General features: G+C 36.2%; 3 protein-coding genes, 1 long non-coding RNA gene and 1 pseudogene across 4 annotated transcripts; 1 reads left to right on the forward strand and 4 right to left on the reverse strand.

Annotated features, from left to right (window-relative positions):
• Positions 1 to 12,599: 12,599 nt before the first annotated feature.
• LOC116127398 lies at positions 12,600 to 16,130 on the reverse strand. Its single transcript, XR_004127601.1, has 4 exons — positions 16,094 to 16,130; positions 15,134 to 15,916; positions 13,193 to 14,372; positions 12,600 to 13,099 (listed from the first exon to the last, which is right to left on the reverse strand). It is a non-coding gene; the product is annotated as an uncharacterized LOC116127398 (long non-coding RNA).
• A 707-nt stretch (positions 16,131 to 16,837) lies between these two features.
• On the reverse strand, positions 16,838 to 19,707 carry LOC116127381 (annotated as a pseudogene).
• Positions 19,708 to 24,599: 4,892 nt separating this feature from the next.
• LOC116127394 (gibberellin 20-oxidase-like protein) lies at positions 24,600 to 26,554 on the reverse strand. The gene is made up of 2 exons (XM_031413039.1): positions 25,511 to 26,554; positions 24,600 to 25,418 (listed from the first exon to the last, which is right to left on the reverse strand). The coding sequence occupies exons 1-2, from the start codon at positions 25,864 to 25,866 to the stop codon at positions 24,821 to 24,823; spliced, it is 954 nt and encodes a 317-aa protein (XP_031268899.1). The 5' UTR covers positions 25,867 to 26,554; the 3' UTR covers positions 24,600 to 24,820.
• A 220-nt stretch (positions 26,555 to 26,774) lies between these two features.
• On the reverse strand, positions 26,775 to 30,373 carry LOC116127396 (GMP synthase [glutamine-hydrolyzing]-like). Its single transcript, XM_031413040.1, has 6 exons — positions 29,705 to 30,373; positions 28,936 to 29,186; positions 28,435 to 28,810; positions 28,197 to 28,328; positions 27,924 to 28,099; positions 26,775 to 26,935 (listed from the first exon to the last, which is right to left on the reverse strand). Exons 1-6 carry the CDS (start codon positions 30,236 to 30,238, stop codon positions 26,812 to 26,814), a joined length of 1,593 nt encoding a protein of 530 aa, XP_031268900.1. The 5' UTR covers positions 30,239 to 30,373; the 3' UTR covers positions 26,775 to 26,811.
• Positions 30,374 to 62,207: 31,834 nt separating this feature from the next.
• On the forward strand, positions 62,208 to 64,787 carry LOC116127257 (UDP-N-acetylmuramoyl-L-alanyl-D-glutamate--2,6-diaminopimelate ligase MurE homolog, chloroplastic-like). The gene is made up of 3 exons (XM_031412899.1): positions 62,208 to 64,150; positions 64,357 to 64,473; positions 64,583 to 64,787. The coding sequence occupies exons 1-3, from the start codon at positions 62,281 to 62,283 to the stop codon at positions 64,768 to 64,770; spliced, it is 2,175 nt and encodes a 724-aa protein (XP_031268759.1). The 5' UTR covers positions 62,208 to 62,280; the 3' UTR covers positions 64,771 to 64,787.
• The last annotated feature ends 7,302 nt before the right edge of the window (positions 64,788 to 72,089 follow it).

Below are 72,089 nucleotides of genomic sequence, written 5' to 3' on the forward strand. Positions count from 1 at the left end.
CTATTGTTGAACCATAAGAATTATTCCAACAATGCGCGTTCGTCCTTATAGCTTGTCCTACCAGGATTGGCGTTAATCAATTTGAAGAAATCCAATGGAATCACAGGATTCCGACGTGTCGTTTAGACATAAAAGGCGGCCATCTGTTTTGCTGCATTCTACAGTAAAACGAAGCGTTGGGATTTGGTGGAATCACTAGATTGCAATAGATCAGTATTTGACAATCCTGATAGGATTGATTGTGACTTCAATGCGATTAGCATTGATTGTACTATTGACCAATGGTTGATTACTGTTGGTAATATTCATTTTTTTAATTATTAGTNCATTTAATGCCATTTGACTTCTTTAAAACACTTAACCATTAAGTAATTCTACTAGGTAAATGACTAATTTACCCTTGGTGCACTTTTATGGACACTTAAATCATATGGTTTTGTATGAAAAGACCATTATACCCTTGGTTACCGTTTATGCCATTTAACCTTATCAATCAACTTTATAACCATTCTACCCTCATTTCTCTTCAATGACATCATCCTTTACACTTTATAATGGCCACATCTTGAAATACATGTAAATTGACCATTTTACCCTTCCATTCAAAAAAAGAAAATTACATGAAAAGGTAAATTTCATACCTTAGGGCATCGGAATAATAACGTGGGGTTTACAGAAATGCTAGAAGGGGAGACAACATGCACAAGATTTTATAAGGGGCACGCCAGAGCACAAGTGCGCACTATTAGAAGCATACCGTTATATGCTTAAGTTGACAAACCAAGGTAGCAAGGCGACTTTGAAGTGGGACAAGAATATGAGGTTTAAATATTTTTTTGTTGCTTACGATGCTCCTATAAGGGGTTTTGTAGACATGAGAAATGTGTTAGCTGTTGATGGTTGCTTTTTTACGGGAAAGTATAGAGGTACATTGTTGGTGGCCACTACACAAGACAACGAGAATCACACATATCTCGTTGCATGGTGTATGGTTGACTTTGAGAACGACAAGTCGTGGACTTGGTTTTTCCAACAATTACTTACGATAGTGCCTAACAATGATGAGTTGTGCATAATATCCGATAGGCACAACTCTATAAAGAAAGGGATTGGCACTATTACCCTCAAGCACATCACGGATTCTGTATGAGGTGCCTTGACAAGAACATAAAACAAAAGTTTAAGTGTGCTGGCCTCTTTCAGACATACTACATGGTAGCAAAAGCTTATCGAGTTGATGAGTTTGAGGAGCACTTCCAGCAAATTCGAATCAAGGATGATAGAATTACTAAGTATCTTGAGCATGATGTTGGTTTCAAGCGATGGAGTGGAGCTTACTTTCCTAGAAGAAGATTCGATGTCATGACCACAAGCATAGTCGAGTCCATAAATTCGAAGTTGTTAATAGAAAGAGAGTCTCCAATTATTTTTTCTGCAATCCAGAGGACATTGTCACAGTGATTCCATGAGCGTCGTACGAAGTTAGATAATTTTACCACAACCCTTGTTCCGTCAGTTGAAAAATTATTGCAAGAACGTATGAAACTGTCAAATGCACTGTTTGCCTATCCTCTCAATGCTCAAGAGTTCACCGTGCGCTGCTATGGTCTGGATGCCCTAGTTAACCTTTATAGTAAAACTTGCAGCTGTAAAGTGCTTGACATTCAGCGTTTACCTTGTCATCATGCACTAGCAGTACTAAAACACCAACGAAATCCGAATTTTGGTTCAAGAATTTACATGGAACTTTGCTCCCCTCTCTATATGTCAAACCACTACATGCTAGCTTATTCGAAAATGATATATCCAATTCCTCCAAAATAGTAGTGGGTGGTGTCGCCAGAACTGGTTGACATTCTCATCCATCTGCCATTCAAGAAGACAAAAAATGGGAGAAAAAAGTTAAGTGTATTCCATCAGCTTGTGAGATTCCTCGAAAGATGAATAAGTGCTCAATTTGCAAGCAACCTAGCCACAAGAGAAGCAGTTGCCAGAATCGATCACATGTAGATCCAGAAAATTAGGTTCGAATCGATCAAAAGCAAGAAAGCAAGTAACATGCCGTAAGATCTGCAAATAAGATCAAATTGCTTAAGCGATAGAAGATCGCTTAAGTGATTGGTTGTTATCTACAAATTTGAACAGCAGATCGCTTAAACGATTTACTACTAAGATCAGATCTAGTTAACACCAAATCGTTTAAGCGATCCTTGGTTGCTTAAGCGATCTGCTACTCAAATCAGATATGGTGAACACCATATCGCTTAAGCAACAGAAGCTCGCTTAAACGATCTTCTCTTATATGCAGATCTGATCAACAGATCGCTTAAGCAATCGAAGATCGCTTAACTGATCTGATGAAGTTATTATGTTTCTTGTTAGTGTTTTTGTCACCTTATGATCTTGTTTTGAGTCCTACACTATTTTTTTTCATTCTGCCATTGTGGGCACACTTGCTAAAAGTGAACACTTTCACAAGTGTGAGCACTTTAGCATGTGTGTGCTCACAATGCATTTGGCAGATTCATCCCTCATTCACACTTCACGCACTCATTTTACTTTTTAACAATATTACTCCTTGTTGATATTCTGTTTGTTTCTTTTACGCTTGTACACTTTTTATTTGCTATGTGAGAAAAGGAATATTGCTTTTGTATGTGGTCCCCAATTTCTTGTGCAAAAAGAAAAACACAAAAGTTAACTTTTAACTTTTTTGTCCCCCAACCCTTGACACATTGATCTCTTTATATTCACTCATTTCTAGCATTTTTCTTCAAGGAATCTGATCACATTTGTTTTACTCTCTGAATATTCTCTAAGGTTTTCATTTTGGTTAAGGTTTCTTATTATGTTTTGGTAGGCTTAGAATTACCTTCTTCACCTGTCCTTGTGTGAGATCTTTGGATGTTGTTGCCATTGGGACTAAAGCTTGTGTGTAAGTTGTTGTCCTATCTTCTGTGTTTAATCTTCAAAGGAGTTCTTCTTCAACATGATGTTGTTGTGTTCTTGAAGCTTGTTGTGAGGACTTGAAGTTCAACCAAAGAAGATAAAGTTGTGTAGAAAACAGGGAGTGTTTTACAATTTTGGTTACTTGCTTTGTATTTGAACTCATAAGTTTTTCATAGTGAATTTGCTTCCTCTAGACATGGTCCCATGGATGTAGACTTAAAGCTGAACCATGTAAAAATAAGCGTGTTCTTTACTTGCTTTGATGTATGTTTTAATTTAGTTTCTCACAACTCATGTGCACTAAATATGAACTAGCAACCCATTCCGCATAAGTTTTAAACACTTGGTAATCCTTTAAAACTTTCATTTCTCTTTTGTGGTCCATTAAACTGATTTTATGTCCCTGTATTTCCAGCTATGTCATCAAGAAGAATGATTAAATCGAGAGAGTTGTCAAGGCCAACCATTGAAGACTTGTTGTTTTCAATTTTTTATGTTTTAATTTTAATTGTTATCTTGAATAAATCATCCTTTATATCGTATTAAATCAAATTAATTATTTTTCATTTTCATCCATCTTAAAAAGGGTTTAAGTAAGTAAAATTTCGCATATTACCTCTATACGATACTAATTGCTGCCCAAAAAAGTAAGACAGGTAAAATAAATATTATCAATATAATTGTTGTGTCAACTCAATCAATCAATCAATCAATCAATCAATTAATTTACTGAGTTAGTCACGAGTGCGATACGTTAATAGAAACGTACCTCATTTCACAAATATGGATGGTTATGATTGAATATATAGTTGATCCACAATACATAATATAATTTGTCACTCAAACGTGCACAATATCAAAAGATCGAGGAGATAAGAAGCAAAATGGCCTTGGTTGTTTAATAAAAGTGAAGAATCGCTAAGTGATCTTGATTCTGCCTTGGATATGATCACTTAAGCAATCATGCACCGGGGTGACTTGATTCTGCCTTGGACTTGATCACTTAAGCTATCATGGGTAAAAGTGAAAAATCGCTTAAGTGATCTTGATTCTAGCTTGTACGTGATCACTTAAGCGATTGTGCATCGCTTAAGCGACTAAGGCTAATATACTGGATCGCTTAAGCGAGACCTTAAATCGCTTTAGCAATCCAGTATATTCGGATGATCTTTATTCTGCCTTTGACAATATCGCTTAAGCGATAACATACATTGATGAAGCGACCAAGGCTAAATATACAGGATCGCTTCAGCGAAATCATACATCGCTTAAGTGATCAAGGCTAATTTACTTTGGTAATTTAAAAACATTAAAATTTATATTATATAGAATCATTTTATACTTTAATATTCCTTTTACATGTTTATCTACACACGTAAAAAAAATTAGTTTAATTAAAATATAATTAAAAAAATCGATTAAGTGATATAAATAATCAAATCAATTGACACAAGACAGATCATGGTCCATTGAACTAATCGTATAGTCAAAATTCAAGCTTATTTCAATCTATTCCCCCCACATCGTACAAGATTTGACTACATTTTGATTAGTAAAAAGAGCACAATAATCATTCTCAAATACACCATCCATATTTGTGAAATGAGGTACGTTTCTACTAACGTGTCACACTAGTACACTATGACATTAATCCATATATCATATGATTGTAAATAATCTTCTTACATGGCCTTAATATGTGTTGATTGAATTAAGTTGCAAATAATCCTTTTTTAATTGGCCTTAATATGTGTTAATAACCGATGTCACTTAACATTAATGTAAATAATCATGTGATGTTGTGAACGTCCGAAGTTCACATTAACATCACTTAATATGGGGTTGATAACCTATTCCAAAAAAAAAAAAAAAAAACAAAAACAAAAGGGATTGCTTAAGCAATTGGTTTGTCGCTTAAGCGATCCAGTGTTTATAAGCCTTCGTTGCTTAAGTGATAAAATAAATTGCTTGAGCGATCTTGTGAAAGGCATAATAAAGATCATCCGAATAGATTGGATTACTTAAGCGATTTCAGGCCTCGCTAAAGCGATCTAGTATATTTAGCCTTAGTCGCTTAAGCGAACATGTACAAGCCATAATCAAGATTACTTAAGCGATCAAGTCCAAGGCAGAATCAAGTCACCCCAGGTGCACGATTGCTTAAGCGATTTAAGGTCTTGCTTAAGCGATTCTTCACTTTTACCCTGTGTCGCTTAAGCGATCAAGTGTAAGGAAAAATCAAGATCATCCTAGATGCATGATCGCTTAAGCGATTTATGTATCGCTTAAGCAATTGTTCACTTTTAGCCTTGGTCGCTTAAGCAATCAAGTCTAAGGCAAAATCAAGATCATCCCAAATGCATGATCGCTTAAGCGATTTATGTATCGCTTAAGCGATTTTTCACTTTTAGCCTTGGTCGCTTAAGCGATCAAGTGCAAGGTCGAATCAAGATCATCCCAGGTGCACGAATGCTTAAGTGATTTATGTATCGTTTAAGCAATTGTTCACTTTTAGCCTTGGTCGCTTAAGTGATTTAGGATCACTTAAGCGATCAAGTCCAATGCAGAATCAAGATCATTCCAGGTGATCGCTTAAGCGATTCTTCACTTTTAGCCTTGGTCGCTTAAGCGATTCAGGATCGCTTAAGCACTCAAGTCCAAATTCGTATCAAGATCACCCTAGGTGCACAATCGCTTAAGCGATTTAATATCTCACTTAAGCGATACTGTATAGAAAACCCTTGATCGCTTAAACGATATATATAGTCGCTTAAGCAATCATGGGCAACACATATTATTTCCAACTTTTCTTCTGAATTTTGGCAAACTAAAATCACCAACACATTCCATCTTTTCTCCTGAATTTGACAACCTAATTGCATCAACACATTAATGCCATTTAAAAAGAATACTAAATAAACTCAAAGTCAAAAGAGGGAAAGAAATACTGAATTACTTTTGTACAAATCTGAAATGTGTCAATTACATTAAATTACAACATTATAAACAACAAATAAATGTCCTATATACATCCAAAATAAAAGCAGCGCCGGTAGCCTCCATCCTCTCTCTTCATCATTCTCTTCAGCCACTTCCCCATCTCCAAAATTATCCAGCACACCTTCAGCATCAGCAGCAACCTCTTCGTCTTCTTCTACAGCACCCCTTCCAACATTATCCAGCCTCAGCCTTGGCCACAAAGCATACATAACACCACAACCCAAGTATCAACAGCCTGACGTCTAACAATACCAGTTAATCCAATTCAAGACAACCCACTAAGCAATGTATTTCACATAAACTAAAAAACTCTAAGTCCAACTTCCATACCTTTTGATGACAGCATCAACAATGACTTGGATTGGGTTCTAGTCAGTCAAAAGGGATCCACATGCCCATGGAAGTACTCAACAGCCAAGCGCTCCCATAAGTTGCTCATTGTTTCGTCATTCAACATGTCCATTGGGGTGTTGGCCATGTCAAACTCAATATTTTTTAGTGCATATGCCCCGCAATCAACACTACAATAAGAGGAAGATATTAGCATTAGAATTAGTTTATAGAGCAATTGTATTATGTAAGTTTTATACAAAATTTACCTAAAGTCATTTATCGGGATGGGAAGGCGCTTGAGTGGCCACTTTTCCATCAGTAGTTCATCACCCAAGTGCTAAAACATCCCGCTGTCGCGCAACAGCAGTGGGAACAATATATATAGCGGTTGCAACTCCGTCTCCAACTGCCTCTCTCGACAAATACTCGGGTTGCAATCAAGGATCTGCAACAAGCCCTCATCTAGTAGCCAAACGACGGCTATCCAATGCATATCCTTGTTGTTCACGATGCAGTATACTCTTTTAAAGTTTGCCTAACTTTTGCCATAGTTGGGCCTTTCTCCCTGTACATGCTGCATCATCCTCTCATCAAACCAAAAATCATCAAGAACACCGTCGAAGTCATCTGTGACCAATCTTTTCCGCTTGCCTCCCCTTGTTGCACCTCCACCATTGGCCTTTTTCATTAAGGTGTCATATGTAGTTACTAAGCTTTGGCCAAAGGCCACATCGGTGATGGCACAGTGTGGATACAAAATATCACCATTACTGCTCTGTCGTAGCCTCATAAGTGCCAACACCTCATCAATGTGTTGCATCAAATAAAAACAACAAAATAAGTATACAATACCTCCTGGAAAACATAAGGAAAAATAAGGGAAAATAACTCACCAAGTCGTCGAGCCACCTGCCTATTGTCAATATCTTTTGAAACCACTCCCGGGGATAATCCCCGGTCTTGCACTTCACACACCCATCACTCCTAGAATCATTATAATAGGCATAGAAGAGTTTTTTCTTTTCCTCATCTATTGGCCTATACAAATCGACTTTTAACTCCTCCGTTTTCACTTGCCTACTTCCTCTGCCTTCCTCCATTTTTACTTCCCCACTTCCTTCGCGTCCCAACTCACCCTCCTCCACCTTCCTCCTTACCCTCCTCCATTTTTGCTTCTCCACTTTCACAAACTTTTTTGCTTCTCCACTTTCACAAACTTTCTCATTTTTTTTCTTCGTTTTTCTCTTCTTTCCATACTCTTTCGGCTCTCTCTTTTATGCTCAGGTTGCACTGCAACCACTTTTAATACCCTACCAACTTCCTCCTCCACCCTACCAACTTTCTCCTCCACCTTTTTCATCCGCTCTTCCATCTTCTCAAACCTCTCATAAACGGATGTTGAAAACTATCAAACAGACTGTTTATAAGGTCAACCATTTCATTCTCCTGACCCCGACGCCTCAGCAAAGTGGTACTTGTTGAACCGGTTTGCCAATTGGGTGGAGGCATACGAACTTCTTCATCCTCCTCCCCCTCCTTCCCGCCAATTGGAACTTCATCATCCTCGACCTCAACAACATTCTCAAGCAGTGGCCCTACAACTGCACTCACATGCGTGACTCCTTCTAAGTCTCGTATTCGACAGTCTATCCATAAGGGTGAGGAAGAGACGGACGACTCCTTGCAAAAAGAAAAAAATCGATCAAATTTAAGACACATTTAAAAGCAAGTGCATATTCAAAAGATTAATCCTTTCATCTTACCTGAGCTGCTTGAATTTTCATTTCTAATTTGTCGTAATCCCAATGGGTACACTTCTCGATGTGCCACCACAACATCCTAGAAAATTGTGGTTGCTCATTCGAAGTCTTCTTCTGCCCCCTGCCTTAGACAGGACAGGGACAGCCTCATACATCCAACCGTACATTGTAAAAAAATAGTCCATATCATAATTAAAACACATATAATACAAAAAAATATAACAAAAAGCTATTAATATTTACCTGCATTGCCCATGGGAAGCCAAACAGATTGTACGTGCTCGGTCTTTCCTTCTCGACAGCTTGGCGATGATTTATCGCCATGTCTTTTCCACGCAGGGAGTCAATGGTTAGCTGAAATGATAACCGTCCTCACGAATAAGCATTAAAGAAGTCCATGTTGCTTGCAAACTTTACCCAATACATATTACCAGCTTTTGCTGAGTTAGAAGCCATTAGGATCGAATGCACAAACCATACCAGACACATCTTAAACTTCTTTGAAGAGGTATACCCATCTTCTCCTAACCTCTCCTCTAAATCGCATCCTGTAATAGACGCCTTCCCCCCAAAACCTTTCTAGTCATGTTATCAGCTGCCCTGCTCTTTGTTATTCTCTCTTGCTCTTCTGCATTTGGAAATTCCCCACATCTTAAGTCTGTCATCAAGGCATATTCCATCATGCCAAAACATAATGGCTTCCCATCCACCACAAACCATATTTCATTTTTTTTTTTTCTTGGCTTTTTACTCAGTACAGCAACATATAATGCACTCCCTGCCCCCAGAATGTCTTTTTCCAATTTTCTCCGATGTCTGCAAAATGACCTAAACAACTATCTTTGAATCTGTCCATACCCTTACTTTGTTCTTCTAAAATCTCCATTATTCTCATCAAAACTTGCCAACTCGACCTAACTGACACCCTCAGGGGAAGTACGGTACCTTATCGCTTACAACCTCCAACTCATAGTCTTTATAATTTTACTTTTCAGAAAATTTGTACAATCAATATAAACTAAATATCAGCAAAAAAGGAAACCATAACAACCAATAGGTTGCCAATTTGGGGGATATGGGCTTCAAGGACCTCAAGGAGTGGGTGTTTTTGCTTCGAGAGACTGAGAAGCCAATGCAGGCCCTACAGAGGTTGTTATGGTAGGTTTCATGACTGGAGATGGCTAAGGATGGCAGGAGGTGGCAGAATAGCACAACTGTGCGTGGCCAACCCTGCAATATTCAGGGCAATCCTCCAGCCCCCTATTCCGCCACCTCCTACTATCTCTAGCCCTCCAACCTCCCAATGGCTTCCCTTGCCTTCCCCTATCCTCTGGAACCCAAACGAAGCCACTCCCTTGATGTCTATCAACTACTCGACAAAACACCACAACCACCGTAACAATAAAATCAACTATATATCCCCCAAATTCGCACAAACCAATCAAATTTTTCATTAAATTCAAAACCACCAGTAAAAAACATACCCTTTCTTCACTGGCCTCCTCCTCCTCACTGGTGTCTTCCTCTTTAGAACCATTTTCCAATTCTTCTATATGTTCTTGTGTCGTCGTTGTCTCCTCTACCTCTGGACCACCTTCACTTATCGAATGATCCACCAGAGCATCTTCTTCGACAACCTTTGAATAGCCATCGCCACTAGAGTCTATGATTTGGAATGGGGTTGGGTTTTCCTCCTCTTGGTGAATATTAGCCATGATTTTGTGTAACAAAGCTTTAAGATCAAATATTGGCCAGAAATATGGAACTTTTATCATCAAAAATTGCAAAGAAATGGAAGGTGTTTCGTCAGTCGTTTTTTGGGTATACTGCTTGATTAAGCGATTTTGAAGGGAGGGAGTAGTTTTTTAATTTTCAAAATTTAAACAAATTTCCATTAATTATACTATTACCCATATAGGTTTCAATCTTTTGACTCTAGCCCCTTTTTGCATGTTTAGTTACAATTAAGAGTGCCGCATCAAATTTTTATATTTAAAAAAAAAAAAAAAAAAAAAAAAGAACCTCCAATTTTCAGGGTTATATTTTTAAATCCAAACTTGGGATGTCTGGGGAGTTAAATTTCCTCATTATACGAGTGGCTGAATTATATTTTGGCCCCAATTTTTTACAAAACAATATTGACTCCAAAACATAAAATGTTATCCCCATTTTTCAAATTATGATTTTTAACGTAATACGAAAAGGTTAATCTTATCAATTTAACTCATATATAATATTATGCAACAAAAAGTAAAAAACTACACCAACCGTAAAGTCTCTCAACTTAATCTCCCCTTAATACAAACCTTGTTTAAAAAGACACTAGTAGTTATAGAAAATACTCACAAAATCCACAATTAAAAGTTACAAAACATTAAGGACCACACCATTCCCCCCTTCCTACACCCCCCCCCCCCCCCCCCCCCCCCCCCCGGTCTGCCACGCAATAATAGAAGATTTCACAACCTGGGCCTAGCCAACCTATGATTGGCCAATCACATTCAATAATGCTAGTTGGCTATAACGAGGCCTTCTTCCCACCTACCAACCCTCCTCTATTCTCCACCTTCTGTTGGTTTGTCACAATGTTCCAGAAATCGACTTGGGATGAAACCCGAAAAATTGACCAAGTCCCAGGTTGACCAGTTCAATCAACTGCTGGTTCAACTAGTGACATCGGTAAAAGAAAATTCAGAATCCAGAAATACTACAACAAACCTTGGAAAGACCAATCCATTCATTCCATAAAGATAGTGTCACATATCAAGAATCAAAAATACATTAAAAGGTCACTTGGGGCCAACATCTAGTAAATTCAGATGTAGCAGGCGTATTAATCAAGAGTGCATCCAAATTCCAATGGGGCAACCAAAAAAAATGCATCAAGGAATATTCTTCCACTTTCATGCTTGGATTCTTAGCGATTTGTAAAAGAGACAAGCGAAAAGAGCATTGATTAAGAGTATTTTAATCATATGTATGATGATCAAAAATAGGGCAAAAGTTTACAAAAAACATAGAAATCAAATCTTAAAATTGGTACTGATATTCATATTTCACAGTGCCACCGTCATTTTGAGTCCCAAGAATTCTTTGCATCAAAAGCTCATTCTTTCCATGGCTCACAACTTCAAATTGTCCACCTCCGCCACCGCCAAGTACTCCACCACCACCGCCAGGTCCACCACTAAGCCTACCACCAACAACAACAAAATAGATTGTGGCTAAAAGCATAAGAAGATTATAACTTCATCAAAACCAAAAGCTCAAACCAGTCACGGAACACACCACAAGGTCCACCATCACCACCACCACCACCATCATCAACAAATATCAAAGCCAAAATCACCAGAAAGAGCCCTCACTCAACCAAAGCCTAAACTAGCCATAGCACATCAAAATCTCAAAAGAAAGGAAGAGATCGACGGTACCTGACAAAGATGAGCTGGAGTTGACAACGAAGATGAGTTGTTGTCGAAAATGAAAGCAAGCCTCCACCTTTGATGAAACAAGGTTGTAGGCACTAGGCTATTGTAGAAGTGGATTGGAAATGAGAGATGAAATGAAGAAGTTAAAAAGAGATGAAAGGAAGAGATCGACGGTACCTAACAAAGGTGAGTTGGAGCTGACGAAGAAGATGAGCTGATCTACAATAAAAAGATGAAACCGCAAATAGAAGATGTAAAAATGGGTTAGGGCTCGATGGTATGAAGATTTTGGGGAAAAACCGGTGGGAAATCAGGTTTAGGAACATAAAAGGGGGGGTGTTATTTTAACCTGGTTTTTGGGAAAAACCGGTCGAATTGACTGGTTACTACAGTACCACCGATCCAACCCCGGGTGAAATGACCCCCCGCCCCCTAATTTTTAGGCTCTCCTGACCCAGCTCACCAACCAAGTCTGGATCAAACCGGTCAGACCAGACTGAATTTTAAAACAATGGTTTGTTGTAGGTAATATGGGAATGAATTTAAAATATTTTTTCGTTGATAGAAGTAATAGGTGAGATTATTTTTATTGTTTATCATTAATACGAAATATTTGATGAATTTTAGACTTATGGGGTATTAAACTTTGGATGAATTTTTTTTTAACTAGAATTAAATATTTTAAAATAGAAAAATGTATTAGTCAAAACTGGTGAAACAGGGAATGAATGGAAATGAGCGACAGTTGAATCCGGTCCAATGGTACCAATTCCACCGTACACAAGACTGTTAACGAGTCGAGCCAAGCTGAGTATTTGACTGAACGAGCTTGGCTCGTGAGGGGATAAAGGGATAAACAAGTCCAAGCCGAGCCAAGTCGTTGATAACTGGCTCGACTCGAACTCGTGACCGGTTAAGGGGGGAAGCGAGCTTGGCTCGTGAGTAGGCTTAACGAGCTGAGTTCGAGCGGCTCACAAGCCATTACAAAAACAGGCAAATTTTTTAATTAAATCAGACCTGGTTTTTCATGGTATTCAACCCACTTTCTATCCTATACATTAAAACAACTAAATCTCATAATAAAATAAACATAAAAAAATGTTGGACCTACATGTATAGTATATTCCGTTTCAATGTCACAAACTATTTGACAAACACAAGTAAACCCGCACGTATTTGGCAAACAACTCAATCTCCACATGTGATCATTTCATCATACTATTTACCATTTACCATATTGGTTTTGTTTCAACAAATTAAGTGAAGTGAACTAAATTTTTTGTTTGGTTCACTTTATTTAATTCATCTTTAATCAAAACAAAAAGGGGACTATATACAAATTTAATCCCAAAACATCAAAATATAATGTTTCATAAAAAAAAAAAAAAAATGGTGTATGTTGGGTAGCTACATCCCAAAACCATTCTCGCCCCACTCTTGCAAACAAAAAATCAATTAAGAACATAAGTAAATAAAGATGAATATGCGAACCCAAACAAAAAAATCAATTAAGTCAAACTTGCACAATCCTGCTGCCACAACCAATGACATGCAGGGGAATCAAACAATCTACTGATTCCCGTCAATTGACATGATAGGAAGAACAATCTCCAAGAGGTCCTACTCTTTCTGAAATGAAATAAGAAATAAAAATTAAGTTTAGATTAACATAAAGTAATTGTAAATATTGAATTGCACTAAAAATAAAATCAATGAACTTACTTTGCACCTTTTCTTCACTCTGTTCAAAGATCGACACCAATCACATCCACATAAGAGCATTTCCACCGTGTCGAGAGACAAAGAAGCTCGATAACTGTTAACAACCCTACTCCCAACACTGAATGCAAACTCTAAAGCAACCGTAGTGATTAGGATGGCTAGTATCTCATGAGCCATCGTAGACAATATAAGGTACTTGGTTGAATTTGTCTTCCACCATTGTAAAGCATTGAATGCCTCACAATCCCCCCCATGCATATATGACACCCCTATCCCAAATAACGGTCTAGCTCAGACTTACTTGGCTCAACAGTCTCCACCGCATCCAAAAAATTGCTAAAATCATCCCAACTCGTGGCTCCTGCAACCATTGCCTCCTCACCAATAGCTCCAACTTCATCCCCTACTACTGGAGGCCCACGGGAAATAGTAGAAGCTTTATTAGCTTCAACATACTCTCCATATAGCTCATACAGTGCATCCCGAACAGTTACAGTATTTGCACGAGCTTCTAACTCAGAATACAGCTTGGGGAAGGCCCACTAATCTTTGTCACATTCTTCAACGTCTTTAACTTCACTTTCTCACTCTCATAGACCTTCATACAATCATTTTTGCGGGTATGGCGAGAAACCGGACTCCATTCAAGAATCTCATACTTTATCATATTGTTCAAGCTCTCTTCCTCCACAACTAAAAATGGATGCTCGTGCATAAGCACCCAATGGGCGATAAGTTCCCTCATCTTCATCATGTCGAACTTTTCACTTAAAGTAGGTAAAACAAAAGTTCCAGCATCGAAACCGACAAGGGAAAAGTAATGTGTTGTTGCCTCATGAAAGCTATTCTCTTTGAACACCATTTTAAATATCTATTAAAAACTGGGTGGTGCTTCTGGTGGCATTAATAAACAGCTTGGCTTTGCAATGGATACACTCTGCCTTTTTTGTACCCCCTGAGAGAACCACCTCCTTAAACTTTGTATAAACCACTGATGTTTTAGCTCTCTTTTTCCTTTGAATTGGATTGTCATTCTGCCCACCATTATCTGGGCTACTAACACTGTGTTCCGTATTTGTAGTGGTCTCATTCAAGGTACGCTTATTGCCTGGTGTAATTGTAATTGTAATTGTATCTTGCTCTGTATGGCTACTTGAGATACTGTCGTCCATTTCCAAACCTATAATACAAAATAAAAACAAAGGGGTTAGCTTTTCTTATTGATATTTGATGGAACATCCCTGATGAAATCAAATAAATCCAGCTATAAAATAGTCCAAAAACGCAAGATATGGCCACTACAAATCTAGAATTAATTTAGCAATAAATTAGAATATGTGGAGGTAAAGTTGAATCATAGAATGTTACTAGATGGAATGTTGGAAATATGTGGAGTGACTCCTAAAAAATTTAGAACTATATGTTCAAATATTAGCTAGACAAGCAATCTTTTAGGATGAAATAATTGGAACCAAACTAAACTGTCAAGTGCCAACCGTGAGAAACAAAACCAAGTGCAATATTGTGAAATTGCCCCAAGTGCATTTGGTTTATCCTTTCCAACCATGTAGCTGTTATTGTGAAATTTGCTTGGACAACATGGTGCTTGGATGAAGAGTGTCATATAAAACGCAACAATCCTCAACAACACAGTCCACAACACAAACACATTTCAATAATCCTCAACACACACGAATGCCCAACAATCCTCAACAGCAAAGTCCACACTCTACAGCACAAACACATTACACATTTCAATAATCCTCAATACACCCAAATGCCAAACAAATGCAACATCACAGGCACATGTCAATAATCCTCAACAGTCAACACAACTCACAAACGCAACAGTCCACAGCACAAACACATTACACATTTGACATTTCAATGTATGTAGTCATATTGGGAAAAACAAAGAAGAAATATGGACCAAAATAATACCTTATTGAGTTACTGGCAGTGAGAAGGACGAGAGGACAACGGGCTCGTCGACAGCAAGAGGAGAAGTAGACAGTGACGAAGAGAACTTGGAGGCTAACGAAAATGGCGAAACGATAGCGACAAAGAGAATGGTTGTAATAGGTGACGTTGTCAGCAATAACAGTGGACAGCATGCAAGTTGATTGGGATTTGTCAATTTTGGGCGGGATTGTTTCAATTTAGGGATTTTGTTCAAATGGGTAAATTATCATGTTTTACCAAGTTTTACAAGGTGGGGAATTTGTCATTTTAAAACTATTATGCTTAATAACTGCAAATTTTTTGTAGCCCCCAATAGTTTAAAAAACCCTCACTATAACTCTTTCTAACTCGAGCCAAATTCGACTTGTGAACCATCGAGCCAAGCCAAGCAGTGATCAAACTTAGCTCATAACCCCTTCACAAATCAAGCCAAGCAGTGATCGAACTTAGCTCACAATCCCTTCACAAATCAAGCCAAGCAGTGATCGAACTTAGCTCACAATCCCTTCACAAATCAAGTCGAGCCGAGCTCTTGATGAGCCTTCATTCGAGTCGAATCAAGCCAATTCACGAGCCACTTGATTCATCTAAGGATAGAAAGCCAAAAATCATTGCAACCGTTCCAGCCAAAAATTTCTCCTTTATAAAGCGTATTTTTGGTCAGTCATATCTTAGCAATCAAATAATTTCTTCGATCGTTACCAAGGAACAATAACTCGGACAAGGCCTTCCACCTACAATAATTCAGACAAGGCCTTCCGCCTTGTTTGAGACGGATCAGCAATCTGCCTAAAATGATATTAGCGCATTCAGGATGCCTACTAAAAGATAATTAGACGACTAACCACAAGTGAACGATATAAATGACAAGAAAATTAAAAATAATAAAAATGTGAATACAGCAAGAAAGAGGCCAAATTAAACTTAAGAGAGCATTACATGAATCATCAGTAAAAACTAATTCTCCAGTCGCAAAATTCTGTGGTACCCTTTGGTTAGTCTCAAATTTTCATTAGAACATCACGCTAAAATCTAGCTCACATGTACAGAGCATCCAGAAAGCTTTTGGTGTTGAGGAATATTTACAGACGCAGCCTTCCTTCAAACTGGGAAGAAGGCCAGACAGTCAAGCAGCAGAAGCAGAAGCACACTTGAGATACTTGGCACACGAAACTATAATAAGTTGCTTCTGGCCACCCCACTACTAGCACTCAACTGAATCACACCAGGCTTCACAGGGTTCTCGCTCATCTCCTCAAATGATCCCTAGAAAAAGAATGGATGCCTGAGGGCATCACGGGCTGTTAGTCTGTCCATGGGGTCATACCTAAGCAGTCTTGCATAAGATGTATGAGATCCCCAGCTGAATGGTCCACATGCTGCATTATTAGGTTCTGAAACAATCCGAAGATGAACACAGTTTATGACCAGATCAACAAGATTATGGGCCCTTAAAATGTGACATAATGTAAACAAGGTACAAACCTGAAGGCGAGGAAGCTTCAACACAGCTTTCATGCTATCCCTTGAGGTTGCACCTTCTGGCCAGTCCAACTTACCCCTTCTGACATACTTCTCTGCATGTCGGCTGATATGATCCATGGTAAAAAGAATACTTTTAATTAATATTTATAAAGAATTGCAATGATGGACCAAACTACAAAAGATGGGGCAAAATTTCACTCACTCTACTCTCTTTAACATTTGTGATGGCAAGGGACCAAGGACCCGCTCCATCATTGCAAGGTGCTCCAAATTCTCATGAGTTTGAAACAACGCTCCCCCTGTGGAAAGGTACCAGAAGCTCTATAAAATGTTCAATCACACTTGAATCGTCAACATTCCAAGAACAAACTAAAATAGACTGACCGTGCATAACTCCACCAAGATGCAGCCACACACTCCATATATCACATGGATAACTCCACCCCAGGCCTAGAAGATCATTAAATAAAGGTGTGTGCTCAATCTACTGAACAGAGAAAATCTTCACAACCAAAGAAAGGTACAAATGAATCTTTTTACCAAGGATAACCTCCGTGCACGATAATGCCGTGTGAATACATGTAGTTCTGATCTTGGCGTTCATAAGTTGTGCTACCAAAATCTATCACCTTAATAGCACTCGACTTTGGAACTCTTTTATAGTAAAACTTCCTTTGCGAGCGGGAAGAACCCTGCATATTCAGGAGCAGTTAGAAGAATAAGTAATAATATAATTTGGGATAGAGGGATATGCAAATATGAAATTCAGACTCGTGGGGTAAAGAGAAAGAGCGAGAAAAGAAAAGGACTCCAAGAATACCTTGTAATCAGAACCTTACTGTACTCCGAAGAAACTAACAGTACATTCTCAGGCTTCAAATCAGTATGTATCAGAGATAGATCATGCATGACTGCAAATACGAATCAAATGAACAACATTAGCAACATTATTGTATAACATAGATGACATTTTACTTTTGAACATCTATTCACCTAGAATAAAAAATTAGGTTAACTTTTTTATAATATTTATGATTAGATTAATCTTAAATAAGATATATAGTTATTAGACTCCATGGGGGGGAAGAAAAAAGGAAATGCATGACGGATTTGAGAGAAACTAGCTTAAGTATTTACTACACACATGCTATACATTCCAACAGTTGTCTGCCAATCTCACGGACTAGATCAATGGGAAATGAGCGATAATTGTTTTTTCCGTAGAAAATCGTATAAGCTAGGTCCAAGCTTCTCAAACACCTGTTGAAACCATTTGAATACATCCAAGAATCTTAACCCCCAATTATGTGTAAATTGGGGAAATCAATCTATTACAAATCAATCATATACTTACAATACAGATATGGTTACGATAGTCAAACCTTCCGTATTTGCACACAACTGCAAGGAATAAACCCATTTAACCTTTGCATAAAATTTAGCAAATGTTGTTATGCATCCAGCAATGGCAGGATGGGTTGCAACTAAACAAACTGCTCACCGATTGCCGCCTTTGTCATGTTTTGCAAGTTGTTGCAGAACCTCAATTTCAATCATTGCTGCTTCACGGTATTTCTTGATTCCACGAACAATTTTGATGGAACCATTTCTTTCCTTTCCCGGTCCCAGCATTCTAAAACCTGACCAAAGGTTCCTGTACAAAGAGGATTGGAAAGAACCTTACATCATACAGATGAACAATAAACTATGATATACAGGTGTGAATTCTGTTGCACAAACATACCTTCACCCATTTTGCTGTGAATCTTATCTGAAATAACAGAAAGGAAATTATAGTAATCAGAAATTAGTAAACTCTACAAGTCAAAACATGACAAATCAAATCCCTTTTCTCTGATTACATGCACAGGAACAACACATATATGAAATAAAAATACTGAAAACTCATGTGTCAAAATAATAAATAGGTCCCTTATTTGAAATATATAAATCAAAAAACACCAAACTACAGAAATGAAAATCACAGATATGTGAAACTTATTTTAACTGATTATTCATTAATTGAGACAACGATGGTAAAGTGTAATTACAGCGTGAAGTTAAACTATCTCCAAGCGCAAACTGTAATGGCCATCTTTGTCATCCCTCACGCCATGGGGGAGAACCATTTCGAGCCACACTCTTTACAAATAGAGAACTAGTGGTATAGTCTGAGGGAGCTCTTGAAGGTGCAAAGCTTGTTACATTCCCAACATCTTGTCCACAAAATAATCCTACCTGAGCCTACACAGAGCCATTCATTTCATGTACCACTCAAAAGTTATAACAAATCTGTGCTCCCTTAATGCTACCCTTGGATATTTACCAACTTCAGTCATTTGAAGCCAAAACTCATTGATAATTAGCACAGAAAAAGAACCTCAGTGCATAAAACAAATCAAACATATAAAACAAGGCATAAGATGAACATATTTAAGGAAGACAACCAGCTCGCAATATGGTTCTAGCTGAACACTTGACTTGTAAAAAATTTTAATGATTAGTCTGATTCACAGATGACTTAGAAGAACGATCCCCACATAATCAAAAACTCATATCTAATAAATCTGTCATCAAAGCGATAGACAGATCATGAAAATATGTATCCTCCAAACTAAATTCATATAAAGAAATTTGGACCATTCAAAATTACGACATTCATAATTACGATCTATCCGGGTGAACAATAAAAAGAGATATACAATAAAAATTCCTCTCAAACACAAAGAAAACGGATCTCAGAATAGATTTAATCAGCAATAAAGATGATAATAACCAAAAGGAACAAAGAATTATCTCTATACATAAGATCTGAGAACGCATAACACGCATCATTCAATTAGACCAAACCTTATCTGAAACATCAATAAAGATCACCTAGTTTACAAAAAATAACTAGATCGGTCAAAACTAGAAGAAAACACATAAAATCAAACACAAAAATAGGATCTTGAAAATCAAAGATGATACCTTCGGTGCCTGAGGCACGTCCCAGCCCAGACGCGCCCGCTTTCGCGGCCGACGATCCAATGCGTGAGAGGAAACTCTGTTACGCGTTCCATCTCCATGGCTGCAGATCCGAGAAAGGGAACTAAGAAAATCGAAGAGAAATTAGATTTTGAGGAGGAAAAACAGAGAAGATAAGGATGTTGTGTTTTTTGTGTGAGGAAAGGGGCAAAGCTAACCCTAATTTTAACCTACCAATTAGAGGGGTTGGGGCGGTTGAGATTAGATCTATCCGTACACGTGTAATGTTCTAGCCGTGCGTTTGACCAAAATTTGCTTTTGATTCGATGTAATGTATCAGCGTTTGGTTTGCAAGTATTTGGTAGGTATTTAACTATAGTTAGGTTTGGCCTCAGGTTAGGTTCGAATCGTGGTTGAGTTAGCTTTTGTTTCAAGCAGAATAAAGGAAAGCTATTCTTACGCGCTTACACACGTGCCGGGCTGGCCTTCATGATGCCAACCAGAAATAGACGGTTAGTTAGGGTGTAAATTCATACAGTTAAATTTAATTTAGAGTAATGTTATATTTATACACTCTTTTACACCATTTTATTACATTATGATGTGATATTTATACCATTCTTTTACATCATTTTCATTATATTATGATATGATATAATCACAATCACATAAATTCTATTATAATATTAAAAATTTAAAATAATTAAAAATTTAGTGGTTGTGACATTGTATTATAATGTAATGAATATGTATAAAAGAAGTGATAAATGTAGCATACTCTTTAATTTTAATTGTATACAAATCTACTTTTTTTAAAATTAATAAATATTTTAAAATCCATAAAATCTTAATTTTTATAGTGTAAATATTATTTCACATAAATTTCAATTTTGGGATAGGTTATTTGTACCCAAAATTTATTCTCGGCTCATTTTTTCAAATACACACAATACAAAATTTTAAAAGTTAGATTTTTATTTCTAGTCTATAATTAAAACATGAACTAAAAAGATTAATAATAATTAAATATGACTATAGTGAGACTACTTTTGGCCTCCAATTCTTTTGTGAGTTTATTTATTAAAATCTCACATAAATTTAAAGATTGTATTTATTTGATATAGCATACCAATTTTTATTGAGGAAATAGTGAAATATGTATAAGAATTTAAGTATAAATATTCTTTTCAACAACTTAGGGAAATATGCTTATCCTTTCTTTATGAAGACAGCTAACTTTTAAAAGCATATCCCCACTTCCATCGTATATGCTATAATAGTTTGTCCACCCACCACCCCCCCCCCCCCCCCCCCCCCCCCCCCCCCCCCCCCCCCCAAATTACTGGCATAATATATATAATGGATTACATTAATTTTATGTAGTTTGGTGGGTTTGATGAAAAAGCATAAATCTTGATCATACCAATCTTACAAGGCATATATCTCATAAGTTAAGGGATGTGGGAGTTTAGACATTTGGTTTAGAGAATGTTGAACTATTGGAAATATTATATTAATAAAAAGATAGATTACCTTGAATGTTTGAAATATTATATTAAATATGTTTGATTAGACTGGAATAAAAGAATTATGAAAAAAGCTTTTAATTGAATTATCCTTCTTTTTTTAATATTATAATAATAATAATATGCGTTTGGTTTATTATTTTGGATAGGATTTTAAAGATAGTATTGGATAATTGAATATGAGAGTATTACAAGGTAAAATTTAAAAATTTATAAAAAAACCCCTAAGTTTGCTAATTTAATAAATACCCCAATATATAAAAATATTGTAAAATGACAAAAAGACCCCCACCACCCGCAGTGCTAGATTCCGACCACTACCGTCGGAATCTAGCCGAAAAATTTTGTAACGACACATACCGGCCGGATCTGGTCGGTATGGCATCGCTATGGCCTTTTCTGACTAGATCCACCACAGATCTATGGCCATATGTGGCCGTCACGGCAGAAAAAGGCCAAAGAATGCCATCTTTGGCCGTCGTTGTCGATCAACGATGGCCAAGATTTGGCTATCGTTGACAGTCAACGACGGCTAGATCCGGTGAATTACCAGCAAGTTCTGGTCGTTGTTAGTTTTTAAACTTTTTTCAAGAGGTATTTAATGAAATTAATAACCTTATGGGGTCTAAAAGTAATTAAAAAATAGGATAATATTTCTGGAATAATATGTCAAACATTATTTGGAGAATAGGATTGGAAATATGGGCAGAAATAATAAGCCAAACACACCATTATTATTATTTGGATTATTATTTTTAACTCCCTATATTTGAGAATTTAACTAAAACATCTTAGCCATAATAAAAGTTTAAAATTTAATAAAACACCCCAACCACCCAAGACCACTACTAGCCGTCGGCCACCACTGCCAACCGCAGCCCACCATCACATGAACGACGTACTACTGGTAGGATGTGGTTACTTGTGCGCCGATCTAACTCTTTCCAACCAGATCCATGGATTTGCATTAATTAATTTTGGGGCCACATTATCACAACTACAATCATGGATCCAATTATGTTAGTTGGAAGAAGGGTGGAATGATGAATGGTTTGATACAAAGAGATGTAGTCCCCCAAAATTATTGAAGAAGTTTGAAGATCCATGGATTTGCCTGTTTCCAGCAAGATCCATGTATCTGGTCAGAAATGGACGTTCCGAGGATGACAGATTGCGGCCGATAGTGGTGGCTGGTGGCTAGCAGTGGTCTTGGGTGGCTAGGGTGTTTTGGCTAAATTCATGTAAATTGTTTTAAGAACAACGGTATTACTATCCAAAAAATTTATTACTTAAGGCACATTTGGATCAAGGTAATACAAGATAACGGGGGTAATCTTTATTTATTTTCCAAGATTATGTTCTTTGGTTTGTAAGTAATGAAATATTACAAGTATCTTTTATTGCAAATAGTGTTTACTGTTGATAATGTCATGGGTAATCAAATACCTTCCCTAGGGGCTCTTATTAAAAGATTATCGAGTAATCTGATTTTTATACTTATTTAGCCCTTAATTAAATATAATTTCGGACACAATTGTCCTCAAATGTCTAACAATTACCCAGCCCCTTTAAATTTGAGAAATTAGCTAAAACACTCCAACCACAAAAAAGTTTAAAAGTTAACAAAATACCACCCAAGATCACTGACAGCAATCGCCGTAATAGCACACGACCAATGGGATCTGGCCAGTCATACATCGCTAAGGCTATTTTCGGTAGATTTATTACCGCAAATGACCAGATCTGGTTGTTTCTATGGCTGTTTCACAGCCAAAGATGTGGTTGTGAAAAGCCATAGATTTGACCATAAAACTACCGTCATTTTAAGGCTAAAGATTTGGCTTCTGTGGCCATTTCACGACCACATCTTTGGCCATGAAATGGCCATGGATCTATGATCCATGATCGGAAATGGTTTTACCGACGCACGATCGGCCATATACGACCAGTTGTGCGCCATTCCGTCAATTGCCAGTGCACAACTGGCCATATATACATGTAAAAAAAAAAAAAAATCATAAGTTTCTAATGAGCCAAATTTCGTTTTATCCTTCAAGGTGTAAATTTTAACGGCAAGGCATACTTGGTAGTTTCTTGTATTTTTAGGGGTTTAAGTGCAATTTTTAAAGTTGTATGTGTGTAGAAGCATCAATTATATTTTTATCCCCAATGCGGAGACTTGAACCTGTGATCTTGCCTTTGGCATTGACACCATGAGAATTCTCAGCTTTTAGTAATCAGTTGTGATTTTCTTTATTGAAATGAGTAATATATACATGTACAAAGCCTTCTTCAAGTGGGAAGAAAAAAAAAANAAAAAAAAAAAAAAAAATGGAGACTCCCTCGAGATTCCAGCAAAACCCTAATATAATATATAGTCTCTGATTAAACAGTTTGTTAAATGCAGGTTAACAGACTACATATAGTACTGATATTTTCTTTGAATAGTGAGAATTCAGATATTACATTACATTGTCAAACCAAATCCAGATAATCAAATAAAGAAGAAAATAATAAAATGGCAGTAATTAATTACACATGATACAGAGTGGGATAGTTGGTCGGTTGTTAAATCAAATCAAATCAATTATTTAATGTTGTGGATGCAGTGAGACACACTATTAAGCTTAAATTCGGAATGTGAACAAAAAGACCTCTTTTCTACACTACTGATTTCAGTTCATGCATCACCAAATCTTTTATAGACAGAATGACAAAAGTAAAGGATATTCCGATGGCAAATATCAGCTCACTTACAGCTAACAGGTTTTAGTTGCCACCGGCAAAAAGAAAGTGCACTTAAAACTCCTTAAAAAAGCAGGGAACAGTAACAGAGGATAATAAAGTAGCAATGATTAACCCTTTTTCCTGATTTTGAAAATCTAGATAAGTGTGCTAATGTTATATCAGAGAGAGTGAAAAAATTGAAAATCTGGCACTAAGTCGCTTTTGTCAGTCCAGTTGTTTGTTTTGAAAGTGGGTATTCTCTTGCCAGCCATTTGAAATGGCCTTTTGTAATCTTGTAAATTATGGAAATTTGGAAGTGACACCTTTCGTTCAGAGAATCTAAATCTATCAGTTCATGGCAATTCACAATCTTAAATAATCGCTGATTTCTGCAAAGATTTTTGTCTTATTACCTTTAGTTTCTCATAAACACAGCCATTTAATATGATTAATCACGGCACTATCGGGAAAGTTTAAAAAGGAAGTGGAAGTGGCCTGTCGGCCCCATATTTGTGGGTGAAATGATCACCAAGATGGACCCATTTTCGCCCATTAACTTTGAAAATACGATAACAAGCTACGTCGGTTTTGATATTCTAGAATACTAGAACAGTAAATGCTTCTGAAATGGGAGTGGAATGAAGTAGAATTTATTTTATAAAGACCCCATTTGTCAAAGCAATGAAGTAGAGACAAGAAATCAAATGAAAAGATAAGAAAAAGCTAATAGGATACAATTCACACTACACAAAAGTTGAATATCAACTCTACTGTATATTTGTACCATCACTTTATAGTACTTATTAGAATCCTTCAAGGGACAAATTCTTTCTTGCACATCAATCACATCTCGACCCATCTAACTTTTCTCTCCTGTTCTCATTGTAATGTTCCATTGGAAGTCAAAACACTTCAATTAATACTAATAGCGTCACAAGCGCGACTGCTGACACTGCACTTGCTATTTTATTCCTGCAAAATCTTTGACTGTATATGCAATTCTCTCAAATTTACCTTCCTCATTACTCTCTCTAAACTTAAGATAATCCAAGCAAACAAAGGGCTTGTATATTCTAAGAGATCCTTCCCCCACAACTTCTTCTGGTGCTAAGATCACCTTTTTATCTTCAAAGCACCAGAAGAAGGCCAGTGAAAGGCGATTTACTTGTCGCTTTAAAACAACCCGATGTTCAGATGACCTTAATCTTCCATTGCTCCAAGCCTGCAACAAATCTCCAATATTAACAACTAGAGAATTCTCACATGGACATATGTCCATCCATTGCCCGTCTTTAGACCTCATCTGAAGTCCACCAATCTCATCCTGATAGACTACTGTTATACAACTCATATCAGTGTGCATTCCAAGTCCTTCAACATGATTTTCTTCTACCATCTCTGGTGGTGTATAATTTACTAACCTTAGATACCCATGACAGTTAATAAATTCTGCATCGTAAAACTTTCTTTCATAACCATTTCCCAGACTCATTAATATAATCTTTATAATTGTCTTAGATAACTCCATCATCTTGATTCCATACTCTTTCAATATCTCGCTAAGAGATGGAATAGAGAAAAAAAAAATATACATAAGTACACATAAATGATCAACAAAACCATAGCATAAAGATAACAAAGAGTATATTACCTAAATTCTGAACTCTGTTGAGCAAAGAGCACGTCTGCAGAAGCCTTGGCAGAGGCAAAGAAGTCTGGTCCAGACACTCTAAGGCTCTCAAAATAAGGCGAAGCTATAAAATATGGAGTGCAGGTTTTAATGCATGAAAATGGACCAAGCTTGAGCTTGGTATCTGAGGGATTACTAAACATGTGCTTGGAAAATGCACAAACTTTGTCAAACATGTTTTGGGAGATACCGTGGTTGGTGACATAAAAAAAACCCCATTCTTGACAAGCTCTAGAAAGGGTAGACAAAAAAGAGGGATGCACTGGTTGGGATAAATCTAGCACAGGAAGCTCAACAGAAATCTGCAATTGTGACATAATTAAACAGGAAAATTGGAATAGTTTTCTATCTACTGTTCAAAATTTAGTAATAAGGCTACATAGAGAAAGGGGAGATTGGTAGAACTTATATAAAAGTTTATAAGCTCAATTTTCGAATTAAACTTTTTTCTAAAGTGTATCATAATCACTGTTGTCTGCCACTAATTATTACAAGATATGTATGCGTTTTCCATGCAAATCTGAACACATCTTTACAATTAGGATTGGTCCGGTATAGCAATGCAAAGAGACAGGTGATTGTGCCTATCTTAGTCAACACTACTAATGGTAAATCAAATTTAAAATATACCAGAATCACTATGATGGTGGAGACCACAACCCATAATCGACAACATAGTCATCTCTGCTAATTGTTGTTGATACTACTGCTACCATATATAAAAATTAGAACCACTGAGTGACGGCAACGATGATAGTATCACAACACTGAAGCTGTCAAAACCCACTATTTCAAGAAGAATCAAGAGACACCAGGTTGCTCAAGCAAGAATTAAACATTGCTCAGTTCTGGCTAACAAAATTTTGATGGTGAAGTCACAAATTCACATCAGCTACACAATTCTCACTAGGCTTGAAAATATAAAACACAATTTTCATATAAATATAGCAAAAGACTCAAACGAAAAACCATTGATTAAAAACCGATGTGGTCAGAAATATAGCATAAAATTGAGCTAACAAAAAATTTCCCTACAAACATTTAAGCTATTGACCCTCCAATATGTATTACCTTCTTATAATTTGGCAAAAAGGAAATCAGCAGAGACATCAAGCATCATGAAATTCTGCTTGATTCCAATTCCTTCTTGCCAACTTACAGAATTATAGGCAAAGAGAAGGTAATAATTCATGCATCACCTTAGTTCTACAGACCATAAAGTCTGTTACTTCCCATTAATCCATAAGGCAACCAACAGATGATCATTCCCACTCAATTGTAGATGGAGGCTTGGATGTGATGTCTTGAACAACTCGGTTTACACCCCGAACATTGTTACAAATTTTTCTTGCTACATCATCAAGGAATTTATGCTCAAAATAATACCTGGAATAAGAAAATAAGATATATAAGGGATATTTAGTTTCACTTGGCAAAAAAGCAAAATGCCTACACTCATTTTGTGGAACATAGCTGCTAAATAATAATCTCCAAGATAAAAATAAGCATGCACCGACTCTAGAAAACAAATTTGACAATAAATTTTTTGCATGTTAAGTTTTTTATCTTATATTATTTACTTTAGGGCCTCTAAAATCTTCCACCATGATAAATTGCTGCATTATGGGTGGACATAGGGGTAGAATGGTCATAGAAAGGGAATGAAAACTAAAGTATAGGCTTGAAAATAAACTAGTTTTTTCATCAAAATAATCGGGGATAGTCATAAATTCAGGCTACATGAACATAACAAGATGAATGGAAGATATCAATGTCTTATTTTAATTGTTTAGCGACAACTCAGCATAAATGGTGTGGAATACTAGCCACTGGATGTTCCAATGATGATTAGTGCCAAATCTTTTATGGCCCTCTCCTCATCCTAGCTGATCTCATGCTTGAAAAATGTCAATCCTCATTGGTGAAATACTAGATGCAAAAACAAGGAATTCAACTAGGTAATAAATTCACCAAATATACGTTTCCAATGGGGCTCATAAATTTAGAAGCCCAACTAACTGCATTTAGACATGCTTATATGGGTGGTGGGTTAGCTCATAAACATATAGAAAAGAAATCATCAACATTGACACAATCACAATTGTCCTTAATATTAAATTGTCTCAAAGCCAACTCAACTTCCAAGAGTTCTGCCTCTGCTTCCAACCGATTATCCAGAAAAATCAATTAGGTTGAGAGAATAACAAACATTTACCAAATTGTAGAAACCAAATTGACAAGCATGGGAATCCTAAGGTTACATCTTTTGGGGAAAAAAAAAAAAAAAAAAAGAAAAAGAAAAAAATAAGAACACTATTTTTAATGTTTTACATGCCCAAATTGTACTAAACATGTGAAAAAAATGAAGGCTTACCAATCTGCTGTCATTCCATCTTGGCTTGTAACAGCTCTAAGAGCAACAACATGTGAATGTGTTCTTTGATCACCTTGAACTCCAACTGATCTTACAGGCAAAAACACTGCAAAAGCTTGCCAAATTGAATCATAAAGCCCAGCATCCTTGATTGATTGAATGAAAATTTCATCCACCTAAAAGAAAAACAGGAAAAGACAGCATGTAAATTATTGTTGATAGAGTGATGAAAGATAAAACGTGATTCCCAATCCATGCACAAACAACACATACCAGGCGGAGGATATCCAACGCATTGCCATCAGTTACATCACCTAGGACTCGTACTGCAAGGCCAGGCCCAGGGAATGGGTGACGCTTTAAAAATGGTTCAGGAACATTCAAAATTTTCCCAAGTTGACGAACCTTCATAAACGAGTGAAAAAAATAACATCAGAAAATTATGAGAGGAAAAAAAGAATATCATCTTTCTAAGTATGTAGTGAACAGGCAGGAAAATTCAGAGCAAAACCTCGTCTTTAAATAGAAGTTTAAGCGGTTCAATGAGCTTCAACTTCATGTCCTTAGGAAGGCCCCCAACATTGTGATGGCTTTTGATTGTATGGGAGTGGGTTCTTCCTGTTCCAGGTGGCGGGCATGATTCAATTACATCTGGATACAAGGTTCCTTGGACCAAGTAAGCAGGTTTCTTTCCTAATTTCTGCTCCAACTCATTGGCAAAAGCATCAAAGATGCATATGAATTCCCTTCCAATTATCTTCCTCTTCATCTCAGGATCTACCACACCTTTCAGCTTACTAAGAAACTGATCTGTAGCATCAACGCAAGTTACTGGTAGATGTAGATCCTTTTCAAAGGTTTCCATAACGCGTTCTCTCTCTTTGTACCTACAGAAAATAAACAATAAATGGAAAATCTTACGAGAGAGAAACTGAAAGGGCAAACAATAAAAAAAAATTTAAGGATTTTTATCAACCTTTAAGGCCCAAGAAAAACCCGATCATTCACTCACCTTAACAAGCCATTGTCAACAAAAACACAGTGAAGCCTATCCCCAATTGCCTTATAAACAAGTGTAGCAGCAACTGTGGAATCTACACCACCAGATAGAGCACAAATGACATGTTCTTCAGGCCCCACCTTGTCATTGATTATTCTAATTTCTTCATCCAATACATTTTCCATCTTCCAGCCAGCACTGACTCCACAAACATCAAAGAGAAAATACCGTAGTGTTTCCATCCCTTCAGGTGAGTGTGTCACCTACATAAAATTCAAAAATCAAACTATTCAAGATAGAACTTTACATGCCAATAAAAACTTTCTATAATAATTCCATTAATGCACTACATTCACAGGTCACATGCTCCAATGAGGGCAAGATAATCCTTCCTAGACTCATATCACAATGAGCTTGACTGATACTACATATCCATGGTTCCAGAAACAACACAATTCTACCACAACATATGGTTCCAAATCAAGTTTACTCACCAAAATAATCTTATATAAGCAATAAGATACATCAATTTTTTCACATTCGGTTATGCAAGATTTGAACCACACCAATGCAAAACTCAGTTTCATACCAATGAAACTGCAGTTTCCAAATAACAAGTTTGCTTCAGAACAGCTTTCCAGCAAATATAAATAAATCACATTGAAGAAATATTTCGCCTCCATTACACCACGAATAATAAAAAAAAAAAAAATCCACATAATCAAAACAAGTACAAAGGATAACAAAAACCAAATTCAATAATTAGAGCAAAGCCAAATACCTCCGGATGATATTGAAGCCCAAAAAGCCTCCTCTCTCTATTCTCAACAGCAGCAACAGCCCCCTGCTGGCTTCTAGCCACAACCTCAAACCCATCAGGCAACACAGCGGCCTCGTCTCCGTGACTCATCCAAACGACCTGCCGTTCACCCAACTTCTTATTCCCAAATATTCCCGAACTACCCTCCACCAGAATATCCATCCGCCCGTATTCCTGTTTCTCCCCAACCCTGACAACACCCCCAAGTTTCTGTACCATCAACTGGAGCCCGTAACAGACTCCAAGCACGTAGACACCATTGGACTGGGCCCACTCGAGGAAGTCGGTGGGAAAAGCGGGCGAGTCAGGGGCGTGGACGGAGTGGGGCCCTCCGGAGAGAATAACTACATGTGGATTATGGGAGGCAATCGTTTCGAGAGAAGAAGTGCCGGAGATGCATAGAGAAAAGACGGAGAGAGAACGAATTCGCCTTGTTATGAGGTGGGTGTATTGAGAACCGAAGTCTAGAATCAAGACCAGCTCCTTTTTCTCCATTTTATTCTTTGGTGGTTTTTTGGTTAAATGTTTGCGTTTGTGGGTCGTGGCTACGGAGGGTTTAGGGTGGATTAGGGTTTTATTATATTGTTTGGCGGGAAGGGGTGGGATATTCCATTATTCCAAGTTGCAGGCAAGTAGGTTTTAGTAGAATAAGACAATGCGCATTTGAAAATTGAAAAAGAAGAGTAAACGACATATTCCCACCCAAGGTTTGACGATATCCAAGGTTGGTACCCAAGTTCCATTTATTCTAGATTCCTACCCTTAAAATAACAATGTTAACAATTTTTAGGGTAGTGAAAGTGCAATTACTATAATACCCTTAACCCTAAATTAATAAATTATTTTTAACCCCTAAATTACTGAAATTATAAATTAACTATCTTATTTTAAAATTACTTCAATTACACCCTCTATAACTGTGCACCATCTTGGTTTTCATGGGATCTGGGTTGTTTCCGATGGCGGCGAACCCCCTGGTCACCTCCATCACCTTCCCCATTGTTCTTCGTTCAAAACCCCTCTGGTTCCCGACTCAATGGGCCCTCCAATCGTCGGCGCCGTCAAGCTTAGGTTTTCGTCGTTCTTCACTAGATTTCGATCGATTCCGGCAACGAAAATTCAATTGGACATCACCATTGCAATCAGTGTCTCCAAATCTACAAAACCCCTATGTCCTCAGCAACCGCTTAGTGGCCATTCGCCAGTGGAGACCGAAGAAAACCAGTCGCATGTAGCGGCTGTCGTGGCTAGCGATCAGCGAGTGATGAGGGGTTGTGAAGGGTAAGGTTTTGTAGAGAGGAGGACGAGGGTCCGAATGGTGGTGACAAGGGTAATTTTGGGTGGAAGAATCACCGGAAAAAGGCAAAAAACGTTGGCAATGATGTTGGCTAATGTGCGCTGGAGCTTTGTTAGGGGCGACGATCTGCTAATGTGCGCCTCCTTTGTGAAATGACTAATTTACCCCTGAGCAGTTATATCCAACCATTTTTCGTTATTTTAAGGGTGAGAATCTAGAATAAATGGAATTTTGGGTACCAATTTAGGATTTTGTCAAACCTTGGGTGGGAATATGTCGTTTACTCAAAAAAGAATGATGTGAAAGCCCAATTCGTTTCGAATCCGCTGATGTTGAAGCCTAAATTGGCTCCGAATTCATATTAATATTTAATAATATTTCTATATTATACAATAATTTCTCTTTTATTTTTTTATTTAAAATAAAATCATAATTTAAATAAATAATGTCTTTACTCTATTTACAAATAATTATTGATATCTTAAAATTTAATAGAAAATATTAAAGATTTTATGTTTTAATATAAATAAATTGAATATAATATTTTTATAGAATTAATAAGGGAACAATTATCATATGGGTAATATCATTTAAAATATTAAAAATTGTTATGATCCTCTCGGTCCACCGTTACCATTTACCAGTAAACTATCTAATATCTCAAAAATCCAAAAGGTACTACAATGACACATAACATAACTACAAATCCACAATCAAAACATAACACAGTCCAATAAAAGGGGAGAATGACATATCCCACCCAAGGTTAGGTGTATGTAATTTTTCCCACCCAAAAGGTTTCAAAAAAACAATTTTCCACCCACGGTTAAAATTCGTTGACTTACATGGTATAATCATTGTAAGGACGAAAATACCCTTTACTATTTGACTTAATAATTTTTCATTATTTTATGTCATGGCACTGATAAAACTTCGCCAAGCTCACGTGATCTTCATTTTGGAGCTCTTTCCACAGCTTCGTGTTTGGCCTGATGCCTGCAATTAGCAAAGTCGGGATTGCCTCTTTGGGTGTATTCGCTACGGTTGCTTGCTCGTTCTGGAACCTCGTTAAATAAGAGGTCAGAGTTTCGTCTCTCTTTTGACGAATATTGCTCAAGTAGCTGAACAACATTTCGAATTGTCTCCTCACCTGGAATTGCTGTAAGTACAGCGAGGAGAGCTATTGCCAAGAACTGATGGAGTTTGGCTTGAGTCTTTTGTACCACCTCTTCGCATCCCCTACCAATGTGACTGCGAAGCAGCAACACTTCGCTAGGTCATAGACCTGGTGAAGCTCCATTAAGTCATTGAAATTGTCAAGGTGGCCTCTAGAGTCTCCTCTCCCGTCGAACTTACTTTTTGGCGCCCTGAACCCTCGTGGAAGCGGGGCCTGGTGAACCTCCTCTGTGAAGAGGGAACTCACTATTTCTTCTGCCACACTGTTCTGGCGAGCCCTTAGATCGTTGAACATTTTCTGCACACGATTCAGGCCTTCATTGTGATTGTCTTGGCTAACTCTGTTCAACCTTACCTTGAGCCAGTGAGTTTGCAAATCTGTCAATTGTGAACCCCCTCCATTATGCGCATTGATGCACAAGGTTGAATCATGATGGCTCAGTTGATAAGTGCTATCATGCTCATCAGTGCGTTGCTCACGACATTGGTTATAATCAGAACGTCGGTCATTGCCAGATTAGCACACATTACTTGTCTCGCGAGCTTGCAAGGATCAAAATTGTCTTGGGCGTGGATTAAGACCGACACGCTAACGATTCTGCCAGGTACGTCGAGCATCTCATGGGCGACCATTACCTTCGCTTTCACCTATTAGTTGTTTCTTTGGCCACCTCCAGGGGTTGCTTTGCTCGCGTGACTCACACTCCTGGGTGGAGTGCACCCTTTGACATCAGGAGTGTCTGTAACGCCCCACTTGAGGTACATAGTTAAGTTATGGTGTATTGCTTAAATGTTTATTGTTTTGTTTTTATTTGGGTTGATATATTGTTAATATTGGTTGGTTGGCCCTTAGTTGAATTTTTGTTAAAGTTATTTTGCGAAAAATGTAGAGAAAATCCCTTAAACTTTCATTAGGGTAAAATGGTCTTTTCACTCAAAATTAGTTGAACTTGTGGGGAGTGAAAAGAGATAGAATTTAATAGAGAATGCATTAAAAATGAGGGCATTATTGTAATTGACTAAGGGACATAGATGGAATTTCTAAGAAAGAGCAAGGGCAAAATGGGAAAGTGTGGTTATAAATTAAAGTGTTAAGGGTTTGAAACCCTCATTTTCGTTCATTCCACCCCCCACACTCCTCTTCCTTTTTTCTCTCAAATTTTCATTCACTTTTCCAAGGAATTTGAGGGCTTTTGAGTAGATTTTCATAGGGTTTTGATTCAAGGCATCAAAAGGTAAGGAATCAAGCTCTTTATCTATGATTTATTTGTGTAAAGTTTGAGTTCTTATGAAGTTTATGCTTAGGGTTAAGAGAAGATTGGAATCCAACAAGAATAGAGAGCTTAGGAGAGACTACTCAAGCACAAGGTAAGTAAATTCCACTCAAAATCCAACTCAAGCTAAAATTTAAGAATTCAAGTGAGTAGAGATTTCTTCTAAATATGCATATGTTTTGATTATTGAGAAATTGAGATGAGATTGATGATGAATTATGCTTGTTGTTGGATATATTTGAATATGAGAAGTATATGTGATGATTTGATGATGGGTTGAAATTGGAAGAATTGGAGAAATTTTTGTGGAGTGTGTTTGCCATGTAGGTATGTGATGCTACAAGAGAGTTTTTCTCTCATTTTGGATGGTTTGAGAACTAAATAGAATGATAATTGAATTAGGGTTTGTTTATGCACAATTAATGTTTGATGATATGCCTAAGTGAAAACATGTTACCAAACTGCCCTGTCACAGCCGTGACTTTCTGAGTGATTTTTGGGCATCTTACGGATTGAACTGGGTTTAGACCAAAACATAAAAGTTGTAGTCCTGTCTCTAAGCTTTAAAACGAGACCAAAACCGTAGCAATCTGACATGTATAACTCAAGTTATGCCTTCTTGAGTGTGACCTGCGCAGAATGACAGTTTTGATGCAATATTGCATTTGTGCATTTCAAAAGTGCATTAAGTAAGAAACTTTAAGCATGAACCATCCTTATGCATTAATTGTGCATTGAGAAGTAGTTTGAGAAAGAGTAGAGAACTTTGTGAATGGGCTACTCTAAAAGTAAAGAGAATGAGAAAATCTAAGAATGGGTTGGTGCTTTGTGAACTCCAACCGGAAGTCACGAAGAGTGGGTTGGTGCTTTGTGAACTCCAACCGGCCGTGCCTCCGGTAAGATGAGGCCGTGACATTCCAGTGAGAAAGAATGAGAAAATATAAGAAAGAATAGAGGAAGAGAAAGAGTAGAAGTCACGAAGAGTGGGTGGGTGCTTTGTGATCTCCACTCAGCCGTGCCTCCGGTAAGATGAGGCCGTGACATACAACAGAAAGTTAATAGAAAAGAGCTATGTGAAAGAGAAACAGAAAGAGAAAATAAATGAGATGAGAAGAGTGTAAGGAAAGAATTAAGAGAAAGAGTTACGGGGATAGACGAGTAGAGGATTTACTTACTGAGCATTATTTTGTGCTCACCCCGTTGTTTTTCTTTGTGTTTGCAGGATCTAGGTGAGGACGCGGTCGGATGGGCATCGGCAAGCGAGGAGTAATAGCTACACTGTCCACTGTTTTTGATAACTTTTACTTATGATGCCTTACTTTGTATAAAGAATGATTAAATGTATTAAAAGAAAATTGTGGGCCCATTTACTTTTGCTAATATAAATATATTTACTTGATGTATTTCTATACGTATCCTAGTATGAAGCAGTTATTACAGTGTCGGTCACCCTTGGCGCCGATGAGTCAGACTGGTCCCTAACTGAAGTCTGACCCATTGGGGTAGGATTAGCAAAGCACGGCTGGTCAAGGTTCTGGGCAGTTGGTTGTTGATTTCTTAGCTCAACCATGTTATGTTGCACTGCTTGTGTAACCATGGTTCTGATCATCTCCACCAGCTAGCCGTTTTCGGGGTTTGACATTCCTACCCCTGGTTATTTGTGGCATGCTGAGATGGCACCAATGGTGGTCGATGCCCAACGACGTCATGTTGCACCTCCTGATGGGTGGTCTCCACATCGTTGTGGTTTTTGATCTTGTATGCACCATAATGGGCCTGAAGGGGTTGGATCGCTATGGTTGTTTGCCGGAATTTCTAAGATGTTGGCGGAGGCCCTCCTTCTAGCGCCAAAATGTTGATACAGAACTTTGCACCAACTAAAGTGATCCGATCGATCTTGGCAAGATTGGAATCGGTGTGTGTGTGATTACGACTAACCAACAATGAATAAATAATGAATGTAGTAAAGTAAATGGCAAAAAGGATTTTAAAGTGGTTCGATGGGATGAACTCTTGAGCCTACGTCCACTGTTCTTTTTATTTGATGTGAAAGCTTACAATAGTGATTCTAGGAATTTTTTCAAACCCCTTTCCCATCTTTTGAGGGGGTTTATATACAAAGTTTGTACAAAAGAAAGAGCGAAAATAAAGGAATTACAATTAAATTGAAATTCAACTCTCGCGATTGGGCGCTGTGATTACGCAAAGATTGTTGTCAATCTGATCATTCTCAAGATATCTGGGATTTGAAGTTATCTGGGAATTGGTTGAACGATCACTCGGATTGTTTGCGACTAGTTTGTGCTAGGTCGAGTTATATGTCGACGAGCTTATGCTGGGTCAGACAATCGATAGAGTCGAGCTTGTTTTGGATCGAACTATATCCTCGCAATGCTTCGAGCTTGGTGGAAAAATCACACACAACATTATGCTTATCTATTCTATCTGTCTGCCTCAACTTTGGAAGTGATCCATGCAAGGGCATTGTAAAGATATTAGTTACTCTCTTGAAAACCAGTTTTGTTCAGTAAACCTATCGAGATTCATAATGATAAAGGATGAAGAGAAACTACTTTATGACCAAAAAAAAAAAAAAAACAATGTTTGAATTTCTTTAAGCCACTTACAAATTATTAATTAAATTGGGTTTTGAAAATGATAGATAGTGAACAAACCTTTCTATTTCATTTGAATTTTTGAATCGGAATTTAATTTGTTTAATTTGAAGATTTTTTGTTGATTGAATTTGGATTTTGAAGATTTAATTATTGGTTCATCAAGATGTAATTGTCAATTTGTGATGGTTAATGATGTGATAAATTCTTTTCTTGGATTTAATTTGAAGAATCTTGAAACACAACTTCATTATGAGACATGAATATTTGGTGACAGCTTAATTTAAAAATTGGAGTTCAAAGAACAATAAGTTCAATAGAATATTCAGTTTTGAATGCTTTTAGTTTTTTATCTTGAATCAAAGGCGTTGGAACATTAAGACTTTTTTTTTTAAATATGTTTTGTCACTCATTGCAAGGCTGAACTTGGCTAGTCAATTGATTTTGTGAATCATTTCTAGTATTTCTGGAAATTATACGGAATTTAAGAACTAGAAATTTGAAGTTTACTACAAGCTAGCCAATTATTAAGGGAGACAATTATTTTGTAAACAATGTCGTTAACGTCTCAACGTTATAAAATCAAACACCCATGAGCAACAAGCGTAAAGCACACAAGAAGATACATGATTAAACTAAAAAAATTTTTAGACTAAATCCATAAGACATAGTCCAAATAGAAGCTAATCTAATATAACATAAACCATTACAAAAACAATCCACAGTGAATTTAGATACACAAAGTAAAACATCTTGTTCTACAATACACTAAACAATCTCATCTCCACCATACAAGCCTCTCTCCAATTAGGAGCCTTGGACACTCTATTAGAAAAGTGACACTTGTAAAAAACAAATCAAAGCACATATCATGTATAAAAATAAACTTGATAATTAATATGTGTGAGATGCTTGCACATCAGAGAAGTGTCCACATACTATAATCAATATCAATCAATCAAAAACAGGAATATGTGAAAACAAAAATGCTATATCCACCGAAAGATGGTACCGAATATGTGCACCAAAATACGTGGCAACTGACTCGAGCGTCGCCATGTAGGGACGATAGAACACTCACGTAAATGGACGGTTGTCCAAAGGTTTTAGACAGTCGTCCATACTTCCTGAACGACCGTTCATAGTGGAATGGATGAGGGTCCATAAAAAATATTTAAAAAAAAAAAAACAATGAACTCCCATCCAAATTATAGGGACGGGCGTCCATTTAATATGGACGGCCGTCCTAAAAGCACACTAGATGGACGCTAGTCCATCTACTATGGATGGCCGTCCACATGAGATGGACTGGCATCCATCGTTTGTGAACTTTTTTTTTAAAATATAATGGACATAATATGGACGCCAATCCATCTAGTGTGGACGACCGTTCCTTCTATATGGACGCCAGTCCATCTATTGTGATGACCGTCCCTTGTAAATGGACGCTAGTCCATCTACTGTGGACGGACGGCCGTTCCTGGTGTCCATACTTTGTTTTAAAAAAAAAAAATTGTTATAAAAATGAATAGCTTGTCTAATACGCTTTACAAATAAGAGCCAAAATTTCATGTGAAATAATAAGGGGAAAAAAAAACTTTCATTTTTATTTGTTTTTCTTCTCTTCTCCTTTGTCTGCGTTATTTGTATTTCTTCTCTTCTCGTTCGTCTACGTGTTTTGTTCCCCTTGCCTCGACACCGGTTTCTTCGTCAATAGCCAAGCAACAGCAGCAAGAACTATTTTTATAGAGATAATCGAGAAACGAAAATAAGGATATCAAACATATGTCAAACATTTTAAAGCTCCAAATTTTTTGTTAAGGTAAAGAATTTTTGACTTATTTTATATATTCATTTAGCTTCATATTCTATTTTGGATTGAATATATGTTACAATACAAAATAATTAATAAATAATATTTGTTGGTGACTGTTGTGAACTAGATTCGTGAACGCGAAAACTAGTATTAGTTGTGCATGAAATTACGAAATATAGAAGAGTCTAGATTGCCTCGTTTTAATGATGTTGAGGTAAATTGTGTTTGAAACTTTTTTAAATGTGCTGTATTGTATTGTTTATTATGATGTGTTATATTAGTACATTCTAATTTTGTTTATTATAAAAACATTGAATCAGGAAAATGAACGTGATGAATTAGAAGATACGGGATGTGAAGAGGAAGAAGTGGAGCCTGATATTGGAATGGTGTTTAATTCAGTTGATAGTTTGTTTAAGTATTACAGAAGGCATGGGAATAAAATGGGTTTTGAAGCAATGATACGTACGTCAAAGAAAACAGATGATGGGGAGATGAGATACGTGACAGTGGCGTGTTCTTTTTCTGAGAAGGAGAGAAGTAAATGCAGAAATACCTTGAAAAAACAACCTGTTGCAAAAACAGATTGTAAGATTCAGATCGTGCAGCTTTGAATGGTGAGTACAAATGGAAAATTAAATCAGTTGTGCTTGAACATAATCATGATCTTACAAGTCCGACGAAAAGAAAATATTTCAAGGTAAACCGAACGATACAACCTTTTGTGAAAATGAGGCTTGAAGTTAATGATCAGGCTGGGATTAGACCGTATAAAAATTTTCAGTCATGTTCAGTTGAGGTAGGAGGTGTATTAAATTTGATGTTTCTACAAAAGATTGTAGAAACTACATTGAAAAAGTTAGAAGGCTATGACTTGGAGTTGGAGATGCTTCGACAGCACTAGAGTATTTTATGAAAATGCAAAAGGAGAATTCAAATTTCTAGTACATGATTGATGTAGATGAAGAGAGTCGATTAAAAAATGTGCTATGGGTTGATGCTAGATGTAGGGCCGCATATAAAAATTTCGGTGATGTTGTGACCTTCGACACAACGTATCTGATGAACAAGTATGATATGCCATTTGCTGCTTTTGTGGGGGTTGATCACTATGAACATTCGACATTGTTAGGTTGTGCGTTAATTTCACATGAGGACACAGAGACATTTGTATGGCTATTTCGTTCTGGGCTTGAATGAATGGATTTTGCTCCTAATGGAATTATCACTGGTCAAGATAAGGCTATGCAAAATGCAATTGAGATTGTTTTCCCCGGTATAAGACATAGGTGGTGTTTGTGGCAAATAATGAAGAAACTATCTGAGAAGTTAAGAGGGTATAAGGAATATGAAATTATAAAGTTTATGTTACAAAATATTGTGTATGATTCGTTGACATGTGAAGGGTTTGAAGAACGGTGGAACAAATTATTTGATGTGTATAACCTTCACGAGAATGAATGGTTATGTGGATTGTATAAAGAAAAAGTACGTTGGGTGCTTGCATTTCTTAAAGATACTTTCTGGGCAGGTATGTCTACTACCCAATGTAGTGAAAGTATGCATGTATTTTTTTATGGATATGTAAATTCTAAAACAACATTGAAACAATTTGTGGAACAATATGATAATGCATTGCGAGATAAAGTGGAAAAGGAAAGGGAGGCTGATTTTAGATCTTTCAAGTCTTAGATACCATGCATAACTAATTACCTTATTGAGAAACAATTTCAAAATGCATACACAACTGCAAAATTTAAAGAGTTTCAAGAAGAGATTGCGGGGAAGATTTATTGTGAATTATCTTTTCTGAAAAAGTACAATTCATATGAGGAGTATCAAGTTTTAGAAGATGTTTGGTTTGGAGATAGTAATCAGTGTGTTCCCTTTCTGGTATACTTTGAAGAAAGTTCATTTGATATTCGTTGTAATTGTCATTTGTTTGAGTTCAAAGGGATTTTATGCAGACATGCCATTATTGTGTTGATTCATAAAAAGGTTTCGCACATTCCAAATAAGTACATTCTACAGCATTAGAAGAAAATATAAAAAGATGTCATATGAAAATCAAGGTAAGTTATAATAGGTGGAGCACAAACGTTGAAGGACAACGTTTTAAGAAGTTGTCTAATCTAATGCTGACAGTAGCCGATATAACATCAAACAATGAGGAAGACTGTAACATGTTGATGGAATTGATGACTGACATTAGAAATAAGTAGGAGCAGAAGGAAAGTGAGGGAGGGTTTGGTAGTAAAGAGGGGGACAGTCCTCCCAAAGAGGGGAATAGTCTAATTATTAGTCCACGGGTAGTTCGCAGCAAAGGCCATCCTCCATGCAAAAAAAAAAAAAAAAACAATCGAAGGTTGACGAAATTGTACGTAGGGCTAAAAATAAAAAAATTAAGAAAACAAAGATTTGGTATGAGTTATACACCTATTCTTACATGTTATTTGTTTTTGAAACATTTTTTACTTATTTGAAGTTTATAATAATATTTACTTGATTATTAATGTGTTATGCTACTTTATATGGAAAGAATCATCAGTAGAGCGAGACAACATTGCTGAAAGTGTACTGGGAACTCAAGTACTGTCAAATGATGTTGTTGCTACTCAGGTATGTGTTATGTATGTTGTATAATTGTAAAAACCTTAAGTTTTCTATAACATTTGCTAAATTATGGTTATTAAACATTGACAGCTGTCCACTGGTCTGGTTCAGAATCTCGCAAGAAATAGTAATTTATGTACTGGGCAGGAGGATGTAAATGATGAATATGTTTTGTTGGGAGAAATTTGATGTCGTTAACCGATTGAAGCATATACATTTGTATTCGGTAGAAATTATTCACGTTGCGGTTAATTTCTGACGAATGCAGTTGAGTTGTATGCTGATTCAGTTGTTTTGTTTTTATTTTTTTTGTTGTTGGTTGGGTAAGAGTAGGTTGTTGGTTATAGGGTTCTGAATTCATAATAATAACGTAAATGTATCTTATTCTTATTCCGAATGTTTTCAGTATATATTATCGTCACATTTCAGTATATATTATTCTATATTTCAGTTGAGATTTTAATTTTGATATGTCTTTTAGTATGTTTAGTATAACATATACATGAGCATTCAGAAATATCTTGAACAATAATTAATTATATGATATTGTGGCAAATATAATCTTCGTACATAACATTCATACTAAGAATTAATATTTATATGACATTGGAGAAGTTCAGCTAATTGAGAACATCTTGTGAAATCAAACTTTATTAATTAACATATTTGCGTACATAAAGTTTAGTAGTTGAACTACACATAATGACAATTAACATTCATAGTGCGTTCCCCAAGGATGTTGAGAAGATGGAGGTTGTTGAGAAGTTTTTCGTCATAGTGTAGGGGGTGGAGGCTGACTGGAGGAGGAGGAGGCTGGTGACAATTTCTTCATCATGTTGGATATTTTTGTCATACATTTCCCAAGGATGTCAACCGTTTCTTCTATTCTTGATGCGAACGAGTTGAAATCACTTTGTAATTGATCCTGTTGTTCCTGCATTTTCCTCTCAATACGTGAAAAACTCTCATCTTGAAACCTTTCGATCCGATCAAATCTGCTTAGTATTTTGTCTAAGGTATGAGAAGACATTTCTTCTACATTCTGAGAAGATCGAGGTTCAATACTCTTTCATCTTCTTTTGCGCACGTAGACTCGTCCTTCATTTTTCCTTTTTGGAACAGGGACACTTTCCTGAACCGTTGCCTTTTCCTCCATTTCATCCCTAATTAGAAACCATTCTCCTGACACATTCTTTTTAATCAAACCCATTTTCCACAATGTCGCATCCCCCAACAAATTATTTGCAGAAAGTGTTATCTTATTGGCTTCATCTGAAGGGGTGATCTCTAAACGCAACTTCTGACATATTAGCGTAACAAGCATCCCCTAATAAATTTCTCATTTTCTGCTTTAATCTCTGCCAACTTCTTAATCAATAACTTTGCTGAATGTACTTGCTTCCCTGTTATTGTTGCTTCCATCAACAATAAATCTTTGTTTGTCACATTTCCATTTGTCTCTTTCCTGCCATTAAATGTGAAAGTCAGAAATCTATGAAAAACTCTCATGGCAGGATTCTTTAACTTTGTAGATTTACACCTATGTGGATGATAAACCCCTATTCTAGAAACATCCGTCCAAGCTTGTTTGGAATCCCATGTTCTGGATACGTAATCCAAACCTTCAAAATCAATCCCTATCCAGTTTGCTAAGTCTTGTGGGCTCACTACATAATTCTGATTCTTTAATCTAAAAAACATTGTATACGCTAGAAAATCATCAGTACCTGTCTCCACAACTTCCAAACTACTAAAAAACTCATAAATCAAATGCTTATATCCATCATATCTAATACTCACCAATTGGTCCCATTTCAAATTACGAATCCAACCACTAATCTCATCACCTAAACTCAAACTTGCTATAAATCCTAAATCCAAACTTCTTCTAAGACAAATATCTCTTTTCGCCATCTGTTTGTATTGCTTTTTATGTTGCACGTCTCGAAATTGGACTCTAAATGACGATGTGCCTCTATGAGGAATGGTTATGTTTTTTGCTCTTACCATTTTCTACTTTCTTCTAAAACTATCAACTTCCTGGAAAAAAACATATCCATAAGTAATTCTGTAGATATTAAAAAAAGACAACTATAATGAAAAATCATGTTTGAAGTTTATATTTGTTTGCTTTTTCAGAGTCTACAATTTCAAGTGTTTGTGTTGTGTCTTTCAATATAATGACAACAGACACAAATAACTTGCTGTTAAAGTCCAATTACCAGGGAGGTAGTGTTTGTCAAGGAAGGAATGGCAGATTGAGACACACTAGTAAGCTGATGAAAAGAGTTATGATGTTGTTGTGAAACTCCAGGATAAGGTGTGATGCTGCTGTGAAACTCAATTATATCATCATAGAACAAAGGAGTACAATAACACATGCGAGAGGGAAAAAAAACCTAGTAAGGCACATAGACTTAAGACATTAGAACATAATCATAAGCATAGACTCAGTATTCAATCGTCAATTTCTTTCTTTCCTTTACTTATATCCCCAAAGAACTCCACAATTTTTCTCATATCTGCATCTAACATATTCTAATTTTTCATGAAACTATGTCCTTGTAGTGACACTCCTCTACTACCACCATTTGCCAAAACTTCTACTACAATTATGATGCCTAAGCAACATATTTTAAATTTTAAACAGAATAAGCCACCATTTAATGAAATTAGAATTTAACAAGATAAGGCAATAATTTGAAACTTCCCTTACCAAAGTTTCCAATGAAAAGGCCTAGACATATACGAAATTAGGAAACCTTATATCTATTATTATCTCTCCTCTTGTTCCTAATTTTTCTCTCTACTCTCTGTTCTCTACTACTTCTCCATCAAACTTCTATCTAATTTAAATTCTTAGGCCCTATTTCTCTCTATATTAAGCTCTATTTTCTCATTCTTTCTCACCTATTCTTTCTCATCAATTGCAATCAAAGCTCTTTCTCCTACATCATCCATCAACCTATTGCAAATTTTGGAAGCATTGTGCTTCCTTGTTTAGCCAACTAATATTTATACTCAAAATACAAGAGTTCTCTTGTTTAGCTTCTATTAATGTGCATATTACTTTTTAATTCGGTAATGTGCTTGAATTAACATTCCTCAGCATGCCCTCTTAGAAATGTCACTTGGCTCCAGGATCCCTTAGCGCCTAAATGTCCAAGGACAGCACAATTAATACCCATGGTCACAAGATATAAAGATGGTTCTGATATTAGCTAGATAATCCATGCTACTAGGTTTTTACCAAGGGTAGCCAACAGAAATGCTTAGTTTGCCACTGGACACTGCACTTTTCCAACGTGGTATATTCATTTGTAATGGCAAGGAGGTAGCCGTCCGGGAGAGTTGTTTTCCAACACTGCATAATTAGTTCCTGTGTCACCTTAGGTTTTGCTGTACGCCTTAACTCTTTTACAAAGATCTAACTTAAATTAGTTTCTACCTTGAAAGGAAAAGCAAAAAAGAAAAGGAAAATAATTAACTATCCCAACGGATTTAGAATGAAAACTGCCAATGCGATACATTGTAGTTACTAGTAAAAAGCTTCCACGTAGATTGCCAACCAAGCAAAAGGGCCACCCCTGTTAGCCAAAATATCTGATTATAGATTTATAGTTAGTTAGTTAGTTTTATAGGCTTCTCCAATGATCTAAATTACAAAAATTCGTAGTTAGAGAGGCAGTGCCTTTACATTCCCTGGAGCAAGCAATCCCTTATCAAAGAAAAGAATTACAGCAAGAAATGTGAAAAAGATATCAAAACCAATGACATATAAACATCCCAGTGGAATCAGCTTCAGCCATTGCATCCATCAACTCCTCTTCAGTGGCTTCCTCAACAATCCCATTACAATTTTTCAATGTACAAACCTCTCCATCTATGGACACCGGATCACCTATCTGAATAGCGGATGCAAATGTGGTATTACCCTTCATAGATTTACACCGATACTAGCTTCTTTAACCTCTACTATCAACTGACTCCTTTAACTTCTACTATCAATTTTTTAGAAAGTAACAGAAAAACCATTAAGGAACAAACAATTACACATTTTGTAAATCTCTAAATTGCACACAACAAATGAAAGTAATAACAGTTTTCAACTTTGTTCAATAAAAAAACAAAAAAAAGCTCACAGTCGAAGTCCAGACAATGACGATGAAGAAATGAATAATAGCAGCAGATAATGTGGCTTCAACGGCGGCAGATATGGTGCTTCTCTGTTCGGCATTTCTTATCCCTAAACAAAATTGGAAGAAGTTGAAATTTTAAAATTTTTAACATAATATGGATGCCAATCCATCTCATGTGGACAACCGTCCACATAAGAGGGACTGGAGTCCATCTAATTTTTTGTTTTCAGTTTAAAAAAAAAAAAAATCTGTATTGTTTATGGATGCCAGTCCATCTATTGTGGACGGTCGTCCCTATAAAAAGGATGGCCATTCATACTAGATGAACCGGCGTCCATACAATGTTTTGTTTTTATTTTTTATAAAAAATATTTTAACACTAAATGGACGTCAATCCATCTATTGTGGACGACCGTCCATTTTATAGGGACGCCTGTGTGCTTATTTGGACGGCCGTTTATATTCTATGGACGCTTGTCCCTAGTATTTGGACGGTGGTCCATTGATTTTTAGTTTATTTTTAAATATTTGTTATGGACCGTTATCCATTCCTGAATGAATGGTCGTCCACGAAGTATGGACAGTTGTCCGAAAATGTTGGACGGCAATCCATTTACGAAAGTCTTTTATCGTGTCCTACGTGGCGATGTTCGAGTCAAGGGCCATATATTTCGGTGCAATTTTTCGGTACCCATTTCCGGTTTCTGTAGCATCGCTAATGCGAAAAACCACACATGCAAAGCAACAAAGAATTCACAATTATGCTTAATATCAAATATACACACACAAAGTTCGTAAGTCGACAATTAAAAACTCTACAATCTCCCCCTTTATCGAACTTATGAACAAAACACAATTTGAATCAATCAAACAAAAACAAAGTTGATATTGATTTGCAATTGGTTTGTCTTTCTGATTAAGAAGTAATTGATGTGAAGATGTTGAACTCCAGATGTTGAAGCATAAATGTTGATTTGCCTTTTAACTTACATTTAGCACGACTAAACGTATAGATTCTGAATGTAAAATTAAACCTTTATCAATTCACAGTTGTTTAAAATATTTAAAAAAAAAAAAAAAAAAGAAAAAAAACTTGATCTTATCTTATATGACTTATGATAACGTAGAAGATTCGAATACATATAAACCAAATATGGAAACTGCAATTGTGAAGCAGCCAGGCAACAGTTGAGCTAATTCCACTCAGTCAAGAACAGAATCATGGGACAGCTCATGCAAAGATACATGCCATGTATAGCAGTCATGAGTTTAGCAGACACATTTGAGCAAAGTCTTGTGACAGCTCATGCAACTGATTTCATTCTTGTAATTTAATAATTATTTCCTTGTAAAGCAAATGCATTTATTTATTTCCTTTGTAATACACAAACAGTTGTATACATTCAATTTCTTCTTGGTATCAGAGCCACAAACACTATGAGGGTTACCTCCTTCTGCTTCCGCAATTATGTCTTCAGTTTCTTTGAATGTGGGCAACTTTGTCACACTTCGCTTGAAAGCTGAAAAATTATCCTTTATGGCCAGAGCAAATACTTGCTCTGGCTGAAAGCCAGGAACTTGTGGCTTATCTCACTGGTGAGGCAACACCCCCTGAAGCTGTACTTCTACTTCAAGAGGGTTTGAATCAACCAGCTGCTGCCAACCCAGAATTTCTCAAATGGCGAACTGCAAATCGATTATTGAGGGGATGGATCATCGGTGCCCTTTCTGAAGAGGCACTTGGCATTGTAATTGGATTGGATACATCGGCACAAGTATGGACTACTCTCAACGAAGCATATGCTCAATCATCTCAAGAACGCTAATTTCAGCTTACATAGCAACTCAATCATATGAGAAAGGATCCCGAAATGTCTCTCAATGACTATCTCTGTAAGTTCAAAGGGGTATGTGATAGTCTCTCTAGTATTGGATTTCCTGTTGATGATAAAACAAAGGTTTTTTCTCTATTGAATGGTCTGGGAGCACGATATGAGCCATTCACTACTTCTATGCTCAATCCCCCAATGCCAAACTATGCCAAATTAGTGCCCCTCCTACAAAGTTATGAAACTCATATCAGCCTCCATTCTCCTGACTCTGGTGTCTACAATGCTTTCTATGGTCAAAAGAACAACTTCCAATCCAACAACAAAGGCCCTCGCCAATCAGGTAATTTTTCTTCAAAGGGCAAAAGGATTTTCTTCTACTAACCAAGCTACTGTTAAGCATAATTCTCAAGGACAGTCAACTACTCCTAACAACATCACCTGAGACACTAAGGTTGATCTTCTATGCCAAATTTGTGACAAAAGAGGGCATACAACCATTCGTTGTTGGTACAAGTTTGATAATTCAATTCAGCCTAATAATGTTTCTAAAGCATTTGTTGCACTAAATCTTGACTCAGCAAACAACACTGAGGAATAGGTGTCTGATACAGGAGCCTCTGCTCATATGACCTCTCATGAAGGTATTTTACAAAATTTAAAACCTTATGTTGGTTCAGATCGTGTCTTGACTGGCAATGGCGATTTTTTAAAAATTACACAACCGATGATGCAATAATTGGGTCAGGATCTTCACAAATTAAACTCACCAATGTTCTTTTAGTCCCTGACTTAGAGAAAAACCTGCTTTCCATTGGCCAATTAACTACTGATTATCCAATAAATTGTGAGTTTTCTAATGACCATTTTGTGATCAAGGACTGAGTGACACAAAGGGCACTCATGAAGGGCCTCAAGTAGGATAATCTTTACACAGTTAAAGCCTCACTAGCTACCTTTTTCTCCTCAAGGTTTCGAGCAGGTTCAAGGGACATCTGGCATCAAAGGCTCGGGCATCCTCAAGCAGCCGTTATGGCTAAACTCCAAAGTCATGGTTTTATTCAAGTTGTGTCCAATAAAGTTGAAAATAAAATGTGTGAAAGCTGTCAGTTAGGGAAAATGTCAAAACTCCCTTTTTCCAGTTTCAGTGTCTGGTACTCTTGGTCCACGTGAGAAACTTCATGTAGATTTGTGGGGTCCTGCTCCTGTTACTTCAATAAATAACTTTCTTTATTATGCTACTATTGTGGATGATTTTACAAAGTTTATTTGGCTGATCCCACTAAAAAATAAATTTGACTTCTTCAATCAGTTCAAATTATTTGAGAAGTATGTTTCAAGGCAGTTTGAGAAGACTATTAAGGTGGTGCAAACTGATAGAGGAGTTGAATTCATGAATCTTTCCTTCATCAATCACCTACGAAAATCTGGAATTTTGTATAAAGTTTCGTGTCCTTCTACACCTGAGCAGAATGGATTTGTTGAACGGAGACACAGAAATATTAGAGAGTTGGGTCTAACAATGATGTTGCATGCTAATGTTCCAAAATATTTCTGGGTGGAAGCCTTTACAACTGCTATATTTTTTATTAATAGGCTTCCTATAGCTACTTTGAATTGGGAGTACCATTTTATATGCTGTAATGATTATGGATCACTTCTGGTTTTTGGTTCCAGATGTTACCCATATGTGTGGGATCAAAAAAATAATAAATTTGACCCCAAGTCTTTCCCTTGTGTATTCTTGGGCTATAGTGATCGTCACAAGGGTTATAGGTGCTATTATCCACCTACCAAAAGGACCTTCATATCACGCCAAGTAGTTTTTTATGAAGACCATATGCACTTAAAAAATCAGCATCCTAAAAAGACCATTACAGATTGCATGGTTACTACTTTTAGAGAATGGGATCCTTTAACAATTGCTATTAGGGGTGTTCGGTTCCAGATACCCTGCATTTTTTGAAGGAATCGGAACCAACAGTTCCTTGAAATTTGGAACCAGAACTAGAACCGACAGTTTTGGTTCCTAAGTACCTAAAACCAGAACCTGTAACAACGGTACCGGTTCCAATTCTGGGTACCCTATAAAATTACAATGACCCCCCAAAAGTTTTTAAAATGGCAAAAAAACCCTTGAAACTTACAAATACCCCCCCACCTAGCACTTGTTAACAAAAATAAAATTACAAATTGTAAATTCAAAATTCAAAATTACAAACTCCATTACTTTGTAAAGGTAGATTCTCAAAAGTCAAACCAACTTACTTTAAATGTTATGAAATACAATTATAAATGTATTCACATTATTTTTTCTACAAAAGTTTTTATTAACCCCCCTAATCTTTAATTTTATTTTATATTAGTCTCGGTTCTTGGTTCCTGGTTCCTGGTTCCGATTCCAGTTCATAACTATAGGAACTAGAATCAGAACCGCATAGTAACAGTTCCAAAAATTTGGAATCGGAACCTACCCGTTGACGATCGGTTCTGGGTAGGAATCGGAACCAAACCCCAGGTACCCACTAGTTCCGGTTCTAACAGGTTTTTTTGAACACCCCTAGTTGCTATACATTTGTACTCAACACCATCATAGGAACAATCAACTCCTGATGTACCTTTAAAAAAATCACTAACCCTCTCTGATTTAGTTTATGATGCAGAATTTCAGATGGAAAATCATCTCTCAAGTTCTTCAAACATTTCAGTTCCCCTGTCTCAACTGGAAGACCAGACAGCAATCAAAGATCCCACTCAGTCCATTGCTACACATGATCAAATTAGACCTCCTGCACCTTCTCATATCATGCAAACAAGATCAGAATCAGGTGTCCAGAAACTGAATCCCAAGTATGCTCTGATTCATCAGTATGATGCTATACCAAGACCACCCAAAACAATTAAAGCAGCTATTCAACATCCGGGTTGGAAACAAGCAATGGAAGAGGAACTGTAGGCCTTAAATCAAAATGGTACTTGGTCACTTGTTCCTAGATAGCAAACAATGAATGTTGTTGGATCACGTTGGGTTTTAACACCTAAGATTAATCTTGATGGCTCTCTTCAACGCTTAAAAGTGAGATTAGTAGCCAAAGGCTACCATCAAGTTAATGGAATTGACTTTACTGAGACCTACTCTCCTGTGATAAAGCCAGCGACAATAAGCCTTGTTCTATCTGTAGCTATGATTAAAATGTGGAGCATACGCCAGCTAGATGTAAGGAATGCCTTTCTTCATGGACTATTATCTGAAAAAATATTCATGAAGCAACCACCAGGCTTTGTAAGCAAAGACAAGCCTGATCATGTCTGCCTTCTTCACAAAGCCATATACGCTTAAAACAGGCCCTTAGGGCCTGGTTTGACAGATTTAGCTCTTTCCTCCTTGAAACAGGTTTTTTTTGTAGCACAGCCGATCCTAGTCTTTTTATTAATCATTCCACTCATGGTACTATAGTACTACTTCTCTACGTGGATGATATCATCCTCACAGGCTCATCAACACAATTAATTAATGACTTTGTGGCTAAGCTGCACAAAGAATTCTCTATGAAGGACCTCGGCAAACTTAGTTATTTCTTGGGGATCGAAGTCAGTCATGTGGACAATGGACTGGTGTTACATCAATCCAAGTATGCCATTGATCTCCTTGAAAGGGCATTCATGCAGGATTGTAAACCTATACATACTACTATGACAGAAAAATTTAAAGTTGCCATCGACTCCACAGCTCTTTGTGATCCTCAAATGTATAGGTCACTTGTTGGTGCTTTGCAATATCTTACATTAACAAGACCCGATCTATCATTTAGTGTAAATTATGTTTTTCAATTCATGCAAACTCCAACACAAGATCATCTTACAATGGTCAAACAAATTCTGCGTTATGTGAAAGGCATGATTCATCAGGGGTTACATATCCAGCAATCAAGCTTGATGGAGCTTTATGCTTTCTCCGATGCCAATTGGGCTAGATGTCCAATTACAAGAAGGTCTACAACAGGCTATTATACGTACATTGGAAGCAACATCATCTCGTGGAGTGCAAAAAAACAATCAATTGTCTCTCGCTCAAGTTCAGAAGTGGAGTACCGTGCAATGGCTCAAACGGCTGCAGAAATCACTTGGATTACATTTCTTCTTCGTGATCTTCAAATTCCATTGAAGAACCCCCCACTCTTATTTTGTGATAACATGAGCTCATTATTTATGACTGTCAACCCTGTGTTTCATGCTCGAAGTAAATACATTGAGCTTGATTATTATTATATCTGAGAAAGGGTCTCTCTTGGGTTGTTACAAACTCGTCACATTTCAACCTCATCCCAGATTGCAGATGTGTTCACCAAGCCGTAGACAAGACTTGCCTTGACACAACTTAAACACAAACTATGCATGGTGACCTTGCCTAGTTTGAGGGGGGATGATAACGTAGAAGATTCGAATACATATAAATCAAATATGGAAACTGCAACAAATATGGAAACTGCAATTGTGAAGCAGCCAGGCAACGGTCGAGCTAATTCCACTCAGTGAAGAACATAATCATGGGACAGCTCATGCAAAGATACATGCCATGTATAGCAGCCGTGAGTTTAGCAGACACTAGAGTTGGAAAAGTAACATGCCCGGCCCGACCCAACCTAGCCCGCGGCGGGTTACTGATTTTGGCGGGTCGGTCCTAACCCGCCTGCCAACAAAGGCAGGCCAGGTTAGGCACGCCATTTTTGGGGAATTGGCTGGCCCAGCCCAACCCGCCGGGTTAGGCTGTGGGTCGGGCCAGGTTAACACCCTTTTTTTATTTTTGATTTTATTTTGTTTTGTTTAGTTAACTTTTCAAATGAATAATTAACAATTTATAGATGAATAAATGTAATTGTTTTTAGTTAACTTCTTTTCAAATATCAATAATTCAATTAAATTATTATTATTATTATTTTTTAACATTTCAAATATTAATTCAATTTTAATATATTAAAATTGTAATATAAGAAAAATTAAATTTATTCATTTATCAGAAAATAAAATAAGAAATTACAATAATTATTGCCTCGTTAAAAACCTTACCAAGAAAAACCCAATGGGACAAAAACTTGGTAAGGAAAAAAGAGTGTAATAATTGACAATTAATTTACAAGTTACAATTTATAAAACAACTAATTTTGGGGTTGACTAGGACCTCCCTCATCCGTATCATCTATATTACAAAATTGAAATGATTTTATTAAAGTATCGTCGACAACCTCGTATTGATCTTAATGGTGTGACCGTTCCCAATCTCGAAGACATGTGAGGACTTCAATCATTTTTTGTGAAAGTTTAGTCCTCCTTTCATTTAAAATTCTTCCACTTACACTAAATGTTTGTTCAGATGAGACGGTTGAGACAGGAACAACAAAAACATCCAATGCAAGTCTTGATAACACCGGAAAAATACATTTTCTGGTTTTCCAATATTCCAAGACATCAAAGTTAGCTCTTTGTTGTAGATCTGTTGGTAACATTTCAGGAGTTTCCAAATATTGTTGAAGCTCGTTACTCTGTGACTACATAGCGAACAATAAATTCGTTGTTGCCGTTGGTGCTTCTGAAGAGGAGGTTGTGCCCGTGCTTCGGGTTCGGTTCCTCTTCGGCCTATTAAATGCACTCCAGGTGTAGAAGTTTTCATTTATTTCTTCTGATGCAACTTCCCTCTATATTTCGTGTCTTTGCGGGTTCCCGTACCTGTTTTCATATTGGAAATATACCTCTGCAAGACAATTTTTTACCTCTCCTATTTGATTGGCAAATGCTACATTTTGTAAATTTTCAGTTAATGTCTCTAAACCATTTTCTAAACCTTCTTGTTTAATTCGAGGATCAAATATAGCACCTAAACAATAAAGAAAATCAATGGGTTTAAAATATTTTAAAAAAATATATTTCTATTGCCTTTATTGGTTCTCTTAAAATTTCATTGTTTTTGTTTTTTGTAAATAACTCTGAAATTTTTATAATTGTATGTATTACCATTGGACTAGTAGGATAATACACACCAGAAAGTTGTAAAGTGGATTGGTAAAAAATTTTAAGAAAATAATAAAATACTTTAGCTATTTGCCAATCATTTTCTACCAAATAATGAGGACCTCTATTATTTGCTACAAAATAACTAATTAAATTAGCATAAGATAAACATGAATCAAGTATTAAATAAGTATTATTCCATCTAACATGCATGTCTAATGCAAAAGTTTTAGAAGATATATTTGATTTTATATAAGCATCTTGAAATTCAACATTTCTTTTATTACTACCAGTAATCCAAGCTAAACAATCTCTAATTATATCAATATTTTCTTTAATTGTTTTCATACCACTTTTTACAATTAAATTAATAATGTGACATGCACAACGTTGGTGAAAAAACTTCAAATTGTTATAAAAAGGATAATTACTTTGAAAAAAATCTATAGTTGTAGTATTAGCACTTGCATTATCTAAAGTTAAACTTATAACTTTAGTAACAATATCATAATCTTCTAAAACTTCAACAATTTTATTATAAATTTATTGACCACTATGATCCACATCCATTAATCTAAATCCTAATAAAGATTTATTTAATTTACATTCGTTATCAAAATATGACTAGTCACACAAATATATATTGTTTAGCTCTCACCACCCCAATATCGCAGTTAGAGCTACACTACATGACAGTATGTATTTTATTTTTTAATTCTAATTTCTTTTTCTAAACAATTTTATTAAATCATTTCTAGTTGCAGTTTTAGAATAACTTTTAAATCCTGGAAAAATGAATTTTTAATAAATCTTTCAAAATATTTATCTTCAGTCATATTAATAGGTTGATCAGTTGCATCAATATATAAGCTAATTGTTCCCTACATACATCAGAATTATAATGTCAAGTAATACCCATGTATATTATTTAAGTTTGATTGGTTTCTCTATTTCCATGTTGAGCAATATGTTTATTAGCATGCCTTTTTAAAGTACTAGTACCATTACCTGAATCGGTTTTATAAACATTTCCACATACTTAAATCTTGCTTTCTTCACTTAACCTCAATTTTTCTGCCTCGTAAAACTTATCGAAATGCTCCAAACGTCTGATGTGCGTTTGTCGTCACTTTCAACAGCAGTTGATGAACCTGCTTCGATTGAGATGAAGTTGGACAATGACGACGATTACAAGGACGACTTCTAGAACCACCGAGCTGTAGTGTAGCAGCATGGGAGGAATCGGGGGCATATTTTGAGGTGTATCGGATTCTGAGACTGGGAAAGCGGGACTATTTGAATCTTCTCCTGCATTCATTTATAATTTAGCGGACTAGGACTAGGATAGTAATTTCCTTCATCATTGAAATTGATGGAAGAGAAATATCTATCCATTGTAGTTGAAAAAAAAAAAATTGATGTAGAAGAAATAAAAAATTAAAGAAGGAATTGGAAATATGAATTGAAAATTGCAAAAACTAATAAAATTAAAATAAGAGTAAATTGATAACAAGAGATTAAGAGAATAATTGAGAGATTTTAATAAAATTAGAGATTAGAGAGAATGAGAGAATGAGAGAATTTGAGTTGTGAGAAAATATGAGAGTTTACGGCCATTTATAGAAAAAAAAAAAGAAAAGAAAATGACGAAAAAGACCCCTCCAATAGCTATAAAACGACTATATTTCAAGGGTAAAAGGGAATTAAAAAAAACAATTAATTTTGTTTTTTTTTTTGGGCCAACCAGCAGGTTGGCGTCCTTTCTCAGAAAGCAAAATAGCAACCCTTGGTCGTCAGTTGTCATATGTCAACCCGGCCCACCCGGGGTTGCATGCAGGTCGGGTTGCCTTATTGGCGGTCTGGGTTGAATCCTCGCGGGTCAAGTTAGGGTTGACCCACCTAACCCGGCTTATTTTGTTTCACCTCTAGCAGACACGTTTGAGCAGAGTCTTGTGACAGCTCATGCAACTGATTTCATTCTTATAATTTAATAATTATTTCCTGTAAAGCAAATGTATTTATTTATTTCTTTGAATACACAAACAGTTGTATCATTCAATATAAAACAATTTACTCTCCCACGAATCAAGTGGTGAGACTTCTCAACATCGGCTATTTCTCTCATTTTCTTCTACTTCCATTAAAATTAACATAATATAAAAAACGTAAACAATTTTTTTCATAATAGATTAATGAATTATTCAGAAAATTTCAAGTCAAGAATATGGGGAATGAGCCCTGTTTTTGGGTTATAATTCTTCATTTTCTATTGAAGCAACCTCCTGCAAATCTAACTGCAAACTTTCGCTGATGATTGCTTCGAGGCTTACTTTAAAAGGACAAAGGTGAGGGAAAGATACGGGAATTTAAACTGGTGGACGGAAGCATTAAATGGCTTTCTGAGGACAGCTCATTACTCAGTCAACACAATTTTACCATAGTTTTCAGTTTTCACCGTTGAAGTTTATCTGCATTTTATTTGATTTTCTTGTTGGCTTTGGTTTCCTCTACTAAGACACTGTGGATGTTGTTTTAATTGATCATTAATCGTTGGGGAACTCTGGATCAGTATTAACATAAGAAAAACTGAAAAACGTAGAGCAAATATACAACATACTGTTTTAGTATATCAGGGGTTCCATTTCGAAGACAAAATTGAAAGAACTATATAACATCTATAATTGATGGGTGCTCTAATTTATGGTAACTAAACGAATTCAATTCTGATGACCATGAGCAACCTCCTCTATTATACAAAAGCTTCATCTATGTTTGTCCCACACGGTTACAAGTTTGCCTCTTAAACTATTGTATGCGTTTAAATAGGGTGCTGCATTTCAGGTATAAAACCTGTGTTGCAAACTGCTCTGTGCAATTCAGATGAAAGCTCATTGAACAAAATTTAAGGCTTCAAATACTCAATGGATTGCATTTTCCAGTGTCAGTTCTTCTAAGAGACTTCTACCATTTCATTAACTGTTTCTTTCGGCCTCAATTCGGATATTAATCCATGTTCCAGGTCTTGCCAAGTCCTTTTCAACAAGTTGATCCAATGTTGGAGTCGACTGCTGCGCGAGAAGGTTCCAGTCAACACATTTCATCACCTCATAAACCATATTTTTTGCTGGTCGTTTGTTTGGCAATGATAGCCATGGGGAGCAACTGAAATAACTCAGGCATAACCTCCAAGGACTTCATTAATATAGTCGCAGAGGGCATATGATCCACACAAATTCATTAGGCATAACTCCACTTCATCAACACAGGACGGATCAAGAAGTTGGTCTGATGATGGCTCTTTATTGAAAGTTCATCCCAATTTATACCAGCACGCTTCCAACACTGCCCTCATATACTTGCACATGGGTTCATGCTCATTTATCACATTACTTGAGTTTATCTTCAAATCCACAGGAGACATCATGACAGCAGCAGAACATTGTTCTTCGTAATTAATTTGTTTGGCTCGACTGCTAGCTCAGCTGCATTTGTTCAATGGTAAACTTAGCTGCATAGTTGGATGACAAAAAAATGCTAAAGTAAAGATTTCTGACCTGAAACCTACCAGGCTGAGATATGGTGCTTGGAGAGCTGATATCTCACCAAATTTCTCGAGAACAGATACCGGACTTTGATGCTCTGCTTATCTTCGTGGCAGCAGAATTTTCTAAACTCTTACTGCTCAAGGGACTTGAAGTATAACGTCTTCTGGAGACACTGATGTACAACTTTCCTCTCTGGTGAATCCTGAGAAATTCCAAAATTGTTGGCAAGAAATGATGTAGCCAAGCATGTTTGAGAGAAGAAGTAAAACAAAAGGCAATAAAAGAGGTGATGGATAGGTCACTCCTAAAACCTGTTTAAAAAATCAAAATATACAATTTTGCGCACTCCACGGTTTTCTTCAACTGTGTTGGCTAAACAGCATTCTGATCTGCACCATCATGATTTGGCACATTTGGTTCTAAGGCTCCCAAAGACTAACTTTTCTTCGCTTTTATAGTATTTAATGTTTCGACAAACTTCATGAACCTGCAAAATTTGATTAACTTCTTAGGCAAGATAACGTACTTGAACACAATAAATTTACAATATTAATGAATTTACCTATAGCACTCGAAGTGTAGTCTGCGAAGATACACATTCATGCAATTTGATATCAGAATGATGATTCGGAAGATTAGACTTTGTATCAAAGGTTTTGTATTGTTTGGTAGTCTCTTGTCGTCAGTCCATGATGGACCTCTGTGATCTGCCTGAGTGAACTTAAGTGGCTGTTTTTATTTCCTCCCTGAGCATCTTTCTCTTCTGACTGACCATTTGATGATTGCTAAAAGGAGAGAATCTCATTCGTGCAGCAATGGAGCCATGTTCTTGATGTCTTCCAGACTCAGTGCAGAGAAGAAGTGGTACTCAGGGAAAGAAATATCCTGTCCAGGGTTCTTGAAAACTGTTTTCTTAAAAGAATCTCATTTCTATTCCTTAAGACCTCAGGGAGATGTTGCCTAGACTCCTATACATATTCAATTCGCTTTGGTTTAGGATGCCTGACAATGGACAATTTCGAGTTTTCATGGCTAGTTCCACTTTTAAGGCATTTTTTGTCTAGTACCTGAGTCAAAATCTTTCACCTTGCCCCACTTTGTCTCCCGTCTTGTTGTCAATGGAACCAGATAGAGTTTACAAGGTGAGTTGCTTCCTGTAATCCCAATCATTTCCTTTATTGCCATCTCCCAAACCCTGATTGTCCCTCGAAGATTTGTATTGTAAACTGTTGACAACAAGGGCTTCTCTTTTCTGCCTACGCCAACCATAGCATGTCTCAACTTCCTTTTCATATGCTCAAAGGAAAAATAGCAGGTTACCACTCTGTGCTCTACTCTCAAGCTATAAAGGGACTGTGGAGAGAGAAATCCCAGTCTCACCTGCCCTGTTTTGCATGTATGTTGAGCCAGAGCTGCCAGACTTCAGAAGTAAAATTCTGGTTGAAGGTTGAGGATCAACACTTCCCTTGGATGGGTATCTATCACAAGTTTCTGACAATTTAGTCTCCTGATTTTCGCCTGGGAATCACGCAAATCTTGGATATGTTTCACTAACAGGGAATTTGGATCATGTAGCAGCTTCATGATAATTCCTTATTGGAATTTAATATTTCTAATGCATCCAAGAAATGTTTAGATTGGTTGCTCGCCTGATCTCTGCCATGGTATTTTCCTTTAACGATCTTCTGATTTTAAATGCTTCACCGCCTCACTCATCTGAACTTGCAAATTGATCTCACTAAGCTGGCCATTCTCCTGAGAATTGACTCTTCTATAGAAAACTTTTCCACTTTTAGGATGCCCCTCATTGCAGGATTTTTCAATCGATGCTGCTCCATTAAACCTTTTCGAAGGCATGCCCACCGAATTTTCATTAGAAGGTTGTATGTACCACAGTTGATACGTCCTTGCAACCATGTCTCTTAAAAGTCTTGTTTGCCTTCTCTATGATTCTTTGCTAAGCCATTTTCTCTACTGTTGTAATATTCTCCTCTTCCCTTATTATATCGCCTTGCATAATCGTTTGTCAGAATTGTTTCAGAATTAATCCGTAGCAATTTATGAGAGCAACATTTGCATAACAAAATTCAGTTACAAGTTCCACCCATAAGAAAAAACATGGTATAACTCCTCTATCAAGAACAAAAGCAAGATATCACTTATCATTCTCAAATTGTATTGATGAATTCTTACCTGCAACTTTGAATTGGGTCGTCCTCGATTGAAATCAGCTTCTTGTTGGAATGACCTTGGCTAAAGTCACATAAACCAATCAAACACCATGCGCAGCCAGATTTGTATTTCTCATAGATCACGGGGCTCTTAGGCAAAGCTTCTCCATGCTTACAGCATCAAACCTGGAAATGGTCATCAACCCACACGTCAAACCTAAATTTGCAGTCCTTCTCCATGTGAGACAGTGCCAAAATCAGAAGAGACACTGTTTGGGAGACGGAGAAAATGGATTAATTAGGTAAATACTTATTCATAGAATGAGAACCACTACTTTTAGAAAGTAGAGCTGAATCAAGTATCCAAATTCCATTAACCAAACATCATTAACAACTATCACACAGTTAGAGAGAAACAATTCCCTAAAATAGATCTTAAAATGATGTAAAACGAAAACCAAAAAAAAAACAGCATTGGCTTCACAAATATTTTAAAGATAACATTTATTGAGAGAAAGAAAGCAGACAAGGAGAAACCTTTTAACTTGAGCTGGTTCATGATCTCCAGAAGACAAAGCCGAAACAAAGCAGTAGTCTTTGTCCCCTCTCCTCCCCACATAATAATTTCAGATGCCCACTTCTCTTGTCTTGTTTTCTCTCTAAAACTTTGCCATTAAAGGGAAACCAGCAGAAAGTGAGAAGGAAATGAGGGCATAAAAAAGAAACATGAATGGGGAGTTATTATACATCGACACAGTTATGGCCACAAACCAAACCAAACTTTCAATGAAGTAAACTTTTGTCTTATTTCCTTCATTTTTGATTTTCCCTCTCTCTTTCTTACTCTATCACAGTTACTAGTCTGGTAAGCTGTTGTTATTTTTAACGATGTTCCAGTCAAAATCTTGAAACACTGTCGTTTTTGTGATCTTGAGAATTGTGTCTGCCGCGATTTTGTAAAAACGTTCCCGTCCTGTAGGATTCACAACATTAATATTTTTGTCGAACTTTGCCATAAATTAGCCCGTGCCTCTCTGTCGTTTTACATTGGGTTAAATTTTCAAATTGGCCAATTCGGTGTCGTATTGTCGTTTTAATTTTTTGAAACTTTAATTGTCAGAACCCATTTTCACATCACAGTTTGAATAACCAGTTCAAGTAGAATTATCTATATAATCCTTTATTAATATATATATATATATATATATATATATATATAATATATATTTATATATATATAATTATATATCTCAACTGATATCTAAGATAAATCACAAATATAAGGTTTACAAGACCTAGTCACAAAAACATGGTAATTAACCACTTTATAGGATTATAATACAAGATCTCTAAATAACACACACACACACACACACACACATATATATATATATATATATATATATATATATATATATATATATATATATATATATATAGAGTAGTAATCCAGGAATTTCTTTTAGGATGGGCCAAATAAAAATTTATTATATATTACTATTTTTGTCCATTAATATTTTTGTTAGGTGGGCCAAAATATATTATTATACATATTAATATTTTAAAAAAATTTGAGGGCCCACCCAAAAAGTGGCTGGATCCGCTACTCTATATATATATATATATATATATATTATAAATTCGAGTGTTCAGACCAGTTTTTTGTACCTTAATTTATCTTCAGATAGTCACAAATGTATATGTGATTAACCAACTCAAATGACCAAAGTCTTGCTATCCACCCATAAACCAAGTGAACCAATGTTAAAATAAAATATTATTCATTTATTTAGGTTTCGCATGATTCATGAAAGAAGATGACAGCAAATTAATGGGAAATCACGGGGTAATGGTCCAAATATTTAATAATGTCCTTCTCAATCTCCTCACATATAATTAGATTGTGACATAATATAATAAAATAGATTGATAAATGTTGCAAATTGTGTTTTGACCTTTGATGTATTATTATTTTTCTTAATTTTTGTGGGTGTAATTTGTGAACTTAGATATGATACTTATTTAGCCACGCATTACCATGTGGATTTGGTTGAAATAATAAAGAAATTGAATGCCATTTAAGGTCATTTAATTGATTACAAAATTTATCGGATTGGGGCCATTACAGAAATTGTTGGTATTTTCAACATGTCAATTGGTGATGTACTTCCAATTAATCTGATTTTGTTTCATTATCGTCATTGAAATTATGACCATATTTAATGATTGAAATAGCTTTCTCACCGACCTTTGCGTGATTAAGGAGTTTGATAGAAACTTTTGAACGTATTACTCAAAAGACTTAAGTTTGAGTTATCCTTATTGTTAATAGGGATAATTATTGAGTTCTTACATGACTGTAATTTCAACTTTCAAATCCTAAAAGATTAATTAGATACATAAACTGACCTAATACAAAACCTAAAAAAAAAAAATGATGAAGACAGAAACTAAAAAAGCTCTCCAAACGAAGACATATGGTTTTTCTACTTGTTTTAGGTTCAAAAATATGAAATCTAAAAATTAATTAATATTGTAAAGAAGAAATATTAAGTAATTTGAAAATTACCATGAGCTTCAATTTATCTAAAATTATAAATTCTTTTTTACCAAAGTTTCATTTAATTTTATGATAACTGCAAATGAAACATTATAAAATAAAAGTACGAGGAAAGAGAACAATTTTTTATTATAATTATATTCTCTAGGGGTGTTCAAAAGCAGTTAATCACTTTTCTGAACCATACCAGTTTTTTAGTTCAGGAATTTTTTTCGAACCGAAATTGAACCGGTTTAGAGGAAAAATCGTTTTTTCGGTTAACTGATTTTGATCAAGTTTTCCTTTTTTTATTTTATTTTATAAAACTTTTTTTTTCCTAATTAAATTGTAATATAAACAATACATATTGAAATAAACATTAAACATTCATACATATCCATGGACCACTACTAACATACATTAAAATATTATTATATAATATATATTTGTAAAACCGTTTCAAAAATCAGTTTCGATTAACCGTTTTTTTTTTTCCTGAACCAAAAATCTGGTTTTTGAATTTTTCGAACTGTATCAAATCGTTTTTTCCGTTAACTAGCTTTTTAGTTTAGTTAGGTTTTTTCCATTTTTTTTTTTTTAATACCCCTAATATTCTCACCTAAGAGAAAATAGGCTAAAAAAGAAAATGGCGGGCTAAAAATATTTCCCATTGAAAATAGGACTTAAAAAAAGGGGCCATATTGGACCTAAAAATTTGTGCGCTGATGCTGTGGTTAGATGATGGCCCAGAAACGATGAAGGCATTACCCAGCAGGCTGATAAGCAGGACGAAGCGACGGTCATGATTTTTATCTTTGTAAACAGGCATGGTAAAATAAGAAATTCCTGTCTAGTTGAAGGAGGAGACGAGAACGTCGAGGAGTACACAAAACAGAAAAGAAATAAATGAGGTAAAACATTGAATTTTAACCACTAACTTTGCTGCCAGACAGCAAGATTTTAGCCATACGAGTGAGTTACTGGAGGTCTTATGGTTAAGTTTATAAGATATTTAATAGATCTTGAAGAATTAATTAAGATGTATGTAAATTGATTTGGACATTTTGATGATATAAAAAAATATATTGAATTTTACAATTATGTGAGCAAAAGTTTTAAGATTAAATCCAAGATTTTTTTTTTGTTTTGATCGGAGATGTCTGGACCAGTTTATACACACCTCAAATAATCCTTCAAGATCTTAAAGTTGACGATCGGATAAATCCTTTTAATGATCACCCTTATTAGGATCTCTGGAGACTTGAATTCATAAATTTATGTTGAACCTATTTGCTCTTTTATCATACCCATTATTGGCTGATTAAATCCTAGTTATGAACACCCAACTTTATATATTTAAAAGGTACGGAGGAATAAGTATAGAAAAAGATAGAATTGGAATTGCGCATAATATTTGTTACAAACTAAACGCATCGTTTTAACTGCAAACACAGTGATGAGTTGACACGACACATAAACCCCCTATCCTGTCCAACTAAACCCCCTCCATTTCTCTCATGGCTTTCAGCTTCACCGTCCCTTCTTTCACTCTCAAACTACATCACAATCACCACCCTTTTCTTTTCAAACCTTTCATTTCCTTCCCTCCTAAGCCCCTTCACTTCATTTCTCTCCGCCCCACCAGAGCCATTGGCCCGGACGGAAAGTATTACCCCGACCCATCAGACGATGACCCTCCCGAAGCCCCTGAAGATGCCGCTCATGGCATTTCTAAATTCCAACAAATCCACCGCCAAGCTTCCAGAGCTCGCAAGCGTCAAGAAGATGACTTCAAAACTCACCAGTCCACTTTTCTCTCCGCCATTGCTGATGTTGAAGACCCCTCTGTTAATTCCTCCGGGGTGACTGCTTCTCAAGATGATGATTTTTTCGGTGAAATTGATAAAGCTGTTGCCATGAAACGAGACGAGTTTGTTAAAAAGGGACTTATAAAGCCAAAGAAACCAGAAGCTGATGTTCTTCAAGGTATTGAAGAGTTGGGGGCGGATGAAGTTGTTGACTTGGAAGAGATTGATGACTTACAGGGTTTAAGAGTGGTTTCTGAAGATGAAGAAGAGGAGGTTTTTGATGACAAGTCAAGTAAGTTTGATCTTAATCTTGATGGTACTAGTGATAAGTACAAAGAAAATGGTAATGGGTTGATGCTAGATTCGTCATTTGATTTGGATTTTGATAGTTTTGGTAAGAGTAAAGCAAGAATTGTGGAACCTAAGTTTAGGATGAGTTTAGCTGAATTGCTAGATGAGAGTAAGGTGGTGCCGGTTTCGGTTTACGGTGATTTGGAGGTTGAGATTACTGGAATTCAGCATGATTCTAGAGTGGTGAGTGCTGGTGATTTGTTTGTCTGTCGTGTTGGGAGGAAAACTGATGGGCATTTGTATTTGAGTGAGGCTGATAAGAGAGGAGCAGTTGCTGTGGTGGCTAGTAAAGAGATTGATATAGAGGAGACTTTAGGCTGTAAAGCTTTGGTGATTGTGGAGGATACCAATTCAGTATTGCCTGCACTGGCTGCCTCTTTTTATAGGTATCCATCAAAGAATATGGCAGTGATTGGGATAACCGGAACTAATGGGAAAACAACTACTTCTTATTTGATCAAGGGCATGTATGAAGCAATGGGGTTAAGGACAGGAATGTTGAGCTCGGTAGCGTATTACATTCATGGGGATAATAAGTTGGAGTCACCAAACACAACACCAGATGCTGTTTTGGTTCAAAATTTAATGGCCAAGATGCTCCATAATGGGACTGAGGCTGTCGTCATGGAGGCTTCTTCTCATGGATTAGCATTAGGGAGGTGCAATGAGGTTGATTTTGATATCGCAGTTTTCACTAATTTGACAAGGGATCATTTGGATTTTCATGGGACTGAGGAGGAGTATAGGGATGCCAAAGCCAAGTTGTTTTCAAGGATGGTGGATCCAGAGAGGCATAGGAAGGTTGTTAACATTGATGACCCAAATGCTCCTTTCTTTATTGGACAAGGAAACCCAGATGTGCCTGTTGTGACATATGCGATGGAGAATAAGAAAGCAGATGTCCACCCTTTGAAGTTTGAACTGTCACTGTTTGAGACTCAGGTTTTGGTTAATACACCGCATGGGATATTGGAGATATCTTCAGGATTGCTTGGAAAGCATAATATTTACAATATTCTTGCAGCTGTGGCGGTTGGAATTGCTGTAGGGGCACCATTGGAGGACATTGTTAGAGGGATTGAAGAGGTTGATGCAGTTCCAGGAAGGTGTGAGTTGATTGATGAGGAGCAAGCATTTGGGGTGATTGTGGATTACGCCCATACTCCTGATGCCCTATCTAGACTACTTGATTCTGTGAGGGAACTTGCACCTAGGAGAATAATCACTGGTAAGCTTCATGTATATCCTACTAATATTTACTGCCTTGAATAAATAGTTAGCTTGGAAGTTGTTTGTTGGGGAAAGTGCAATTTCCTGAATAAAGTTATTTCAGTGGTTATCTATGTTTAATACCTGCATCTGTAGGTAAGGTTCTCCAATAGACGTACTTTTTTATATTTGTTTTGACCTATATATTTTGCTTTATACATGCAGTTTTTGGTTGTGCTGGTGAGAGTGACAGAGGTAAGCGACCAATGATGACAAAGATTGCGACTGATAAAAGTGATGTGACTATTCTGACATCTGATAATCCAAAGACTGAAGATCCATGTATGTATTTTAGCCATGCTCAATGAAGAAGAATTGCTAAAATGCTTATTGATATAAGATACATTACCTGGAAGCTTAAGACTAATACCAGTATGTCTCATGTTGTCAGTGGATATCTTGGATGACATGTTGGCCGGTGTAGGATGGACAATGCAGGAGTATTTGAAACATGGAGAGAATGATTATTACCCGCCTCTTCCAAATGGTCATCGGCTTTTCCTGCATGATATCAGAAGGGTAGCTGTACGCTGTGCTGTTGCCATGGGTGAAGAAGGGGATATGGTTGTAAGTTTCTGAAACCCATTCTGCTTTTCTCTCTTTACGATTTATATTGACTAACTATTAGGCAAGGAAAGGTCACTAATAAAAGTAGGAAGTGAGTAGTTTTGTTCAAATCAGAGCAATTCTGTTGAAATCAAAATGTTACTTGAACCAAATTTATAAGATATTGAAACATAGAGACCTTTTCCACATTGCCCAAAAAGAAGGAAAATTTTTGTAAAAATAGCTGTGTCAATAGATAAGTTATTTTAAACACAGTGCATGAGGAAGTTCAATAATCATTTTCTATGAATCTTTCAACTGTGTTGGCTAAACAGCATTCTGATCTGCACCCAGCATGATTTGGCACATTTTGTCTAAGGCTCCCAAAGAACTAACTTTTCTTGCTTTTTAGTATTATATGTTTCGACAAACTTCATAGAACCTGCAAAATTTGATTAACTTCTTAGGCAAGATACGTACTTGAACACAATAAATATTACAATATTAATGAAAATTTACCTATAGCACCTCGAAGTGTAGTCTGCAAAGATACACATTCATGCAATTTGATATCAGAATGATGATTCTGAGAGATATTAGACTTTGTATCAAAGGTTTGTGATTGGTTGGTAAGTCTCTTGTCGTCAGTCCATGATGGAACCTCTGTGATCTGCCTGAGTGAACTTAAGTGGCTGTTTTTATTTCCTCCCTGAAGCATCTTTCTCTTTGACTGACCATTTGATGATTGCTAAAAGGAGAGAATCTCATTCGTGCAGCAATGGAGCCATGTTCTTGATGTCCCAGGACTCAGTGCAGAGAAGAAGTGGTACTCAGGGAAAGAATAATCCTGTCCAGGGTTCTTGAAAACTGTTTTCTTAAAAGAATCTCATTTCTATTCCTTAAGACCTCAGGGAGATGTTGCCTAGACTCCATACAATATTCAATTCGCTTTGTTTAGGATGCCTGACAATGGACAATTTCGAGTTTTCATGGCTATTCCACTTTTTAAGGCATTTTTTTGTCTAGTACCTGAGTCAAAATCTTTCACCTGCCCACTTTGTCTCCCGTCTTGTTGTCAATGGAACCAAGATAGATTTACAAGGTGAGTTGCTTCCTGTAATCCCCAAATCATTTCCTTTATTGCCATCTCCCAAACCGGATTGTCCCTCGAAGATTTATGTAGTGTAACTGTTGACAACAAGGGCTTCTCTTTTCTGCCTAACCCAATAGCATGTCTCAACTTCCTTTTCATATGCTCAAAGGAAAAATATGCAGGTTTACCACTCTGTGCTCTATCTCTCAACTATAGGACTGTGGAGAAGAGAAATCTCCAGTCTCACCTGCCCTGTTTTGCTGTATTTGAGCCGAGCTGCCAGACTTCAGAAGTAAAATTCTGGTTGAAGGTTGAGGATCAACACTTCCCTTGGATGGGTATCTATCACAAGTTTCTGACAATTTAGTCTCCTGATTTTTCGCCTGGGAATCACGCAAATCTTGGATAGTTTTCACTAACAGGGAATTTGGATCATGTAGCAGCTTCATGAATAATTCCTTATTGGAATTTAATATTTCTAATGCATCCAAGAAATGTTTAGATTGGTGCTCGCCTGATCTCTGCCATGGTATTTTCCTTTAACGATCTTCGATTTATAAATGCTTCAGCCGCCTCACTCATCTGAACTTGCAAATTGATCTACACTGGCCATTCTCCTGAGAATTGACTCTTCTATAGAAAACTTTTCCACTTTTAGGATGCCCCTCATTGCAGGATGTTTCAATCGATGCTGCTCCATTAAACCTTTTCGAAGCATGCCCCCGAATTTTCATTAGAAGGTTGTGTATGTACCCCAGTTGATACGTCCTTGCAACCATGTCTCTTAAAAGTCTGTTTGCCTTTCTTCTGATTCTTTGCTAAGCCATTTCTCTACTTGTTGTAATATTCTCCTCTTCCCTTATTATATCTGCCTTAGCATAATCGTTTGTCAGAATTGTTTCAGAATTAAATCCGTAGCATTTATGAGAGCAACATTTGCATAACAAAATTCAGTTACAAGTTCCACCCATAAGAAAAAACATGGTATAACTCCTCTATCAAGAACAAAAGCAGATATCATCTTATCATTCTCAAATTGTATTGAGAATTCTTACCTGCAACATTTGAATTGGGGTCGTCCTCGATTAGAATCAGCTTCTTGTTGGAATGACCTTGCTAAAGTCCATAAACCAATCAAACACCATGCGCAGCCAGATTTGTATTTCTCATAGATCACGGGGCTCTTAGGCGAAAGCTTCTCCATCTTACAGCATCAAACCTGGAAATGGTCTCAAACCACACGTCAAACCTAAATTTGCAGTCCTTCTCCATTGAGACAGTGCCAAAATCAGAAGAGACACTGTTTGGGAGACGGAGAAAATGGTTAATTAGGTAATACTTATTCATAGAATGAGAACCACTACTTTTAGAAAGTAGAGCTGATCAAGTTATCCAAAATTCCATTAACCAAACATCATTAACACATCACACAGTTAGAGAGAAACAAATTCCCTAAAATAGATCTTAAATGATGTAAAACGAAACCAAAAAAAAAAAAAAACATTGGCTTCACAATATTTTAAAGATAACATTTTATGAGAGAAAGAAAGCAGACAAGGAAGAAACCTTTTAACTTGAGCTGGTTCATGATCTCCAGAAGACAAAGCCGAAAACTAAAGCATAGTCTTTGTCCCCTCTCCTCCCCACATAAAATTTCAGATGCCCACTTCTCTTGTCTTGTTTTCTCTCTAAAACTTTGCCATTAAAGGGAAACCAACAAGAAAGTGAGAAGGAAATGAAGGGCATAAGAAAAGAAAGAACATGAATGGGAGTTATTATGGGACATCGACACAGTTATGGCCACAAACCAAACCAAACTTTCAAATGAAGTAAACTTTTGTCTTATTTCCTTCATTTTTGATTTTCCCTCTCTCTTTCTTACTCTATCCACAGTTACTACTGGTAAGCTGTTGTTAGTTTAACGATGTTCCGTCAAAATCTTGAAACACTGTCGTTTTTGTGATCTTGAGAATGTGTCTGCCGCGATTTTGTAAAAACGTTCCCGTCCTGTAGGATTCACAACATTAATATTTTTGTCGAACTTTGCCATAAAATTGACCCCGTGCCTCTCTTCGTTTTACATTGGGTTAAATTTTCAAATTGGCCAATTCGGTGTCGTATTGTCGTTTTAATTTTTTGAAACTTTAATTGTCAGAACCCATTTTCACATCACGTTTGAATAACCATCAAGTAGAATTATCATAATATCCTTTATATATATATATATATATAATATATATATATTAATATATATTTATATAATATTATATATATATATCTCAACTGATATCTAGAGATAAATCACAAATATAATAGGTTTACGACCTAGCACAAAAACATGGTAATTAACCACTTTATAGGATTATAATACAAGATCTCTAAATAACACACACACACACCACACACACATATATAATATTATTATATTATATATATTATTATATATAATATTATATATATATATATAGAGTAGTGAATCCAGGAATTTCTTTAGGATGGGCCAAAATAAAATTTATTATATATTACTATTTTTGTCCATTAATATTTTTGTTAGGGGTGGGCCAAAATATTTAATTAACATATTAATATTTTAAAAAAAAATTTGAGGGCCCACCCAAAAAGTGGCTGGTCCGCTACTTATATATATATATATATTATATATTATAAAATTCGAGTGTTCAGACCAGTTTATTTGTACCTTAATTATCCAGATAAGTCACAAATGTGATATGTGTATTAACCAACTCAAATGACCAAAGTCTTGCTATTCACCCATAAACCAAGTGAACCAATGATTAAAATAAAATATTATTCATTTATTTGTTCGCATGATTCTGTATCCATGAAAAGATGACGCAAATTAATGGACTCACGGGGTTATGGTCAAATTTAAATAATGTCTTCTCTCTCCACATATAAATTAGATTGTGACAAAATAATAAAATAGTATTATAAATGTTGCAAATTGTGTTTTGACCTTGATGTATTTATTTATTTCTTAATTTTTGTGGGTGTAATTGTGAACTTAGATATGATACTTATTAGCCCCGCATTACCATGTGGATTTGGTTGATAATAATAAAGAAATTGAATGCCATTTAAGGTCATTTAATTGATTACAAAATTTATCGATTGGGGCCATTACAGAAATTGTTGTTATTTCAACAGTCATTGGTGATGTACTTCCAATTAATCTGATTTTGTTCATTATCGTCATTGAAATTATGACCATATTTAATGATGTGAATAGCTTTCTCACCGACCTTTGCGTGATTAAGGAGTTTGATAGAAACTTTGAACGTATTACTCAAAAAACTTAAGTTTGAGTTTATCCTTAATTGTTAATAGGGATAATTATTAGAGTTCTTACATGACTGATAATTTCAACTTTCAAGATCCTAAAAGATTAATTGAGATACATAAACTGACCTAATACAAAACCTAAAAAAAAAAATGATGAAGACAGAAACTAAAAAAAGCTCTCCAAACGAAGACATAATGGTTTTTCTACTTGTTTTAGGTTCAGAAAAATATGAAATCTAAAAATTAATTAATATTGTAAAGAAGAAATATAAGTAATTTTGAAAATTACCATAGCTTCAATTTATCTATAAATTATAAATTCTTTTTTACCAAAGTTCATTTAATTTTATGATAACTGCAAATGAACATTATAAAAATAAAGTACAGAGGAAGAACAATTTTTTTATTATAATTATATTCTCTAGGGGTGTTCAAAAGCAGTTAATCACTTTTCTGAACCATACCAGTTTTTTAGTTCAGGAATTTTTTCGAACCGAAATTGAACCGTTTAGAGGAAAAATCGGTTTTTTCGGTTAACTGATTTTGATCAAGTTTTCCTTTTTTTTATTTTATTTTATAAACTTTTTTTTTCCTAAATTAAATTGTAAATAAACATACATATTGAAATAACATTAAACATTCATACATATCCATGGACCACTACTAACAATACATTAAAATATATTATTAATATATATATATATTTGTAAAACCGTTTCAAAAAATCAGTTTCGATTAACCGTTTTTTATTTTTCCTGAACCAAAAATCTGGTTTTTTGAATTTTTTCGAACTGTAATCAAATCGTTTTTTCCGTTAACTAGCTTTTTAGTTTAGTTGGTTTTTCCATTTTTTTTTTTTTAATACCCCTAATATTCTCACCTAAAGTAGAAAATAAGAGGCTAAAAAAAGAAAATGGCGGGGCTAAAATATTTCCCATTGAAAATAGGACTTAAAAAAGGGGCCATATTGGACCTAAAAATTTGTGCGCTGATGCTGTGGTTAGATGATGGCCCAGAAACGATGAAGGCATTACCCAGCAGGCTGATAAGCAGGACAAGCGACGGTCATGATTTTATCTTTGTAACAGGCATGGTAAAATAGAAATCCTGTCTAGTTGAAGGAGGAGACGAGAACGTCGAGGATACACAAAACAGAAAAGAAATAATGAGGTAAAACATTGAATTTTAACCACTAACTTTGCTGCCAACAGCAAGATTTTAGCCATACGAGTGAGTTACTGGAGGTCTTATGGTTAAGTTTATAAATATTTAATAGATCTTGAAGAATTAATTAAGATGTTGATAAATTGATTTGGACATTTTGATGATATAAAAAAATATATTGAATTTTACAATTATGTGAGCAAAAGTTTTAAGATTAAATCCAGATTTTTTTTTTGTTTTGATCGGAGATGTCTGGACCAGTTTATACACACCTCAATAATCCTTCAAGATCTTAAAGTTGACGATCGGTAATCCTTTTATGATCCCCTTATTAGGATCTCTGGAGACTTGAATTCATAAATTTATGTGAACCTATTTGCTCTTTTATCATACCCATTATTGGCTGATTAAATCCTAGTTATGAACCCCCAACTTTATATTTAAAAGTACGGAGGAATAAGTATAGAAAAAGATGATTGGAATTGCGCATAATATTTTACAAACAAACGCATCGTTTTAACTGCAAACACAGTGATGAGTTGACACGACACATAAACCCCCTATCCTGTCCAACTAACCCCCTCCATTTCTCTCATGGTTCAGCTTCACCGTCCCTTCTTTCACTCTCAAACTACATCACAAATCACCACCCTTTTCTTTTCAAACCTTTCATTTCCTTCCCTCCTAAGCCCCTTCACTTCATTTCTCTCCGCCCCACCAGAGCCATTGGCCCGGACGGAAAGTTTACCCCGACCCTCAACGATGACCCTCCCGAAGCCCCTGAAGCCGCTCATGGCATTTCTAAATCCCAACAAATCCACCGCCAAGCTTCCAGAGCTCGCAAGCGTCAGAAGAATGACTTCAAAACTCACCAGTCCACTTTTCTCTAGAGAATGAGAGAATTTGAGTTGTGAGAAAATATGAGAGTTTACGGCCAATTTATAGAAAAAAAAAAAAAGGAAAAGAAAATGACGAAAAAGACCCCTCCAATAGCTATAAAACGACTATATTTCAAGGGTAAAAGGGAATTAAAAAAAACAAATTAATTTTGTTTTTTTTTTGGGCCAACCCAGCAGGTTGGCGGTCCTTTCTCAGAAAGGACAAAATAGCAACCCGTGGGTCGTCAGGTTGTCATATGTCAACCCGGCCCACCCGGGGGTTGCATGCAGGTCGGGTTGCCTTATTGGCGGTCTGGGTTGAATCCTCGCGGGTCAAGTTAGGGTTGACCCACCTAACCCGGCTTATTTGTTTCACCTCTAGCAGACACGTTTGAGCAGAGTCTTGTGACAGCTCATGCAACTGATTTCATTCTTATAATTTAATAATTATTTCCTTGTAAAGCAAATGTATTTATTTATTTCTTTTGTAATACACAAACAGTTGTATACATTCAATATAAATACAATTTACTCTCCCACGAATCAAGTGTGGTGAGACTTCTCAACATCGGCTATTTCTCTCATTTTCTTCTACTTCCATTAAAAATTAACATAATTATAAAAAAACGTAAACAATTTTTTTCATAATAGATTAAATGAATTATTCAGAAAATTTCAAGTCAAGAATATGGGGAATAGAGCCCTGTTTTTGGGTTATAATTCTTCATTTTCTATTGAAGCAACCTCCTGCAAATCTAACTGCATATACTTTCGCTGATGATTGCTTCGAGGCTTACTTTAAAAAGGACAAAGGTGGAGGGAAAGATACGGGAATTTATAACATGGTGGACGGAAGCATTAAATGGCTTTCTGAGGACAGCTCATTACTCAGTCAACACAATTTTTACCAGTAG

Source organism: Pistacia vera, unplaced genomic scaffold, assembly GCF_008641045.1.
Source record: "Pistacia vera cultivar Batoury unplaced genomic scaffold, PisVer_v2 Contig190, whole genome shotgun sequence".
NCBI classification, from domain to species: domain Eukaryota; kingdom Viridiplantae; phylum Streptophyta; class Magnoliopsida; order Sapindales; family Anacardiaceae; genus Pistacia; species Pistacia vera.

Coding starts and splice junctions, on each gene's coding strand:
- LOC116127394 (XM_031413039.1), bottom strand. CDS start 25,866: ATGTCACAATTGCAGATTTCTGTTGAGCTTCCTGTGCTAGATTTATCC. Junction 25,419..25,510: donor CAACAGAGTTCAGAATTTAG/GTAATATACTCT, acceptor TCCATCTCTTAG/CGAGATATTGAAAGAGTATG.
- LOC116127396 (XM_031413040.1), bottom strand. CDS start 30,238: ATGGAGAAAAAGGAGCTGGTCTTGATTCTAGACTTCGGTTCTCAATAC. Junction 28,329..28,434: donor AACTTCTATTTAAAGACGAG/GTTTTGCTCTGA, acceptor TCGTTTATGAAG/GTTCGTCAACTTGGGAAAAT. Junction 26,936..27,923: donor GATGGAATGACAGCAGATTG/GTAAGCCTTCAT, acceptor TTCTTATTCCAG/GTATTATTTTGAGCATAAAT.
- LOC116127257 (XM_031412899.1), top strand. CDS start 62,281: ATGGCTTTCAGCTTCACCGTCCCTTCTTTCACTCTCAAACTACATCAC. Junction 64,151..64,356: donor ACCTAGGAGAATAATCACTG/GTAAGCTTCATG, acceptor TTATACATGCAG/TTTTTGGTTGTGCTGGTGAG. Junction 64,474..64,582: donor TCCAAAGACTGAAGATCCAT/GTATGTATTTTA, acceptor TCATGTTGTCAG/TGGATATCTTGGATGACATG.